The sequence below is a fragment of the Gymnoscopelus microlampas genome (genome assembly GCF_963454915.1).
Source record: "Gymnoscopelus microlampas genome assembly, chromosome: 9".
NCBI classification, from domain to species: Eukaryota; Metazoa; Chordata; class Actinopteri; order Myctophiformes; family Myctophidae; genus Gymnoscopelus; species Gymnoscopelus microlampas.
In genome coordinates this window covers 34,805,356-34,877,444 of record NC_139946.1, presented here as the reverse complement: position 1 = coordinate 34,877,444, position 72,089 = coordinate 34,805,356, and the positions used below count along the sequence as shown (strand labels likewise).

Sequence of the window (72,089 nt, the reverse complement as noted above, 5' to 3'; positions counted from 1 at the left end):
TAGGGCTTAATTGGACAGGCATGGAAATACGAGGTGATGTTAAAGTTGCACATCTGAGCTATGTCCGCAGAGTCAGGGTAAATGATTCATGTTAATACCATAAGTCGGTATTATATGGAATAGAAACCAGACCCAGTGAAATCAATATTATGTCAGATGTCTAGACATACTACAGTAGGTTATGTGCAGGAAAAGACCATATCAAATGACAATGAAAGACTTGAGACACAGAGAGACTGCCAGAGTGAGTCACCTCAAAAGAACCCTTTCTGTTCATGCGACTACAGTATGTGTATCAAAAGAGAATTGTCTTTCATATTATCCTCTTCTTGGATACAGCAACTCCCCACACAATCTACAGTACCACTGCTTTCTCATAATAATACCATATCACTGTCAGCTTGTTAATCATGCAGTTCTCTCTCTTTCTTTCTTTCTCTTTCTTTCTTTCTTTCTTTTTTTCTGTCTTTCTTTCTTTTATAATATATTTGTACAGCCTTTCATTGCTTTAGTAGGCCCAGTGTATAGTTTATCTTTATCATTGACGTTGAATAATCTTCCAAAATGTAATTAATGCACATCTATAATACTATCACTATCATTAGTATTATAATTTGAAATGTCTTTATTTCACCTAAATTATTCCTGTGGATATTCTTTTTGGAGTTGCATTAATGCAAATTCACCCCCTGGTGGAGTATTTTGGTCTTTACAGTGAAATATGAAAGATATTTACAGTGAAAAGACCTTTATCTGAATGGATAGCAATACCAGGGCTTTCAAAACTACAAAGCACCTGGATATAACAGCTTATGGTCTACTCACATAGGCTACCTGTATGTCATGCAACAGTTGCAACGTGACATTAATTTGAGGACACTGACAGCATCCTCTGGCACTTAACAGACCATGTTTTTTTGTTTTGTTTTTACCACATGAACCCTAGCAGTATTCTGGACATGTCATAATAGGTGAACATTCAGTGAAAATAGCAGATTTAGATCAGCTATTTTCTGCAAGAGATTCGGTGTAGAGGGGAAAAAAGGAGGGAAACAAGTATAGACCCATGGGGGACACAGGTCAACACATTATGTAGGGTTTAAGTATTAAACTACTGGCAGCACTATTGATAGAACGATATTGGGAGCGTGCCATGCTGTGGGAGCTTACATGCTCGCTGGTTCTCGATGTAGAGTCCGGGGACCCCAGGGGTCCTTGAGGGAGTTCCAAGTATTCCCCAGCTAAATAATTTATAGTTCTGAACCAAATGGATCCTTTCATGGGTCTGTTACTCAGAGTGTACAAATGGAACCAATTGGTCCTTTATGGGTCTATTTGGTCACATTTGTACACTCACAGTTAACACTGAGGATTTTACAGTAGGCTATAGATTGGGTAACTAAGGTGATGACCGTAGTTGACTATGGTGCCAACATAGTCAGCACCATAGTCAGCAACATATATGTAGCTGACTATGGTGCTGACTTTGGTGCCTACATAGTCAGCACCATAGTCAGCAACATATATGTAGCTGACTATGTAGCTGACTATGGTGCCTAAATAGTCAATAAATCAATGGAACCAACATAGTATATTTTAAGTTGCTATTTATCGGTATATTTAAAGAAGAAATACTGTGTCATTTCTTTTAACATTATAATTGTCTTCATATTAAAGTTATACTATCATTCAAATAGAGCGCCGAAGTCTGACGTCACTGCCACTAGAGTGCGCTGTTACACGGGTTTGTGGCTTTATTTTTTGTGTTGAAATCCCCATTTGGGAATCTTAGATCACTTCATATAAGAACTGTGTTCCAAACATAAACACACCACCCTGGCGTTTTTGTCAGGGGGGTGGCTCTGCATCGTTTATGATATTCATTCACATTTGATACAGCCTGTTTCTGGTGAAAATGGAATTAATTCTGCCTTAAAAGTCTTAAGAACTACTACTTCCGGGTCTGAAATCACTGTCCCCACAGCAGTTCATGGGAAATGTAGTCTTTGGGTCGTTTGACTCGTTTCTAGTGTTTATATTGTGTTACTCTTTGGGTAAATGTGTACATTTACACCTTCAGTCGATGCTTCATATCCATGTGAATAAAATCGCCAGGGTGGTGTGTTTATTTTTGGAACACAGTCCTTATATGAAGCGATCTAAGATTCCCCAATGAGGATATCAACACAAATAGTAAAGCCACGAACCTGCAGAACAGCGCCCTCTACTGGCAGTGACGTCAGGACTTCGGTGCTCTATATTAGTGTTGAGGTTGTGGTCTAATGTGTACCAAACTGGGGGTCCTTGAAACTACATTAAATGAGAATCACTGGTTTGGACAACCAGTGAGAAGTGCAGGTGATTCATTGGTATAAGTTGAGTTCATTAATCAGGTCTGGAAGAGAGGATGTGGTGTTCTTACAAAGTTCAACCAATCACTGAATACCATCTAACAACAACAACACAGGTACTGTGTTTAAGGCGGATCATGACATCTAGATAGTGATGGAAGTGATCCATGTTGATCTGCATACCTGCTCTGAGTATTCCTCTATCTTTGATCTCGTTCATTTTATGTTTTTTTCTCAAAAATGTCAGTTGACACACAAGACACAACTGATTGGCAATGGAAAAAAAATGAAAAAACAATCAAGCTGATATTAGTTTTGTATATTTTAAAGTGATTGAATCTAGAAATGTTGCTTGAAATAAATATTCTATCCAGCTAAGTGATGCTGATGTTTACTTTTAACTAGTATAAACATTACATCACATTGCTGACAGTGCATAGCTGTTCACACAGAGCCTGACGGGTCACATTCCTCCTCTGTCTTTTGGGGAAAAAGGTGGCAGTGGGTGGGTGGGTGGTTGGGTGGGGTTTGGGTCGGTGGGGGTAGTCAAGGCATTATACTGTCATCTTATGAAAAAAGGATGTCGGCCACTGCTTGCACTTCTGTTTGCCAAAAGACAAGTACACAAGGCAGATATTCAAAATGAGCAGCACACATGCTGTGTATTGTGAAAAATACATTATATATTATTAATCACCTACGTATTGATATTAGCCGATCAAATACCTCACAACGCGTTGCCATGCGACGCTCTGTGAGCTTATACAGTGGATCTGCTATTCTAACAATGTCTTCAAAGGATTTTTTTTTACATTTCTGAAATTCTTTTGAAAATCCATTTTTAAAATTATATATATATTTTTTTATTGTAGGAAACGTTCAAAAAGTGATATTTACCCGCAACCCATAAACATGAGTCCACGACCCACAAATTGGTCCCGGCCCAGTGTTTGGGAAACACTTGAGGAGAGATTGGGACAGAAGACAGTCACAGTATTCCACTCCCAGCCGCTGCCATGCTGAACCAGTTTTACCTGTATGCTCCAGGATGACAACAAGCCGAGTCAGTCACTCCTCGCCAGCTCAGTACCGCAGACACTGGACTGAACAAGAGGTGGTGGAGGTGTGGAGGTGTAGGTATGTCCCTGCTTTGATCTCTCGATCCCTAGGTCTTTTTGATCCAAAACGTGGACCGGATGAGCCAACATTTTGCGGTATCTTTGATTCGTTTTCTTTCATTTTCTTCCAAAAGGACCAGGCCGACACCATGGAGGGAGACAGCACAGAGGACATCGAGTCTCTCATAGACGACTTGGAGTACATCCCGGGCCACTTCCACCTGGACCTGAACCTCAACTGTGACCCGGTGGGGCCGGTCGAGCTGCGGCGCCGGGACACCCACCTGAAGCAGGAGAGCCTACGGGCGGAGCTGGAGGCCGAGGCCGGCTTCCTGCAGTACGCCGTCCGCAATCTGCTGGGGCTTCTGGCCTTCCACCTGGACCAGCTGGACACCGCCGAGGAAACATTCAGGTGACCATACATCATACGTTTAAACTCTGAGAGAGTGTACAAATGTAGCTCTTTTGAGTTACAAATGGAGGGCACGCAGAGTGATCATTTTAACAGGGATGTTATTTAATTTTTTACAGTATTTCTATGCTTCTAGACCAGTGGTTCTCAAACCTTTCCATTTAAATGACCCCCTAGTTTAGTATGAATTAGGGCACAGACCCCCATAACACTGAGACCCTTACGCACACCATTTGGTTCCATTTGTTACCAATATTTAGCTGGGGACACCCTGGGACCTATACCTCAAGGACCCCTAAAGCTAAAATAGCCTGGGCTGGGTCCCTGGACCCCACTTTGAGAACCACTGTATCTCGACAGTACTCAGTTGAGAGTTACATGAGTAAGGGTGACACACGTCAAACGTTGCGAGCACAATGGGTACCTGTGATAGTACAAAAAACATGCCTGTCTGATGTTTCAAAAACATTGCCTATTTATATTCAGTAATGCTGGACAATGACGAGCTAGGCTAATCTAACATGCTATTCCTGGCAGTTTTAACCAAGAGATTTGATCTACAGTATCACTTCCTGTACTGTCAGAACATGATTAACTGATTGGTAAATACTTTGAATTCAGACTATGGCATTTGGTGTACACTCCACTCCACCATGTAGAAGCCTCACATAGTGAACTGAAACGTTTGTTTGATTGATTGAATACTTTATTAGCAGGAAAGTACAGTTCAATACAAGGTCTGCTATTAGGAAGAAAGCCTATGGCTTGTTTCCATTGGGGTCCTTTGTACTCAATTCACTGAATGTTATCATTACTTACAATGATAAGACTTCAAAAGGTGTACCATTGTTTAATTTTCTCAGTCTTTGGTAATAAATAAGAAGTCAAACGAATTCATCACCAAATTCAGCACCGAACTTCTGTGCTTCCAGCAAGTTCCCAATACTGTTGAGTTCATGCATGATATGCAACACATCTATTCAAAACGAACTAATTCACTCTTATAAATGATATAGGATATTTACCAGTGGTTCTCAACCTTTTCTGGGCCCACTTGAAAGTCTTGAATGTTGTTCACAGCCAGCTGACCACTGGGTGGGGTGGGCCCATGCATTTTCAGGGCATGTTTATTTTAATGATCAATCAATCGATTGTGATGCGGCTTCGATCAGAGGAACTAACATCGTATAAGTTCCTATTCATCTGTATCACAATGAAAAGTAATTCATTGTGTACAAAAATCTAAAGTCAAAAATTACCATTTGTTAAACAAACATTTTTTATTTGTTTTTAAACTTTTGACAAACATTTGCCAATACTTCTGTAGTGAAATGAAAGCCCCCAAACCACCTTATACAGCCTCCAAATGCACAACACATCTTACTTCCTTGTGAAAGTTGACAGTCCTGTATATCTTGGCTTTTCAGAAGCATCTGTAAAGAGGACCCAGGGAATCTGAACGCCTGGGCTAACCTGGGCCAGGTCTATGACAAGCTGGGGAGAGAGCTGGACGCAGGCGAATGTGTGGATAAGGTGTCCGAGCTCATGGGCCTGGACGCAGGGCAGGACTTTAAGGCAGAGTCCAGGCTCCTCGCAGCCCGGTGCCTAGCCGAACAGGCCTACGCTCACCCCTACGACGTAGAGCTAGACAGAGACGAGGACCTGAGGGAGAGACTGACCGCTGCACTAACATTCTACAACAGGGCCCTGGACTATGGTGGACAGTTGGTGAGATGGGAGTGTGCTCATGAAGCCCAAGTTTTACTAAGGCTAATTTATCGAATGACTGTGTTGAATAGTATAATATTATCAGTATTCAAATATTCGTTGACACAGAATCAAATGTTTTATGGTCATGATTCACCAGGAGCCTGGATGGCTTGGGTCCAGGCTTAAAATAATGTATATAAATATCTTCGGAAATCTCTATGGGGAAAATGTATGGGGTTTCTATCTGTGGCACCACAAAATGGCCACCACTTCTATGCCCTATAATGCATATCAGCACTTTTATTTTCTAATATGTTATGGATACTGGCCTTCATCCAGGGCTAATGGTTAGGTCATATTGTCTATATACTCATATAGTATATGATATTTATAAACCATCATTATTGCGTTAAAGTTATTCTTAACATAGTTATTTCCAATATGTTATGTTATGCTATGTTATAACAGTGGAGTAAGTATATGGACAAATGGTTGCCAAATGTTTATTAGTTTTCCATTATTTAAATGATGTGTATTGAAAATCTTATGGAGACAACAAAAGAATTACACAATAATATCATTCTATAGCAAGTATGTAAGATGATTCATTATACTGAGGCTGTTTTTCAGATACCAAATGAGGAAAGGAGAAGCTGGTATTTTAAAATGGCAACAATCTATATTAGGTACTGCACACAACTGACATCCAACAACTTTGACCTAAAATGCTATTGTTATTAAGATGACATTTTACTGATTGTAATGTTTCCTGGCTGGTTAACATTCCTGGATGCTTTTCTTCCTGTAGACTGGATGACATAGTAAAGACCGAGGTAGACTCTGACTACTCTAGACCCTCTCACTACAATAAGGGTCTGAAGCTTCTCACTGAAACACTGAAGTCAGAGAAAACGCAGCACAAAGGTATGCTCTGGATCATGACGTGTGAGTCAGGGACGTGCACAGATAGACTCTAGGTGGTGCTAGAGCACCTGCCGTTTGCCCTCTTGACCAGAAGTGCCCTTTTGAAAAAAAGGGGGAAAAAAGTTTTTTTTTTTTTACAGCAGGGGTCTTCAACAGGGGGTCCGGGACCCCTAGGGGGTCCTCACAGTTACTACAGGGGGTCCGCCAAATCTTTATGTGATATGATTTTTCTTTTTACCATAACCACTCGAAACCTAGCATCCCTTTTCTGAGGAGAACTTTAGCCAAAAATAGCAGATCTACAAGCCCACAATGCCTCGCGCTGCGAGGCGTTGTGGGCTTGTAGATTGGCTATTTTTGGCAAAGAGGTATACAGTAGGTGTAGAGGGCAAAAAGAGCAGACCAAGTAAACACAAAAAAAGTATAATTTACTTGAGCACCTCCCCTCAAAATGTCTGTGCACGCCACTGGTGTGAGTGAAAATATTGACTATATGAAAGTGGTCCTTGGGTGGGGTCCCGTTCTAATCTTACCTCTGCCTCACACCCAGCTCTAGCCTGGTGTTACATTGGCATCCTGTTGGAGAGAAAAGAGGAGTTTTCACCCGTGCCCATGTCCGTGCATGACTGTGGATTCTCAGGCTCTGATCCCCTGTCCTGCTATGGAACTGTAAGTGAAGTCGCATTTAGTTCTTTATCCAACTATTACGTAAACCCAGGGAATTCTGGAGTAATTATCAAAACCATTGAATTTTTCACTGGTGCCCTGTTACTGTAGGTGTGGTACACTGGATTTGGCTCTTGTAGCTATGGCCCTGCATTGTCCACCTCCTCTTCCTGTGCCGAGAGCAAAAAGGCCTTAAAAACAAACAAACTAACAGAATTACTGGAAATGTATGCCTGCAACCGAGGCCCCGAGATGATGAATCATACTATTCTATGCATTCCCTTATTTACTTTTGCAAAGTAATCTGTGTATGAACAGTCTGATGTGTTCTGACTGGGATGCAGGGCAGATGTAATCTGATAAGAGGCATTGTGCTGATATCCTGAACCCAACTCACCCCCAACTTGCCCCTGTAAGGTTATATGATTCATTGCCTATACCTGCAGCAATGCATGGCAAGCTGCTGTAATAACCCTGTCTGTGTATCCGTGTGTCTGTGAACAAAATAACTAGAGAACAGCTGGTTGAATTGTCAGAAGGCTGCCCCAAACAGATGGTTAACTTCAGGGTTTAAAAGGTCAAAGGTCATGGTCAAAATCAAGGTCAAAATGTCATAACCATAACCCAGGAATGAAGAGACAGGAAGATGTATTGGATTCCTCATGGAAAATTAAATCAGTTGTGCAAGCAGGCTGCACCCCCCCAGGTGTATTTCATTTGACATTGTCTGCGCTGCATTGGTTTTCCAACCATGTTGGAAAATGTTCTCTTGTGTCTATATTAAATTGTACAGTGTTTGCTTGCACTGGGGCAAGTTTGCAAAAGACTGTACTCTCTGTATATTATGCTGATCCAATTATCATAGAATTCACATAGCTACATCGGTGCTCTCTTCCCCTGAGAGGGATGGTGTTGAATTCTATCTCTTTATCAGCTTTATCAGGTACAAGATTGGCCAAATCACAACATGCTTATTCTATGTCGCAGAGATTACATTGTCGCTTTTGGACGGAAACATTGTATGTCGAAAACCGTTACTTTTCAGAAAATGTAGTTATTTACTTAACCACTTTCAACCTAGTGTCCCAATTTTGGGCATGTCAGCACTGTTATATGATCAAATAAAATAGGGCTTGAATTTATGAAAACATAAAAGATTAAATATGGAGCTACAAGGTTTCTGCCAAACACTGATGATATCTATATAGTTAAATATTTTTAACCTACTGAATACCTCAATGTTTCAACAGGCTATAAAGTTGGCCAGTGATGATGCTTTCATCCTCAACCTTCTGGCCAAGGTGTTCTTTGTCCTGGGAAAACATGAGATGGCCACAGGGATCTGCAACATGGCTCTCAATGTGCTCCCTGATCCAGAGTTAAACTGGCAGGCCTACTGCACACGGGCCAAGGTAATGAAGAATACAGCACCTCTTGAACCCACATCTAAGCAGATCTGAGTCCATCACTAATTGAAATCCATTTTGTTTGGGAAGTTATTTCTGTTGTGTTGGATAAAAACAGTATGCTACAGCAGTGGTTCTCAAACTTTTTCAAGTCAAGGACCCCCAAATTATATGCATTTGGACCCCCATGCGAATATGTTTTGTGCCAGGGGCCCCCAGAAGAAAAGATTTATGTTAAAGAAATTTTCCAAACATTTTCGATACATTTCGAAAATTCCCCAAAATAGCAGATGTACAAGCTCGCAGCATGACACGAAGTGACGCACTGTGAGCTTGTACATCTACTATTTTTGAATAGCCAACATATAAATGGATAAAGTGATTAAAATGATTGTGATGCTATGTTAACTACTTTTTGCTGGGGACCCCCCCAAGGACCCCTGGGGGTCCCCGGACCCACTTTGAGAACCAATGTGCTACAGGAAAGTAATAGGCTCTGTGCATAACTAGTCTGTGTTACTGCAGGAAACTGTGTGTTTCAAAACTGCTGCCGAGCCAATCAAACAAAGCTATGGATAAATTAACCAGAACATTAAACTGTTCTGCCACCGGCTTCTGGAAACCCAGGACTACAGTTCTGCAGTTATGAGTCTATTAAGGCTGTTTAAAACATTTGTTCAGGTATATTCAAAACTAAATTGAAACCAAATAGAAATCAAACATAAGTAGTACTTGCTGACTTCTGTTGAATGTTTTAATATCTCCTGACAACAATGATGATAAGTTACTTTTATCAATGTTAATACTGTAGCGGTGAGTGGCATATTTACCATAGGATAGTATTATGTTATTAGAAACATGTTTAACCTTAAATCAATTAAGGTATACATTTCATGAAGTCATCTAATGTATTTCCGATAATTGCCTCATTTGTAAATTCACACCATTTAGATCAATATGACCGCCTATGTGAGGGACCTGCAACGAGCAAAGCAGGGTGACGGTGGGATGCCAGACAGACAAAAGCTGACTGAGGCCAGAAAAGACCTAGACAAGGTCCTGACCGTACGTCCTTGTCTGCGTACTCACCTGGAAATAGCACAGGTACTGTAAAACAACAACTCTGGCAAAGCTTTATGGTTATTTTTGGTTCCAACTGAGTTGATCCCAAGCCAAGACTTATTTTTTCATAGACTGGCTGCGCTTCCGGTAGGAGACTCAAAGAGTCTCATTTGAGTCTCCTACCAGAAGCGCAGCCGGTCATCAAATTATTATCTCTATCATGAAAGTGACAAAAGCAAAACCATTCAAGGCTTCATAGGGTGTGTAATTGATAGAAAATACGTAATTTTTTGGGTGAACTACTCCTTTAAGTACATTTATTGTTATTGGCCAAGGCATTTCCCTGGGTGTGATTGATTTGATTAAACGTCCCACATATGAATGCATCTTGTCTTAATGGCAAACGTAGAACTCTATACTGTAATGTGGCGTTTCATTTAGGTGTATTACTACATGGGTGTGGATGCCCTCCAGGAGAGCCTCGTGGTGGACGAGACCGCGTTGAACAATGCTCTGGTGAGTCTGTCACAAGCCCGGCAGTGTGAAATGGGCGACAGCCTGCCAGACCTCCACCTACTGAGGGGCCGCTGCCTCCTGCTGAAGGGCGAGGAGCAGAACGCGGCGGACTGCTTCAAACGGGCCCTGGAGCTGGAGAGGCCAGGGAGCACAGACACCACGGCCTTACGCTGCCTCCTGGAGGCTCTGCTGGCTCTGTTCACCCAAGGAGTGTCCGACACGGGCCCTGCGGTCACCCAGCTGGAGGTGTGGGTGCAGAAGGCGGAGGAGAGGTACCCTGAGGACTTGGTGCAGGCCGAGTTGAGGAGCCTGTGTCGAGCACACACGGCTGAGGTGACAGACTTATCTAGGGCTCTGATCAGGACAGGCAGGCTGAAGGTCGTCAGGAGGCTACTGCAGACGGTGCAACCCCAGCGGCCGACCAAGAGGAGACCACTGGCTAGGTCCTTTTTCTTGTCATGATGAGGAGTTGTTATTTTTCCAGACTCCTGAGGTTTTTTGGATGGTAAAGTAGATGAGAAGAAGTTGTGATCAAATAAGTACACAATGTTATGATGGCCAGCAGATGGGGACACACACCAAAGCATGGATTAAGCCAAACGCATGTGTATGAGCTAAAGCATGGATTTGATTAATTCATCTATGATGAACAAGACACGCATTACTGCTAGTTCAGTTCAGTTAATTTCTATTTTGGGATTTTTGGACACATAACGTAAAAGTGTAATACATTTGATCAATTGCCAGTGATTCACATGCTGCTACTGCAGCATTATCCAAGGGAAGTGCCTGAAAAAGGGCTAAAGATAAAACCGCTAAAGAACAGACAGGTATGTGGTTGAATCATGTTGAGTGCAGTGGACAGATTGTGAATGAAGATTTGTTTTGTTGTTGTTTTTCTTTATTTGTATGTTCATTCATGTAATTATGTATTATTATTATAAGTTTAATCATATTTATTATAGCAGGAACGCTAACGCTAACGCACACCAGAGGTTGTGGCGAGGTGCTGACCTTCGGGAACAAGCTTAAAAAGAAAAAATAAGTGTTGCACATCTCCGGTGCATGTATACGGTATGGAGACAGAGTTTGCAACACTTTTTTATCTGTTTTTAAATTATTTGTAATCATATTTATTAAACAATAAAATCTGTCATCCATGTCCATTGAATATTTGACAGCCCTCTCAATTTTCTTGACTTTACAAGCCTGTTCACCAAACATGTAGGATCTTTCTAAAGATTTTCTGTTTAGGGCTTGGATTACTTCAGTATTGTATGTATTCAGTGAATTCATCTATGAACAAGACATACATTACTGCTAAAAAACAGACTATTACTTTATGTGGCTGAATCATTTTGAGTGCAGTGGGGAAGATTGTTTATTTACTTTTTTATGTTCATGTAATTCTGGAATGACAATACATTGCAATTAATCAATCTATCATCAATGTCCATTAAATATTTAAGAGCCCTCTGAATTTTGTTAATTTTACAACATTGTTGCGCCAAAAAATACATCTCCGTATTCTAAAAAATGTTCTATTAAGGGCTTAGATTATTACATCAATGTTGTCTTTTAAATTGGAATGGTCTCAAGGAGACCTTAGTCATGGGAAACATTCCACCAACCTTTCCTGATCTGCTACTTTACCAAGTACCATGTAAATAATTTCGACATCTGTATGTAACAGGGAGGCCATTGTCTCCATTCAGGGCTCTGTGTCCACACCCTCCCTCAGGTGTAAGCATACTGTAAGCAGTCACTCTTCCCCTAAAGAAACCCACTCACTTGTTTCTGCATTGGCCTTACAGTATGTGTGTGCACTGGCTTGTCTGTGGAAGGTTGGCCACTGATTGTTGTCACTGAGTGTGTTACAGTAGACCTTATTATTAGTTATTTGGGTGAAACTCCCAAGTTGTCATAGTTGGATTATCTGAGCCATGGTTAACATGTATTTAGACCTCATATGTTACGTTTTTACTAACAAGGAAAGTCATAGGAGAATGGAATGTCACTATACATACACTCAAATGTAACTTGTAAACACAAAGGCTTGTCCACTCCTGGCAGGTGTAACCCCTCCCTTACACATGCAGTACACCTTGACTGTTGAGGTAATATGGTATTCTGATTTTAATGTATTCTGATGTATGTTGGAGGCTAACTGCTTTTGCCCCCTTTTCAGACCCCTGTTTGTATTTTGTTTCGTTGTGATAACCCAACTTTTTTTAATATTTCTTGTGTGTACCAGATAGGGTTGCAGTGCAGTGTGCACTTAACCCAAGCTTGTTTTGCAGTGTGTTTGAGTTCCAGCTTCACTAGCCCTTTTGCCTTTAGTTTCTTTGAAACCTCACCTAAATACGCCCAAGGGAGCAGGTAGGGCTTAAAGGGATATTTCACTTTCAAACGTGTTTGGAGTAATTTTAACGTCTACTCAGCCTTTTGTGAGCAGTGCACCCCAGACAGATTCAGTCATTAGATATTTGATATTCATTTTTATCAGACACGCCCCCTTCCTATATAAACCCATTGTTACTTCAAACTCCATCAGTCACCAGAACCAAGGACGGGTGTTTTTGATGAGTTACAATGGGTTTGTATAGGAAGGGGGTGTGTCTGATCAAATGAATACCAAATATCTAAATACTGAATCAATCAACTTAAACTGTCTGGTGTGATCACAAAAGTCAGAGTATAGACGTTAAAATGACCCCAAACATGTGGGGTTATGAGTGTCTTTCTCATTTAAGAACTACTTTAAATCTCGTTTTCATTTGATGGTACTTAGGTTCAGGTTTAGCAGCATGTTTGAGGGAAGTACTCAAACATACCTGACAAACGTCTCCCCTTCATTGTCTCACTTCAGCTGGATGGTACAACAAGGTACAGTAATCTTTGCTTTTACAACTGAGACATTTAGTTAAATTCAGCTTTATTTACTTTATGAATCAGGAATTTGGTTAACAATTTGAAAAACCTTTATTTTAGTTTAAAAAAAGCTTTTGCCACTTTTGATTAATTAGAATGCATTTGTCTCTAAAGGAACACAACATTCCCAAGGCATAACACATAAAACTGACGTGTTTTTTCTTTTCCTAAGCCTAAATGGCCTAACTTGAGAATTGGAACTTTCGACAGACAGTATACGTATATACTGTCGACAGTTGACAGTGAAAAGGGAAAACGGAGCATTCAAAGAGGAATGGAAAAATAACTGTGTATCCTACCCGCTTTCATGAATGAAAAGCCACAAAGACACATTTACCTATTAATTGCGGTATGAGGGTTACACTGTCAAAGTGCATCCTTCTGCCCTGATTCCTAGTGTGCATGTCATTCACTCTCAATAAAATTTGATAAAAGTATTACAAGCATTTTTTAGGTGGGGGTAGATTCTCAATTTCAACATTAAAGCATCTATACAATATACTTCAGTTGGGATTATCAGTCAGATATTGTAAACTATTTACAAAATAATCTGTCATGCAAGATATCACTGGCAGGCCAGTTCTGGCCCAGGGGCCGACTGTTGCTTGCCATTAACCATAGTATACATTACCAGCTTTTCAGGTTGATACTGTATGTTACCCTGATTTCCCATGCTACTTTCCCCCTGCCTTAATTGTTATTTGCATCGCTGACTAAGTTATACTTTGAATTGATAATACAGTTTGGGTAATAATAAGAAAGCTTGTGTACACAGGTGTACATCAAGATAATCAAACTGATGGATTCTTACGAGGGAATTTAATCATTCTCACTCATGTATGCAGTATCAATACAGCATTTTGATTCAGTTCTACACTGAAAAACGAAATGGCATGTACTGATTTACTGAAAGATGTATAGCGTATCGAGACTAGAGATATAGAGATGGAATTACTTAGAAGGATTTAAAAAAAAAATTGGTGCTGAAATCTGCATCTTTATCTGAAATGTGAAATGTTATGCCACATGTATTGATGAACATTGTGTAATGAAGAGGGCCATATGATGTTACAGACAGTGAGGCTGTTAAGCCTCCTCCTGTTCAGATATTTCAGCATTAGGATTTTCTTGTCAACCAACACTTTACTGTGTTTTGTTGATGTATTCTGTACCTTGTGTTTACAGGTTGACTGGTTGCTATGGCGAATACAGTAGTTATCCAACAGCCGGTTGCCATTGCAGAACCTGTGGAGACGGGCTGGAACTCTGATCTCCTGAGCTGCTGTGATGATGTGAATTCTTGTCAGTATCAATATCCATATCAGCATTTCATATGAAGTGAGCGGTGTTATTTAGAACAGTGGTCATCACAGTGATGGAAGCTCACTTAAAAAAAAAGTGCGTGGTGCTATTTATAGGTTATGAATTTCATCATGCGTCTCGCTAGCCAATCACAGTACTGAGCAAAGGGTCTGAATACTTATCAGCCAATCACAGTACAGCGAAAGACACATTTTTGGATGACGGATGGGTCATGGGTCCCAACCCCACTTATAGGAGCGGCTACACCGCTCAAAAAGAAAGGGAAGAAAGAGGGGGGGGGGGGGGGGGGGGGGGGGAGTGGGAAGGGAGATCAAACAAGAGAACCAAAAAAAAATGTATCAAAATGCAGATTCCCCATAGACCTCTGTTTATCTGTATATTCTCTAAGACTAATGTCTAAGACATTTGTGTTTGTTTTTCAGGTTGTTATGGGTTCTGGTGCTGTCCTTGTCTTGCCTGTGACACCTCAAGAAAATTTGGACAACCCCATTGTCTCCCCTTACTAGACATATGCAGCCCTGTCATACTCTCTGCCATGACAGCACTTCTTGGGTTCCCTGTTTTTGCACCTCCTGCTGCATTGTCTGTTCGGGTTGCCATCCGATACAAATACAGAATCAAGGTCTGGTGTTATGTATTATGTAATATATCATGTCATTATATCAATATCACATGTGTATAAAACTCCTATTTTTGATCTAATAGCATGATTGTCAAGAATGCAAGTTGACAACAGTAATAGTTTAAGGGCTAAAATAAGAACTAATATTATTAATCAACACAAGAAATTACAGAATATTTAAGAGCTATAATAATGTTTTTCCCATAGGGTTCTCTCTGCAAGGACATAGCGGCCTCCTGCTTCTGCATGTGGTGCGTCTGGTGTCAGATGGCCCGTGAGCTAAAACAGCGAAAGAGGAACCCCACGGTCAACAATGTGCAAACTTCAAATATTACAGTCATCCAAAATGCCCCAACAACAGTGACAACTTCACAGGTCCACATGGTTAGGCAAGAGAGCTATGCCATGTCAGCTAGTCAGCCTGTTTTTGTTCCAGCTCCGGGTTATGCAGACCAACCCCCAGCTTATGCATCCCAACCCCCAGGTTATGTGTCCCAAGCCCCGGGTTATGTGTCTCCACCTCCTACTGGGTTCATATCACAACCTGCAGGTCCCCTAATGATAAAGAAATAATGATTTTTGTGACGTCAGCTGGGAGCTGTCTTTCAATTTAAATTCGTAGGGCCTGGTAATGGGGATGAAAACCATATGATAATTTCCATTTCAGTGGTGATACATTGGGTCATTTGGGAGATATTTTGCATGAGAAGTGGGCACATACTGTAGCATAGGGCGGCCATAGCTGAATGGGTAGAGAGGTCGCTTGGGAAATAGAGGGTCCCAGGTTCGGCCCCGTCCAGGTGTCCTTGAACAAGACACCCCTAACTGCACCCCCTGAGTAGCCATCAGCCTGTGAGAAGCTGAAATGGAATTTGGTCTACATTATAGCATAAAAATAACCCCCCACCCCCCCACCCCCAACTGTTCTTCAAAACTAAAAACTATAAACAATAGGCAAAACTATAATGACGACAAACGGGAAGCCGATGGGCTAACCGGGTCCGCTAATCGCTGCCCCAGCCTCGAGGACCCGTTTTACCCCGGCGGCCGGGGGGTGGGCCGGGGGGGCCTCAAGAGACTCGGCTGCGGCCTGGCCCCGGTCTCCTGTGTCGGAAAAACGAGTGCTCCTCGTTCCGTTTTCCCACATGTACTGGTTTCCCACATGAACTGTAATATAATAATATGTATGCCCGGTCTGGGAATCACTTTCTGACATCAGAGTGTACGTGGTACACGCCTTAACCACTCGGCTATCAGTGCCCCATGCTGTTAGGCTATAAGTTTACTTACATTATTATATTATATAAAAAGAAAATCTCTTATGTAAGACGTAACAATTAAGAAACCTTGAACCATTGTACCACCCCTCCCAGGAAATCTGTAATAGCCTGGTGGATGGACGTTATTAAAGCAATACATACAGTATGAATGTTTTGTTTGAATTGATTTGTTATAGCATATTAACCCTGGCGTCCCTATTGTGGACACATTTTCAAAATGTGACCAAAAACGACATAACTGTGATGAAAAACAACAAAACAGCTTGTAGATCGGCTATGTTTGCTATAGGGCTTAAGTGGTTAAGAAACAGGCCTGCAACGGGAGGGTTTATTATTTCACTCACTAGTTTACTGTTTTAATTTGAGGTTGAGGTGTCTTACATTTGGGTTATCCACGCCCATGGTAATATAAAAAGGTATATTTTTGGTTTATTTTATTAACATAATCCACCAGGTTAATTTAAGGTATCCTATATTAAAATTGGCTAATGGGAGGGTGGGGTGATGGGCGGACCTCTAACGTCACTCTCATGACTCAGACATAATAGTCCTGTACCTGGCCTGCAGACACGTTCGCAACTTGATGTTGGGGGAATTTCTCTGAAAGCCTGCATACTGAGTCAGTGGGTGTTTTGTAACGTAAGATGGAGATGTGTTTTGATTTAAATTAGTAAGGCCTAGTAATGACAATGAATGGACATCTTCAAATGTGTTTCCTGGAGCTGCTTACTACATCCAACTAATACAATTAAGTAATTCCCTTTGATGTGACCATGACAAATCAGGTACCTTAGTGATAAAATATTAACAGTAGTTCAAAAGTTATGACATTTCATATCACTGTACAATGAGGGAAATGAGTGGGGCAACCATAGCCTGGTTCCAGACAAATCTGCCATAGCAAAAACAAAACTGAGGGAACAGTGGCAAAAACAAACCTTGGCAGATTAGGTCTGGCCCCTCTCAATAGAGATTTTATTTCTCTCCCTCCGAAGTTGTGAGGGACCAATCAGAGCCCAGTATGAAAATTTGGGGCGGGTTTATCACCAGAGGCATTTTTTTTATTTGCCCCTCGGAAATGCAGGTTCCACACAGAGATTCCAGACTAATATCTACACAGTGATATTAGTCTGGCCATGACAGGCTAGGGCAACCATAAAACTGTCCATCTAGAAAATGATTATTGGGTATTGTTGTTCTATATCCTGCAGTTTTTTCCTTCCAAAATCTGTGCATTTATGTGTTCAGCTGTATTTCTTTTTTTTTTTTTTGGAATAATTTTTATCCCGCGATTTTTGTAACCCATTTTTGTTCACCCGGTGCCAATTTCCTAAGTGATCCTGGGCGCTACACCAGCCCTACACCAGCGCTACACCAGTCCCCCACAGCCAGGGAGGCCAGGGCCGAGCTCATGCTTCCTTCAGTGCATGAGAGCCAACTGACCTTCTTGTCACCTGACAGGGGGGAGTTTCCCTGGTTGGACGTAGCGTGTGGAAGGAACACGTTATTCCAACCAGTTCCCTTCCCCTCCATCAGGCGCCCCGGCTGTCATGGGGGAGGCGGTATAGCGACCAGGATTACTACATGTTTTTGTGAGGGTATTAACTACCCTAGGAGACACGGGGAGAACATGCAAACTCCACACAGAGTAGGCTCAAAAGCTGTATTTCTGAGGATACATCCAATAGCTTATTAAAAACTTTGTCCCCACCCACTTGTAGTCTCAACAAAGCATGTCTGTCTCTACCTGTCTGTCTTTTTTGCCAAATATAAAAATTGAAATAGCAATCTTTTGAAACACTCAGATGCATATCCATGATTTAAGACAAAGGGTTTAAGATTCATTTAAATATTCTGTTGGATATTTATGAGACTGAATATAATTTCACATACTGGGAAGTTGTGTTCATAATGAGCTGGGGTGGCACTCCAGGAAAGGTCACTGGAATTGTATGGGTTAATTCTCTGGGGAGCATAAATGCACTCACACATTAATAGCAATCTGCCCATTTGTTTGGCCAAAGGATGGCGCAAGAGGAATCGTTAGGGTTCATCCTCCGGGGAGCATGAATGTGCACAGCAAATTCTATGGCAATCCAGTTAATTGTTTTTGAGAGGTCTTGTTTGGGACTAAAGTTTATAAGTTTCTCTCTACAGATGACCAGGAAGTAACACTACATGAAAAAACAAAAGAACAAAACAATTATCGGAAGACTACTTACTCAACAACAAAGAATGAGGATCCGGATGAGTGAAGGCACATTCCTCATTTTTGCAGACATCCAATTCAAACCACAAATGGCACATGAGTACTGTACTTTTTACATCTACCAGGTATCAAATGAACAACAGCTGGCACCCCAAGGGCCTCTCCTTCCTGTACCAAACCTGTTTGCTCTCACAGTTTCATTTCTCTGAAAGCAATCTTGCAGTTGTGTTTATGTACATCAAAAAAAATAAAAAAGGGGGTAAAATAAAAGACTATGTACAAGAACAGGGGGGGGTCGTCTGTCTAACGGGAAAACAGTACTACCTCCTTTCTTGGCCTCCTGAAAGCTGAATTTTAAGGGCTGTTTTAAAAGAGCCCAGCGAACTGCACTTTTTGAGGGATGGGGTTAGACTATTCCAAACCTGGGTGGCAGTGCTGTAGAAGGGTTTGATTTTCTGGGGGACGGGGGGATCCATGCCTCTGCTTTTGATACCCCCTCTAGTCATTCATTTTCATTGAAATAGTTATTTGATAGAAGTGTGAGCACTTTCCACAGGGAAATATAAATTCCAGAAAAGCCTTGACAAGCTGGCATCTTCCTGAATAACAATGATTAATGTTAATTAGGTTTTAATTTGAAATAAAGCAACATTATTATTAACAAAGTATTCCAAATAAATGGAAAAAGTATTAGCAGTCAACATAAAAGACAGCATTTCGTATTTTCTTTATAAATACAGCAAACATAATTAAATTCATAAATTAAAACCAAAAATGGTGTGGTTGGGGGTGGTGGTGGTGGTGGTGGTGTTTTTTTGTTAGGGGGATTTAAGGGCTGAGGTACCATTGGGCTGAGGGAACATACGTACGTCCTAACTTGGCATGGAGAAAATGTTCATGAGGAAACATGGGGCTGAGGGAACAGTGGCTAATTTGGATGGGGGGGGAATTTTTCGGGACTGAGGGAACATAATGGATGACCCTGTACTGGGCTAACACAGTTGGACTTATTACTACTTGTTTATATGATGTTTTTGCATAGTATTGTATATTTGTCTGTAACTAAATGTTTCGATGAATTGAATACACATGGACCCCAAGCCATAGTGCTTTCTTGGGTTTAATCCTTTTTAGCATTGTATTCGTATAGAACTGTAATTTCTGTGCTTTTTTTGCAAACTGCAAACTAAAGTATTCAATCAATCAATCAATCAAACAAACAGATTAGTTACATATGTTTATTAAGAACAGTACTTTAAGTTTAATTTCATTTTAGGATCAGGTTTGGCAGCATGCTTGTGTGAAGTACTTAAGGGAACCTCCTCTCTTCATTGTCTCACTTTAGCTGTACAGTAATCTGCTGCAAGGACATCTGGTAAGAACAACATATTTTGTTTTACAAATTAGACATTTAGCTAACTTTATTCACTTCAATTCGATTCGATTTTTTAAATTTAGTTTCTTTTTTTTGTTAAAAAAAAAGCTCCTTTTGCCTTCTTATTTAAATTACAATGCATGTATCTCTAAAGGTAAACTTGATTTGCATGGCATGATGACATAAACCATAATATGAATTGCAATTAAATACATGCGTAGTATGTCAGACTGTTCTCGGTCTTGTGTCCAGTCTCAAGATCACATTCTTATAATCTGGTCTTGTCTCGGACCAAAAGAATCTGTGAAATCCCAAGTCAACTTGGTTCAAGAACATCGATAGTTTGTCCATAGTTGCCAGCTTTAAGAGATTTACTGCAAGGTGCAATTTTTGTTTTGGTTCATTAACACATTTATTCTTTAATTACTTAATTGCTTGAAAAATGTATACATACACATGTTTATCCAATACGCTTTACATTTAAATATATATATATATATTTTTTTCTGAGCACTACTCTGATCTAATTTATTTATTTCTGAATACAGTCTGCATACAGTAGTGTATAATGTAGTAGGCCTTAGTTCCTCATCATCAGTAGCAAGGTAACACTCTTCTGTCTTATTATACCTCATTTGCAATTGCATCTGTATCAGAAGTTTGCAACATTATGCCACATGTAATGGAGAGAGAGGGCCATGAGATGTTACAGATAGAAAGAGACTTCCTGTTCAGATATTCTAGCATTAGGGTTTTCTTTTCAACCATCATATTCCATCCTGATTCGCTAAGATTGGCTTCCAAAGTTGGCAGGATTGGCCCGTTTTGAAATCAAATCATTAACGCAGCGTCCGATTGCTGTGAAACTTTGCACGCACATTCCCACTAGGCCAAGGAAGAAATGCCTACATTTTTTCAAATCGGCCTCGCAGATAACAGGCTGATTCATGTTTTGGCCTACGTTTTGGCCATTATGGAACTCCCCAAATAAGCCACACACATTTCCCCCTGACAAGTTTTCTACCATGTTGCGTTTTCTTTGCTACTTCTCCTACCGATTTTGTCAAAACCTCACCCAAATATTGTTATCTCTGTATTCATGTCATCAAGATGTATCTGTCAGATCTTTCGGATTCCCGATGACTACGATTGTTTTTTTAAGTTTGATGGAGGGCCCCATTTTGCACAACATGCTACAAGCACCGCTGGACCCATCGGTGGGAAACTTTGCACGCACACTCCACCCAATTATTTTTCAAATCGACCAGTCATAGCGCCACAGACACATTTTGTGTTACAACTTTGTCAATTTTGTTCAAACCTCATGCAAATCGGTATACATTAACATCTCTGTAGTCATGTGATCAAGACGTGAATGCTACACATCATGAATGCAGCACCCGATTGCTGGGAAATTTTGCACACACATTCCCACTAAGGCTTAAGCCAAGGAAGAAGCTCCATCACACATTTTTTTAAATCCCCTCATCGTGGCGCTAAAACAGCCCACTGCACGTTTTGTCCTATAACTCTTGAACAGTAGGTTGTACAAACGACATATTTTTTTCCCCTGGATTCCATGACACATCTTATAGGTCCTGTTTGTGCCAGATTACATTTTCTGCCATACTGCGTTTTCTTCAAAACACACTTTTTGCTACTACTCCTACAGATTTTGTCCAAAACTCACACAAATCGGTACACATTGTCTCTTGGGTCATGTGATTCCAATCCAAGTGGCTATGACCAAAGTTTGCAGGCCCTGGGTCAGCAACCCGGCCTGGCAGAGACCTCAGAGGAGTATACTTTTCTAGTTGTATTTCTGTACTTTGTTTGCAGGTTGACTGGTTGCTATGGCGAATTCAGTAGTGTTCCAACAGCCCAGCCAGTTGCAACAGCCAGTTGCCAATTTAGAACCTGTGGAGACGGGCTGGAACTCTGGAATCTTGAACTGCTGTGCTGATATGAATTCTTGTCAGTATCAATATCAATATCGATATCAGCATTTAATATTTATTTTCAGTAATTATATATTTCAAATATTCTGGGGATAGGCCTCTGAAACACATTATTTATTTAGAATTTAATTTCAATTAACACATACAATTATTATATCTACCTCTGTTCATCTGTATGTGTTATATGAATGTCTAAGAGATTTTTGTGTGTTTTTCAGGTTGTTATGGGTTCTGGTGCTGGCCTTGCCTTGCCTGCGACACCACAGCAAAATTTGGAGACTATCATTGTCTCCCCTTACTAGACATATGCGGCCCTGCCATGATAACAGGAGCTTTTGGGATTCCTCTATGTGTGCCTCCTGCTGCTCTGTCTGTTCGGGTTGCCATTCGACACAAATACAGAATCAAGGTCTGGTGCAGTATATGTAATCTAAAATATATCAATATACAAATTCATATCATGATAGTTAAGAATGCAAAAAGCTATAAACATGAGTTACAAGGTGACAAAGGTAATTTAGGACTAAATACGAAATAACTATAGATCAGTAGTTAGTTCCAAAATAATCATATTTGAAGTAGGTACCCCCAAAATAATCGATCTATTCTTCCTTGGCCTTCTGGGAGTGTGCATGCAAAGTTTCTTGGTGATCGGTCCAACGGTGATTAACTGCTCATAGACAGACACACACACACAGATGCACAGGGGAGAAAACATAATCCCCTTCCCCGACCATTCCTGCTTGGCAGAGATAATAAAACTCCTCTCTTTGTATGTATTGTGTTGATTTATAATCATCAACGAAATGACAGAATATTTAAGGAGTAAAATAATCTGTGGTTCCCACAGGGTTCTATCTGCGAAGACATTGCGGCCTCCTGCTGCTGCATGTGGTGCTCCTGGTGTCAGATGGCCCGTGAGCTGAAACAGCGAAAGAAGAGCCCCACCATCATCAATGTGCAGCAAACTCCAAATATTACAGTCATCCAAAATGCCCCAACAGCGACAACTTCAAATGTCCATATGTCTAGGCAAGAGAGCTATTCCATGTCAGCTAGTCAGCCTTTTCCTGTTTCAGCACCAGGTTATGATGCATCCCAACCCCCAAGCTACCCAGGTTTTGTGCCACAACATGATTCACAACTTAAAATGATGGACAAATACTGATGATGAGGATGAATGGACATCTTCAAATGTTTTCCTTGGAGCTTACTATATTGAAATCAAATTATCTATCTATCTGTCTGTCCGTCTGTCCGTCCATCCATCTAGACAATTATCTTTGGGTATTATTGTTCTATATCTATATCCTGTTTTGTTTCCAACACTGCATTTATGTGTTAAAAAGCTGTATTTCTGGGGACACATCCATCCATCATTAAAGATTCTGGCTTTGACTTTGTCCTGGCCCACTTGTAGTCTCAACTAAAGAATCTCTCTACCTGTCTGTCTCCTTTGCCATATGAAAATACAAATCTTTTTTTTTCTTTTGTTGAAATTTCGTTTTTATTGTGGTCATCGTGTACACAGACCGTTTTATCATCATAAAATATAATGTATGTTGGCGACAGTTTCAAGATCATCACATACAGTTCAATCATATGAATCCTTCACCTTTTAAATGTATATATGTATTTTTGCTCTTGTCCATTGTACAGATATACAAAATGAACTACATTAACCTGTATAAACCCCTCCACATAGGGTACTGTTTAAGCCGGATTGTCAGTGAAAACCGCTCAACCACAACCACACTACAATGCAATAAACCCAATCAATAACAAATTGTCTTTTTGTCATTTATTTTCTATAAACACGCACACAACATCAATAACAGAACACATTAACGACTGCATAACCCAAGTAAATAAACATAATAAAAGTACTCTACATCACACATAACACTTTATACACATTTTAGCGTCGCCTTTTACTACCAACAAACAACGTCCAGCAACAACGCACTGAGGGGACGCAACAGATGCGCCTGCTGAAGGTTTGGTTGGGTGGAAAATATTTTAGATTAAACCTTAAACATCTGTACGCGTTGGAATCTACCATTAGTTTTTGGACACGATGTATACAAAAGGGTAAACAGCGGAGCCTTGGCGGACGTTCTACCGATTCTGGGTGACATCCACATAGAACCTCATCTCGGAGCTGTATAGCGGAGTGAGAGGTTCTTAATGGAGCTAGTATTTCCAGAGCCTTATTAAAATAGGCCTATTCTCTCCCAAGGGCGGCTTTTCATTGTTCTACCTCTAAAACCCAGCCGAAACATGAACACATTATTTATCCACAAATCACCTCTAAATCTCTTTATAATATACAAAACACTCTCCCATCCCATAACCATAAGAATAAATTGTAAACTTATAAAATAGATAAATAATAAAGTGTAACAACCCCTAACAACCACTAGGGAGACCCATCCACCTATAAATAAACTATTTATCACATTCACCCCGACCTGTAAACAGGTGAAATATAATTCTAAAACGGTATAAAAAATGGCATAAAACCCGACATCCATATATCCATTAATTTTACAAACCTATTCTATTTTTCATTTCTCAGTGATGAACAACATTTTAACAATCAAGGGGAGGGGAGCCTTCACATAATTACAAACATTTGAGAACAGATGCAACAAGGTCAACATTCACAAGACATAAAGAAAAGAAAAAGAGAAAAAACTATACATTCAGCTTTGTTTTGCCATTTAGAAGAAATCTGAGCAGATTGGTTTTACATATTCAGTCCATTTAGTCCAAATCCAGAAGAATTTGTCTCCCTGAGTTCTGAGAAAGACAGTTTTTCCATTCTGTATCATGAATTATTTCGATCCATTCCTCCACAGTGGGTGATTGTGGTTGCAACCACTTTCTTGTACTAGAACTAGATGCATGGCAATTGATGGGAAATTGCAAAGTGTGGTTGCGCCGACGCCAGTCGCGACGTGCGATTCGAATTCGGTGCCGATCCCCCTCCCACTAAAGAAACAGGCCCCTCCCACAAATGTAGCGGGCCAATTACATTGTCACGTCACTCTTGAGATCACTTTTCATTTTGAGAGGATTGATCCCCCCCAAAATAATGTTTTTGCATCAAACGGTTACATTTTGCGCATTTGTGGCGCCCCCTATGGATCCAAGTGGAAATGCTTTTGGGGATTTGTTGAGTAAACCACAAGAGTTTTGGTATTGGTGAATTTTTGTAAAACAGGCCCCTCCCACTAACTTTGGAAGCCATTTACGGACGGACGGTAATGACTATCAAAATTCCGCTGAGAGATGTTTATCGCATGGGTCCAGAGATCATCTGTAGCAATTTTTGTGAAATTTGGACAAAATATGTGGGAGGAGGAGCTAAAAGTGTGTTTTAAAAAAAAATCAAAATGGCGGAAAATCTATCCTGACGTAAATGGGCGTGGCCTATATGAGGAGTTGCGTCATGACCCAAGGAATCTAGGGGGAAAAAAAATTCTACGACCTACGGTTCAAGAGTTATAGGCCAAAAAGTGGGCTGTTATAGAGGATATGCGCATGCTTAAAGTGAATGGCACATCGAGTGGCAAATCGAGTGGCAAAGAAACATGCAAAATGAGTTTAACATTGTTTAATGTTGTTTAATGCAATCAGATATGACTTTTCTGTTTGGATGCATGGGCTGTCAAGGCCAGAAAGTATTTTTTTGACACTCAGTAGGCATTCCTGCATAACTTCCGGGTTTGATGATGATGTCACACGCATATCCTCTATAGCGCCACCATGAGGCCGGCTGGTGTAATTATTTTTTAAATAATTTTGGACTAAATTATGAACTTTCCCTCCAAGTCTTGTAACTGTACCCCTTACGGTTTCTGAGGAAAAAAAATACTTGAATGAGAGTTTTTTCATTTTACCATTAAAGTGGATGGGGAAATTTAAAGCACTAATACATCAATATCAATTTAACTATGTAACCAATCTCTTAGCAAAATACATTATTATACGCTAGTATAGGCTGGGCCTAGGCGAGAGCGGGTGGACATGCATGCACGAAAATGTCCGTTTTTTGGGTGGATTTTGATACTTTTTCCCGGTTTTCGGTTACCTTTGGTTAGGGTTATGTTATTTAATTCTTATTTTTGCCTGATTTTACCGATTTATTATCAAACTTTATTATAAAAAGAAATGAGAAAATAATAAAACTCCTCATATCCCTTTGGGTTCTCTGTTGTATAGATTATATGAATCAACACAAGAAATATTTAAGGTTTAAAATTATCTGTGGTTCTCAATAGGTCTGAACGACATTGCAACCTCCTGCTTCTGCGTGTGGTGCTGCTGGTGTCAGGTGGCCCGTGAGCTAAAACAAAAGAGCCTCACTGTCAGCAATGTGCATTCTTCAATAGTTAGTCATCCAAAATGCCCCAACAGTGGCAACTTCACATGTATGAGTTATGAGGCCTAACCATCCAGGGAACGTCACTATGCCAGCTTGTGATGGACATTTTAATGGATATTTTATTTTTGCCACAGACATACAAAATAAGTGAACAATAATTTTGACCAGAGATACATAATGAACTCCTAATGTGCCATAGTGTCTATGCCAATGTGCTATGTTATGATAATATGACAATGATAGTATTTCTGCATTAAAGGACAACTTTGTTTTTTTACAACCAATGTGTATGTTTTAGATTGTAATTAAAGTAAATAAAAGATGAGTGTTAAAAAAAAATAATTTACTGCTTTCTATAGTTTTAGCAATTTTCACAATCTTTTTTACAGTGTTTTCACAGTGGGCGGGGGCATTCTGTCCGGTGGCTAAATATGCATTTTTTTATCACATTAACCCGGCGTTTTCTTTATTATTATTTACAGTAGCTCTTCTAGCCCCCAATAACTCACATCTGGCCATCTCAGACAGCCGGACCTTTTTTATTGTGTAAAAAAGGCATATTTAGCCACCGGACAGAATGCCCCCGCCCACTGTAAAAAATATCGCAAAAAATGCTAAAACTATAGAAAGCAGTAAATGAAAAAAAAATTACACTCATCATTTATTTACTTTAATTACAAGCTAAAATATAAACCTTGGTTGTAAAAAACCAAAGTTGTCCTTTAACCACAAAAAAACATAAGTTATCTAAAAACAAATAAGCCAATTTACTTAGCCTATAATGACATGCCCGAAATGGGGATGCCAGGGGTTAAAGTGGTTACCCATTCTGAAAAGAAAAAAAAAAAAAAATAAGACTGCCAGGTGGCTAAGACAGGCATTAAATGTGGCTTGGTGAAAGTCTATTCCATATTTGGGATTTCAATAATTGGGTCTTATCAGTACAGTTAGTGCTTCTTCGCACGTCACATGAGCAAATGGCCTTTTAGGTGAAGAGGTGAGTGGGTGTGTGTCATATGGTTATTATAAAGATGGTGGCTTTTCAGAGGACAGTGTTACTTGAGGTCAGGAGGAGATCAAGTTCTACCAGTTCAATGTTTTGTTTGTTGTTTTGTTAGTTGGTGGCATCTTGATGAGAAATCTTCTATCATGATGAGAGAGTCTTAGACCTTGCATGGTTGTGATGTTAGGTATGCCAAATTTGCCAATGTTTCAATGGAAAAAGATAGATGAGAGTCAAAACCATCATGTACCTGTACGTACATGATGAGTGATTAGATAATGATAAAGGGCATGACAGGATTTAAAGGTATGCAGTGTCACAACTAGTTTCATACAAGGGCTCATAACTTTGATCAGAGGTGAGCAAAATCGAAGCTGGAGGTCTGAAGGTGATTGTGGACCCCCAGGCTGTGGATCAAGGGTTTCCACGGATTATGATTGTGGAGTGTTATGATAGTTATATTGTTATTTTTGGACACTTTGAAACACTTTTGCTCAACGGTGAAAATCTTTTTCAGCAAGCTTTACTTGTCCAGTTCTGCCCATAGATATAGAATACTAGACACCTCATTGGCCTCTGCAGGGCAAGCTGCCACCCAAAGTGACTACTGGCCAATCATAGGGGTTATGAAAAGACCCGTCCCACATGTCTCTGACTGGCCTACCGAACGCCCCCTTCTGTGACGCACGCGGAAACTTCCCGAGGGAGGGCGGAAGCTGGTGTGTGCATTGGACATGCTGGCCATTCATAGGTACTGCAGCTGGGGCCACTCTACATGAACAAGCGAAAACGGTTTCGACCAAATGGGCTCGACTCACGAGCTTGCGCACAGGGCAGCTCACAGAGGTGACGCAAAACACGTCCAAAGAAGCCCCAAATACGCCTCGCCCATCACATTTCCCATCCCGGAAGAAGGGGCGATTTTGGCCCAAGCGCTGGGTGAGCAATTCAATGCAAGTGGATAGGAGGGGATATCTGGTGCCCCCTCTATTATTTTTTAACTCTATGATACAGACGCCTCAGAGCGCGCCTGGTTCTGAGGCGTCTACCTTTATATGTCTATGGTTCTGCCCTCCTTTGCTTTTGTAGCAAATAGATCCTTTTGATTTTTTCCTGTGTTTTTCACTGTGGTCCCGCTGACTTGTTTAATTGTCTGACCACAAGCAAACAATGGAACAGGAGCGTACACCAGTAGTGAGAAGGTGCTGACCACGGGAGATAACTGTTTCAAAGAAAGGAGGTCGGACAGCTCTTAGCCACGATGCAATAACCTTTTTAAATGAATTAAGACACCAACGTATGTCTTCTTCAGGGTATATAAGAAGACATACTTTGTCGAAACATTGGTGTCTTAAATATTTAAAAAAGTTATTGCATCGTGGCTTCAAGCCACGATGCATTAATGAGCATGTCATCCCGACACTTAATGAGTCACCAAAATTATTTAAGCAAATTTGAATTCAAAAAATAGATTGTGAATATTTAGAATCTGTTTTTACATTATCATGAAAACAATAATATGAAGTATAGTCTGTATTTTTTTTTTTCAAAATAAATAAAATATTAGGCCACCGACATAGACAAGTCTTGCCACGGACACGTTTGTCTGTGTACGGACATGTTGATGACCCCTGGGCCTAACCCCCAGCTTATGTGTCTAAGGCACAATATGATTCAAAACTACCTGACCAATGATGAACAAATAATATGTTTTGTAATGTAAGATGGAGATGTCTTCATCTTTGATGTGACCATGACAAATCAGGTACCTAAAATATTAACAAGCGGTTCAAAAGTTATGACATTTCATATCACTGTACAATGAGGAAAAGGAGTGGGGCAAAGCTACAATAAAGTCTAACTGTCCATCTAGAAAATGACCATTGGGTATTATTGTCCTTTATCCTATTGTTTTTTTTCCTTCCAAAATCTGTGCATTTATGTGTTCAAAAGCTGTATTTCTGTGGACACATATAGCTTATTAAAAACGTTGTCTCCACCCACATGTAGTCTCAACAAAGCATGTCTGTCTCTACCTGTCTGTCTGTATAGAAAAATAGAAATTGCAATCTTTTTAAACACTCAGATGTATAGCCATGATTTAAGACAAAATGATTAAGATTAATTTAAATATTCTGTTTGATATTTATGAGACTGAAGGCTTCAACACAATTTCACACTGGTCATAGTCCTTCTCACATTTCGCTTAGGTTCGAATCCAACTTGACAGGAAAAGGATTATACAATCTACCTATCTATGCATCATCATATCTATGCGTTCCTTCCTGTACCAAGCCTGTTTGCTCTCACAGTTTCGTTTCTTTGACTCGAAGACAACAATCTGCACAATCTCTAGTTGTGTCTTTCCATGAAAGCAGTAACAGTGATTCATCAGTTTTCCTGAACTATGCATATGAAGATGGTGGAAGTTGAAGAAGGAAGGATGCTGTGGCACTGGGTGGCAGTGAAGCTATATTTCTATTTTTCAATATAGAGAAGTCAACCAATTCTGACTACATACAGCCTCAAGTTACAATATGGCAAGTAGTGGTGAACCCAGCCCTATGGCAAACCCACAGTGGTGGAAAAAAAAAAAAAAAAAAAAAAAGTCTCACAACGCGTCCTAATGCGACATGTTGTCAGCTTGCAGATTGGCTGATTTTGCTATTTGTTGAAGTATATAGGGCTGAAGTGGCCCACTGTTTTTTTTTCTTTTTTACAAATTGAACCCTGTAAAGAGGTGTGGACAGAAAGGGAAGAATACAAATAGTTATTTGATAGAAGTGTGAGCTCTTTCCACAGTGAAATATAAATTCCAGTAAAGCCTTGACAAGCTGGCATCTTCCTGAACAATAATGAATAATGTTAACGGTTTAACGGTTAACGGAAGTATTAGCAGACAACATAAAAGACAACATTTCGTATTTTCATTATAAATACAGCAAACATAATTGCATGGAGAAAATGTTCTTGAGGAAACATGGGGCTGAGGGAACAGTGCCTAATTTGGATGAGGGGGATTCTTAGGGTCTGAGGGAACATAATGGATGACCCTGTACTGGGCTAACACAGATGGACTTTTACTACTCGTTCATATGATGTTTTTGGCATGAAATAAAATTACTTATATGGAATACCATACCGTGCTTATGTTTGAAAACGATACCACACTGCTAAATAAAGTATTCAATCAATCAATCAATTAGTTGAATATCTTTATTAAGAACAGTACTTTCAATTTCTTTTAATTTCATGTTAGGATCAGGTTTGGCAGCATGCTTGTGTGAAGTACTTAAGGGAACCTCCTCTCTTCGTTGTCTCATTTTAGCTGTACGGTTATCTGCTGCAAGGACATCTGGTAAGAACAACATTTGGTTATACAAATCAGACATTTAGCTAACTTTATTCACTTTACTTCAATTTGAACATTTTTTGTTTTAAGAAAAGCTTCTTCTGCCTTCTTACTTAAAGGTAGGGTAAGTGATTTTCTCTGGTTAAAATAACTGTTAAATAGCTCTATATTCTGATAGTACTCATTGCTATAGAGTGTGCAGTAACATGAGTCTCTGTGTCTCTCCAGCTCTTCATTAAACAGAAAATGCATTTTCAGGTCAGGATACCAATTGTATCCAATCAGGATAGAGAACTGAGACAGGATACAGATTAAACAACTGCAATTGGAAGTGATGACACTAAGAAATTAGCTGACAAAATTGGAACTGAAAAATGAAGCTAATAAAGCGGTACTCTCTCCCGATTGGCTGAAAGTTTGTCACCTACCTGAACATTCATTTTCTGTTTATTAAAGAGCTGGGGAGACAGGGAGACCCCTGTGACTGAATAAACACTCTATAGCAATGATTACTATCAGAATATAGTGCTTTAACCTTTTAACAAAAAACTTTTTGTTTTAACCAAAAAATATCACTTATCCTACCTTGAAATTACAATGCATTTATTTATAAAGGTAAACTATTATGGTTATGGTATTATGGTATTATTATGGTTTCTGATGGCATAAACCATAATATGAATTACCATTAAATAAAAGCGTAGTACATCAGACTGGTCTCGGTCTTGTGTCCAGTCTCGAGATCGCATTCTTATAATCTGGTCTTGACTCGGTCGCGGACCAATACAATCAGTGAAATCCCAAGTTAACTTGGTTCATGAATGCCGAGAGTTTGTCCATAGTTGCCAGCTTTAAGAGATTTACTGCAAGGAGCAATTTTTGTTTTGGTTCATTAACACATTTATTCTTTAATTACTTAATTACTTGAGTAACTTATACATACACATTTTACATAGTTTAGTCAATAGGCTTTACATTTAAAATGTTTTTTTTGTGTCTTTTTCTGAGCACTAACGTGGTCTTAAATTATTTGTGTTGGGGAAGCTACTTTATAAGCGTAGCTTGTAAAGCTACAAGTAGCTCACCATGGCAGTAGCTTGATCAAGCTACATAGCTACCCCTGGAGAAATGTAGCTTGTAAATCTACTGCTACATAGGAAAAAGTAGCTCGGCTACTTTTCTTTTTTCAGCATTAAATTGAGAATGTACATGAGGTGTATAAGAAACAAAATATAATATTCTACAAAAAAGTCACATGCTTCAGAAAATATGCCTCTCAACTGAGTTCTATTTAAAAAAGGTTGACATTTTCTTTAGTAAACATCTGTGTTCATAAAGTAAAGAAAGACTAGACTTAATTACACAACAAAAATTCCCACTAAGCCAAGGAAGAACCTCCATCCCATTTTTTTTCAAATCTCCTCATGGTGGTGCTACAACAGCCCACTGCGCGTTTTGGCCTATAACTCTTGAACTATAGGTCATACAAAGAACATATTTTTTCCTCTGGATTACTTGGATCATGATGCATCTTATAGGCCCACATTTTCTGCCATACTGCCTTTTCTTCAAACACACTTTTTTCTACTACTCCTACGGAATTTGTCCAACACTCACACAAATTGTACACATTGTCCCTGGGGTCATGTGATCAATGCATAATGTATATGTGTATAAGTTAGATTTTTAAGATCCCAATCAAAGTGGCTATGACCAAAGTTTGCAGGCCCTGGGTCAGCAACCCGGCCTGGTGGAGAACTATGCTCCGAGGAGTACACTTTTCTAGTTGTATTCTGTACTTTGTTTGCAGGTTGCAGAACTGGTTGCTATGGCGAATTCAGTAGTGTTCCAACAGCCCAGCCAGTTGCAACAGCCAGTTGCCAATGCAGAACCTGTGGAGATGGGCTGGAACTCTGATCTCTTGAACTGCTGTGATGATATGAATTCTTGTCAGTATCAATATCAATATCAGCATTTCATATTTATTTGCAGTATATTTTATATAATAGGCCTCTGAAACATATTATTTATTTAGAATTTAATTTCAATGAACACATCAAATTATTATATCTACCTCTGTTCATCTGTATGTGTTATATGAATGTCTGAGAGAGTTTTGTGTGTTTTTCAGGTTGTTATGGGTTCTGGTGCTGTCCTTGCCTTGCCTGCGAGACCACATCAAAATTTGGACAATATCATTATCTCCCCTTACTAGACATATGCAGCCCTGCCATAATAACAGCACCAGCTTGTGGAATTCCTCTGTTTGTGCCTCCTGCTGTTTTGTCTGTTCGGGTTGCCATTCGACACAAATACAGAATCAAGGTCTGGTGCAGTATATGTAATCTAAATTATAGCAATATATGTGTACAAAATTCCTATTTGTGATCTAATAATATCATGATAGTAAACAATGCAAAAAGCTAAAAACATGATTTAAAGTGTGTTTAAAAAAAACACAAAATGGCAGAAAATCTTATCAGGCTTTTGGGTGTGGCCTATATCGGGAGTTGCACCATGATCCCAGGAATCAGGGGAAACTTTTTATTGTATGACCTAGCTATTGTTCAAGGCCAAAATGTGAAGTGACGCGTTATAGCACCAGCATATCCAGTTTGAATATTGTGGGTGGGGGTTCTACTGGGAGTGTGCATGCAAAGTTTCTTGCCAATCGGTCCAGCAGTGCCCGACATTAACTGCTCATAGACAGACACGTGCACAGATGCACAGGGGTGAAAACATAATGCCCTTCACCGGCCGTTCCGGCTTGCCAGAGATAATACAACTTTTGTATATATTGTGTTGTATTTTGCCACCTTTGTATGTATTGTGTTGATTTATAATCATCAACGAAATAACTGAATATTTAAGGACTAAAATAATCTGTGGTTCCCATAGGGTTCTCTCTGCAACAACGTTGCAACCTCCTGCTTCTGCATGTGGTGCTCCTGGTGTCAGATGGCCCGTGAGCTGAAACAGCGAAAGAAGAGCCCCACGATCAACAATGTGCAGCAATCTTCAAATATTACTGTCGTCCAAAATGCCCCAACTGTGACAACTTCAAATGTCCATACGGCTAGGCAAGAGAGCTATGCCATGCCCATGTCAGCTAGTCAGCCTCTTCCTGCTTCAGCACCAGGTTATGCAGACCAACCCCCAAGCTACCCAGGTTAGGTGTCACAACATAATGCTGTGGAACCTTCAATGATTAACAAACACTGGTGATGAGGATGAATGGACATCTTCAAATGTTTTCCTTGGATTTATTTCAATCAAATGATCTGTCTATTTTGTTTCCAACACTGCATTTATGTGTTAAAAAGCTGTATTTCTGGGGACACATCCATCCATCATTAAAGATTCTGGCTTTGACTTTGTCCTGGCCCACTTGTAGTCTCAACTACAAGCATCTCTCTACCTGTCTGTCTACTTTGCCATATGGAAATAGTTTAACATTTCTCTTTTTTTATTAGTAAAAAAAACTGCTTCACAATCAATGCTGATGTAACTAAGACATTATCTGCATAAAATAGCTTCTCTTGACTAATGACTATACATCCCTAGTTGTTGAGGTTATTCTTTTGAGCAACATGATTCGATATTAAGTCAATGTGATGGTACATGGTCCTGATACATCAGGAAGCGCAGTCTGTTCAGTCCTATTCGCCCAGTTTGCCAGAGAAGCTTGCAGATTATTGGAAAGTGAAAATACACACAAGACATCCTCGCACATGTTTAGTATTGTTGACTTATTGCTTGGACGAAGAAAAAAAAAGGACCAAAATTATGGCACTTCAGTTTTTAACAATAATTAAAATATTTTATTATAGAGTCAGAGTAGGCTAGAATCTGAATTCCCCACAGTAATAATGCTGCCATCAGCTGTATTTGTATTTGTTTGTGTCAATAAACACGTTGAACCTGGAACCTTGAAAGGTTGCTGTAGCTGTTTGGATATAAATGGTTTTGTTTGCCGATTACTGCCAATGATTAAAAGAGAAATCTTAAATCTTGAATATGTTTTTTGGTTGCAAAATTCTGTCTATGAACCTATTTAGTCTGCCAATAATAGTTAATATATATGACAAACATTACTTGTAAATTGAAAATTGTAGACCAAAACTGTCCAGGTTTTTGAGATCCCCCTCCCCTCCTCTAGGAAACCCTTGCCTGTGTGGTGAAACTCCACTCCATCAGCCAATACAAACTGCTGACTTCATCATGTGTCACAACCTCTATGTCATATAAAGTATATAAAGTCCCTTTCTCGAGGGTCTAGAACAGACGTTCAAATCATCCCGCGATCATCGTCCTTCTACAATCCACTGTGCATTTTAGCATTTCAAAGTTCTTCAGTGATGAAGAACAAAATGCAAACGGGCCCTGGAGCTGGAGAGGCCAGGGAGCACAGACACCACGGCCTTACGCTGCCTCCTGGAGGCTCTGCTGGCTCTGTTCACCCAAGGAGTGTCCGACACGGGCCCTGCGGTCACCCAGCTGGAGGTGTGGGTGCAGAAGGCGGAGGAGAGGTACCCTGAGGACTTGGTGCAGGCCGAGTTGAGGAGCCTGTGTCGAGCACACACGGCTGAGGTGACAGACTTATCTAGGGCTCTGATCAGGACAGGCAGGCTGAAGGTCGTCAGGAGGCTACTGCAGACGGTGCAACCCCAGCGGCCGACCAAGAGGAGACCACTGGCTAGGTCCTTTTTCTTGTCATGATGAGGAGTTGTTATTTTTCCAGACTCCTGAGGTTTTTGGATGGTAAAGTAGATGAGAAGAAGTTGTGATCAAATAAGTACACAATGTTATGATGGCCAGCAGATGGGGACACACACCAAGGCATGGATTAAGCCAAACGCATGTGTATGAGCTACAAACCATGGATTTGATTAATTCATCTATGATGAACGAGACACACATTACTGCTAGTTCAGTTCAGTTAATTTCTATTTTTGGATTTTTGGACACATAACATAAAAGTATAATAGCCTACATTTGGTCAATTGCCAGTGATTCACATGCGTAGCAGCATTATCCAAGTGCCTGAAAAAACTGCTAAAGAACAGACAGGTATGTGGTTGAATCATGTTGAGTGCAGTGGACAGATTGTGAATGAAGATTTGTTTTGTTGTTGTTTTTCTTTATTTGTATGTTCATTCATGTAATTATGTATTATTATTATTGTAAGTTTAATCATATTTATTATATCTGGAACTGTAACGCACACCAGAGGTTGTGGCGAGGTGCTGACCTTCGGGAACAAGCTTAAAAAGAAAAAATAAGTGTTGCACATCTCCGGCGCATGTATACGGTATGGAGACAGAGTTTGCAACACTTTTTTATCTGTTTTTAAATTATTTTTAATCATATTTATTAAACAATCAAATCTGTCATCCATGTCCATTGAATATTTGACAGCCCTCTCAATTTTCTTGACTTTACAAGCCTGTAAACATGTTTTTGACTTTACCAAACATGTAGGATCTTTTTAAAGATTTTCTGTTAAGGGCTTGGATTACTTCAGTATCGTATGTATTCAGTGAATTCATATATGAACAAGACATACATTACTGCTAAAAAACAGACAATTACTTTATGTGGCTGAATCATTTTGAGTGCAGTGGGGAAGATTGTTGATGAAGATTTACTTTTTTATGTTCATGTAATTCTGGAATGACAATACATTGCAATTAATCAATCTATCATCAATGAACATTAAATATTTAAGAGCCCTCTGAATTTTGTTAATTTTACAACATTGTTGCGACAAAAAATACATCTCCGTATTCTAAAAAATGTTCTATTAAGGGCTTGGATTCTTACATCAATGTTGTCTTCTAAATTGGAATGGTCTCAAGGAGACCTCAGTCATGGGAAACATTCCACCAACCTTTCCTGGTCTGCTACTTTACCAAGTACTATGTAAATAATTTCGACATCTGTATGTAACAGGGAGGCCATTGTCTCCATTCAGGGCTCTGTGTCCACACCCTCCCTCAGGTGTAAGCATACTGTAAGCAGTCACTCTTCCCCTAAAGAAACCCACTCACTTGTTTCTGCATTGGCCTTACAGTATGTGTGTGCACTGGCTTGTCTGTGGAAGGTTGGCCACTGATTGTTGTCACTGAGTGTGTTACAGTAGACCTTATTATTAGTTATTTGGGTGAAACTCCCAAGTTGTCATAGTTGGATTATCTGAGCCATGGTTAACATGTATTTAGACCTCATATGTTACGTTTTTACTAACAAGGAAAGTCATAGGAGAATGGAATGTCACTATACATACACTCAAATGTAACTTGTAAGCACAAAGGCTTGTCCACTCCTGGCAGGTGTAACCCCTCCCTTACACATACACCTTGACTGTTGAGGTAATATGGTATTCTGATTTTAATGTATTCTGATGTATGTTGGAGGCTAATTGTTACTGCTTTCGCCCCTTTTTCAGACCCCTGTTTGTATTTTGTTTCGTTCTGATAACCCAACTTGTTTTTAATATTTCTTGTGTGTACCAGATAGGGTTGCAGTGCAGTGTGCACTTAACCCAAGCTTATTTCGCAGTGTGTTTGAGTTCCAGCTTCACTAGCCCTTTTGGCTTTAGTTTCTTTGAAACCTCACCTAAATACGCCCAAGGGAGCAGTTAGGTCTTAAGGGATATTTCACTTTCAAACGTGTTTGGGGTAATTTTAACGTCTACTCAGCCTTTTGTGAGCAGTGCACCCCAGACAGAGTCAGTCATTAGATATTTGATATTCATTTTTATCAGACACGCCCCCTTCCTATATAAACCCATTGTTACTTCAAACTCCATTTTAACCATATCAGTCACCAGAACCAAGGCAAGGACGGGTGTTTTCGATGAGTTACAATGGGTTTGTATAGGAAGGGGGTGTGTCTGATCAAATGAATACCAAATATCTAAATACTGAATCAAGCAACTTAAAAACTGTCTGGTGTGATCACAAAAGTCAGAGTAGACGTTAAAATGACCCCAAACATGTGGGGTTATGAGTGTCTTTCTCATTTAAGAACTACTTTAAATCTCGTTTTCATCTGATGGTACTTAGGTTCAGGTTTAGCAGCATGTTTGAGGGAAGTACTCAAACATACCTGACAAACGTCTCCCCTTCATTGTCTCACTTCAGCTGGATGGTACAACAAGGTACAGTAATCTTTGCTTTTACAACTGAGACATTTAGTTAAATTCAGCTTTATTTATTTTATGAATCAGGAATTTGGTTAACAATTTGAAAAACCTTTATTTTAGTTTAAAAAAAGCTTTTGCCACTTTTGATTAATTAGAATGCATTTGTCTCTAGAGGAACACAACATTCCCAAGGCATAACACATAAAACTGACGTGTTTTTTCTTTTCCTAAGCCTAAATGGCCTAACAAAGAATTGGAACTTTCGACAGACATACGTATTTATACTGTCGACAGTTGACAGTGAAAACGGAAAACGAAGCATTCAAAGAGGAATGGAAAAAATAACTGTGTATCCTACCCGCTTTCATGAATGGAAAGCCACAAAGACACATTTACCTATTAATTGCAGTATGAGGGTTAAACTGTCAAAGTGCATCCTTTTGCCCTGATTCCTAGTGTGCTTGTCATTCACTCTCAATAAAATTTGATAAAAGTATTACAAGCATGTTTTAGGTGGGGGTAGATTCTCAATTTCAACATTAAAGCATCTATACAATATACTTCAGTTGGGATTATCAGTCAGATATTGTAAACTATTTACAAAATAATCTGTCATGCGAGATATCACTGGCAGGCCAGTTCTGGCCCAGGGGCCGACTGTTGCTTGCCATTAACCATAGTATACATTACCAGCTTTTCAGGTTGATACTGTATGTTACCCTGATTTCCCATGCTACTTTCCCCCTGCCTTAATTGTTATTTGCATCGCTGACTAAGTTATACTTTTAATTGATAACACAGTTTGGGTAATAATAAGAAAGCTTGTGTACACAGGTGTACATCAAGATAATCAAACTGATGGATTCTTATGAGGGAATTTAATCATTCTCACTCATGTATGCAGTATCAATACAGCATTTTGATTCAGTTCTACACTGAAAAACTAAATGGCATGTACTGATTTACTGAAAGATGTATAGTGTATGTATCAAGACTAGAGATATAGAGATGGAATTACTTAGAAGGATTAAAAAAAGAAATCTGTGCTGAAATCTGCATCTTTATCTGAAATGTGAAATGTTATGCCACATGTATTGATGAACATTGTGTAATGAAGAGGGCCATATGATGTTACAGACAGTGAGGCTGTTAAGCCTCCTCCTGTTCAGATATTTCAGCATTAGGATTTTCTTGTCAACCAACACTTTACTGTGTTTTGTTGATGTATTCTGTACCTTGTGTTTACAGGTTGACTGGTTGCTATGGCAAATACACTTTATCCAACAGCCGGTTGCCATTGCAGAACCTGTGGAGACGGGCTGGAACTCTGATCTCCTGAGCTGCTGTGATGATGTGAATTCTTGTCAGTATCAATATCCATATCAGCATTTCATATTTATAAGCTGTACTTATTGCATTTTCAATATTCTGGGGACAAGCGTGTCAAACACATCATTATTAATTGTTGTTTTTCATTTTAAATATATAATGTACCTTGGAGGATTAGAACCTCACAACCTGTGTTATTTAGAACAGTGGTCATCACAGTGATGGAAGCTCACTTAAAAAAAAATATTTTCTTTTGAAGTGCGTGGTGCTATCTATAGGTTATGAATTTCATCATGCGTCTCGCTAGCCAATCACAGTACTGAGCAAAGGGTCTGAATACTTATCAGCCAATCACAGTACAGCGAAAGACACATTTTCACGACGGATGGGTCATGGGTCCCAACCCCACTTATAGGAGCTGCTACACCGCTCAAAAAGAAAGGGAAGAAGAAGGGGGGGGGGGGGAGTGGTAAGGGAGATCAAACAAGAGAACCAAAAAAACTGTATCAATATGCAGATTCCCCATAGACCTCTGTTTATCTGTATATTCTCTAAGACTAATGTCTAAGACATTTGTGTTTGTTTTTCAGGTTGTTATGGGTTCTGGTGTTGTCCTTGTCTTGCCTGTGACACCTCAAGAAAATTTGGACAACCCCATTGTCTCCCCTTACTAGACATATGCAGCCCTGTCATACTCTCTGCCATGACAGCACTTCTTGGGTTCCCTGTTTTTGCACCTCCTGCTGCATTGTCTGTTCGGGTTGCCATCCGATACAAATACAGAATCAAGGTCTGGTGTTGCTGTATTATGTAATATATCAATATCAAATGTGTATAAAACTCCTATTTTTGATCTAATCATGACTAAGCATGATTGTAAAGAATGCAAGTTGACAACAGTAATCGTTAAGGGTTAAAATAAGAGCTAATACATTAATTAATCAACAAGAAATTACAGAATATTTAAGAGCTATAATAATCTGTTTTTCCCATAGGGTTCTCTCTGCAAGGACATAGCGGCCTCCTGCTTCTGCATGTGGTGCGTCTGGTGTCAGATGGCCCGTGAGCTAAAACAGCGAAAGAGGAACCCCACGGTCAACAATGTGCAAACTTCAAATATTACAGTCATCCAAAATGCCCCAACAACAGTGACAACTTCACAGGTCCACATGGTTAGGCAAGAGAGCTATGCCATGTCAGCTAGTCAGCCTGTTTTTGTCCCAGCTCCGGGTTATGCAGACCAACCCCCAGCTTATGCATCCCAACCCCCAGGTTATGTGTCCCAAGCCCCGGGTTATGTGTCTCCACCTCCTACTGGGTTTATATCACAACCTGCAGGTCCCCTAATGATGAAGAAATAATGATTTAAATTCGTAGGGCCTGGTAATGGGGATGAAAACCATATGATAATTTCCATTTCAGTGGTGATACATTGGGTCATTTGGGAGATATTTTGCATGAGAAGTGGGCACATACTGTAGCATAGGGCGGCCATAGCTGAATGGGTAGAGAGGTCGCTTGGGAAATAGAGGGTCCCAGGTTCGGCCCCGTCCAGGTGTCCTTGCATAAGACACCCCTAACTGCACCCCCCCCCCCCCCCGACCCCCCCCTCACACACACCTGATGACCACCTGAGTAGCCATCAGCCTGTGAGAAGCTGAAGTGAAATTTCAATAAGGTCTACATTATAGCATAAAAATAACCCCCCACCCCCCAACTGTTCTTCAAAACTAAAAACTATAAACAAACGGGAAGCCGATGGGCTAACCGGGTCAGCTAATCGCTGCCCCAGCCTCGAGGACCCGTTTTACCCCGGCGGCCGGGGGGTGGGCCGGGGGGGCCTCAAGAGACTCGGCTGCGGCCTAGCCCCGGTCTCCTGTGTCAGAAAAACAAGTGCTCCTTGTTCCGTTTTTCCCACATATACTGGTTTCCCACATGAACTGTAATATAATAATATGTATGCCCGGTCTGGGAATGACTTTCTGGCATCAGAGCGTACGTGGTACACGGCTTAACCACTCGGCTATCAGTGCCCCATGCTGTTAGGCTATAAGTTTACTTACATTATTATATTATTAAAAAAATCACACCTGTGTGAAGGTAGCGGCGCCTTTGATACACTTTGTCATCAATAAGTGTTTATAATGTGTTTATAGCCACGTGTCACGCGAAGCTTGACCAATCACTTTGTTGACGTGTCTGACCAATCAGAACGTTGACGCAAAAGCCAGGTATAGAGGGCTAATATCCGCTCTATACCTAAAGGCATGGGTTCCCAAACTTTTCAGCCCGCGACCCCAAAATAAGGCGGAAATTGACTCGCGACCCCACCTAAACCTGGAGGTCATTTATACACGTAAACGTGCACGTTCGGTGCGCATTTGTAATGTATTAAAATTGTAAAATGTACCATTTGTGAGCATTTTAGATGGTATTTCATCCATTCTGTTGAATAAAAAGTTAAAAAAAAAAAAAAATTTTTTTTTTTTTTTTTTTTTTTTTTTTTTAATGACCCAAAATAATTTCGCGACCCCACGTCAGTCTCCCGCGACCCCAAGTGGGGTCGCGACCCCTACTTTGGGAACCCCTGCCTAAAGGTATAGAGCGGCTAGCGCCGCTAAAAAAATCTCTTATGTAAGACGTAACAATTAAGAAACCTTGAACCATGTACCACCCCTCCCAGAAAAATCTGTTAGTCTGGTGGATGGACGTTATTAAAGCAATACATATGAATGTTTTGTTTGAATTGATTTGTTATAGCATATTAACCCTGGCTCCCTATTGTGGACACATTTTCAAAATGTGACCAAAAACGACATAACTGTGATGAAAAACAACAAAACAGCTTGTAGATCGGCTATGTTTGCTATAGGGCTTAAGTGGTTAAGAAACAGGCCTGCAACGGGAGGGTTTATTATTTCACTCACTAGTTTACTGTTTTAATTTGAGGTTGAGGTGTCTTACACTTGGGTTATCCACGCCCATGGTAATATAAAAAGGTATATTTTTGGTTTATTTTATTAACATAATCCACCAGGTTAATTTAAGGTATCCTATATTAAAATTGACTAATGGGAGGGTGGGGGGATGGGCGGACCTCTGACGTCACTCTCATGACTCAGACATAATAGTCCTGTACCTGGTCTGCAGACACGTTCGCAATTTGATGTTGGGGGAATTTCTCGAACTGAGTCAGTGGGTCCCTAGACATAAAAATCACAGAGGTGCTTGTCCGCGATAGTGGCACGAATGGCACAATGGCCAAATGAAATATGGCCGCCATTGGCTTTTTTTGTTTCTGACTGTAGGAAGGCCATAACTTGGCCATTGTTATGTGCAATAAGCCTAATTCTAATACTGACTTTTATAATTTATTTCTGTGACTATGTAGGAATTAAAGTGATACAAATAAAATCATAACACAAAAATCTAATAACAATTTCACTCAAAGTGCACCATACAGTATGTGTGCTGAGTGATTCTGAGTGACTTTGATCCTGTTCGTATCATGTTAGTATCATTTTAGTATCATGGCATGGTGTGTGGTGTGGTGTGGTGTGGTGTGGTGTGGCGTGGCGTGGCGTGGCGTGGCGTGGCGTGGCGTGGCGTGGCGTGGCGTGGCGTGGCGTGGCGTGGCGTGGCGTGGCGTGGCGTGGCATGGCATGGCATGGCATGTGGTATGGCATGGCATAGCATGGCATGGCATGTCGTATAGCATGGCATGTATGGTATGGCACGGCTCAGCATGTTAGGGGAACTTCCTATCTTCATTGTCTCACTTCAGAGGGTTGGGATGGTAATCTGCAGCATCCAAAATGCCTCAACAGTGGCAACTTCACATGCCATGAGTTATGAGGCCTAACCCACAGCTTATGTGTCTAGGGCACAATATGATTCAATACTGCATGACCAATGATGAACATATAATATGTTTTGTAACGTAAGATGGAGATGTCTTTTGATTTAAATTAGTAAGGCCTAGTAATGACAATGAATAGACATCTTCAAATGTTTTTCCTGGAGCTGCTTACCACATCCTACTAATAAGATTAAGTAATTCCCTTTGATGTGACCATGACAAATCAGGTACCTTACTGATAAAATATTAACAAGCAGTTCAAAAGTTATGACATGTCATATCACTGAGGAAAATGAGTGGGTTAAAGCTACCATAAAACTGTTCATCTAGAAAATGATTATTGTTCTATATCCTGTTGTTTTTTTTATTCCAAAGTCTGTGCATTTATGTGTTGTATTTCTGTGGACACATCCAATAGCTTATAAAAAATCACACCTGTGTGAAGGTAGCGGCGCCTTTGATACATTTTGTCATCAATAAGTGTTTATAATGTGTTTATAGCCACGTGTCACGTGAAGCTTGACCAATCACTTTGTTGACGTGTCTGACCAATCAGAACGTTGACGCAAAAGCCAGGTATAGAGGGCTACCGCTCTATACCTAAAGGTATAGAGCGGCTAGCGCCGCTAAAAACTTTGTCCCCACCCACTTGTAGTCTCAACAAAGCATGTCTGTCTCTATCTGTCTGTCTCCTTTGCCAAATATAAGAATAGAATAGCAATCTTTTTAGACACTCAGATGTATAGCCATGATTTAAGACAAAAGGTTTAAGATTAATTTAAATATTCTGTTTGATAAATATGAGACTGAAGGCTCTAATACAATTTCACATACTGGGAAACTGTGTTCATGATGAGCTGGGATGGCACTCCAAGAAAGGTCACTGGAATTGTAAGGTTTAATTCTCTGGGGAGCATAAATGCACTCACACATTAATAGCAATCCACCCATCTGTTTGGCCAAAGGATGGCGCTAGAGGAATCGTTAGGGGTCATCCTCCGGGGAGCATGAATGTGCATAGCAAATTCAATGGCAATCCAGTGAATTGTTTTTGTGAGGTCTTTTTTGGCACTAAAGTTTCTAAGTTTCTCTCTACAGATGACAAGGAAGTAACACTACATGAAAAAACAAAAGAACAAGGAAGTAACACTAATGAAAAAACAAAACAATTATCGAAAGACTACTTCGTCAACAACAAAGAATGAGGATGCATATGAGTGAAGGCGCATTCCTATAAATTATACCAGGTATAAAATGAACAACAGGTGGCACCCCCAAGGGCCTCTCCTTCCTGTACCAAGCCTGTTTGCTCTCACAGTTTCATTTCTCTGAAAGCAATCTTGCAGTTGTGTTTTTCCTTGAGTAACAGTGACAGTGCACTGGTTGGCAGTGAAGCAATATTTATATTTTTCAATATAGAGAAGTCACCAGTTCTGACATGCATACAGCACTCAAGTTACAACATGGCAAGTAGTGGTGAACCCAGCCCAATGGCAAACCCAAAACTAAAGCTTTAATGCTGACCGGGACTTTCTTCCATCCAAATATTTCCAACCATGCACCTACAAAACTGCCCACACTGCAGAGTGTGTTCGGTTGATTAGATGTGGTATAGCATGGCATGTATGACATGGCACGGCTCAGCATGTTAGGGGAACTTCCTATCTTCATTGTCTCACTTCAGAGGGTTGGGATGGTAATTTGCTGCATCCAAAATGCCTCAACAGTGGCAACTGTACATGCCATGAGTTATGAGGCCTAACCCTCAGCTTATGTGTCTAAGGCACAATATGATTCAATACTGCATGACTAATGATGAACATATAATATGTTTTGTACAGTAAGATGGAGATGTCTTTTGATTTAAATTAGTAAGGCCTAGTAATGACAATGAATAGACATCTTCAAATGTTTTTTCCTGGAGCTGCTTACCACATCCTACTAATAAGATAAGTCATTCCCTATATAAGATATATAAGTATATAATATAATATAAGAATAGAATAGCAATCTTTTTAAACACTCAGATGTATAGCCATGATTTAAGACAAAAGGTTTAAGATTAATTTAAATATTCTGTTTGATATATATGAGACTGAAGGCTCTAATACAATTTCACATACTGGGAAACTGTGTTCATGATGAGCTGGGATGGCACTCCAAGAAAGGTCACTGGAATTGTAAGGTTAAATCTCTGCGGAGCATAAATGCACTCACACATTAATAGCAATCCGCCCATTTGTTTGGCCAAAGGATGGCGGGCGCTAGAGGAATCATCCTCCGGGGAGCATGAATGTGCACAGCAAATTCGATGGCAATCCAGTTCATTGTTTTTGAGGGGTCTTGTTTGGGACTATTTTTTTTTAAGTTTCTCTCTACAGATGACAAGGAAATAACACTACATGAAAAAACTAAAGAACAAGGAAGTAACACTACATGAAAAAAACTAAAGAACAAAAAAACAAAGAATGAGGATGCAGATGAGTGAAGGCGCATTCCTATACACTATACCAGGCATAAAATTAACAACAGGTGGCACCCCCAAGGGCCTCTCCTTCCTGTACCAAGCCTGTTTGCTCTCACAGTGAAGCAATATTTATATTTTTCAATATAGAGAAGTCACCCAATTCTGACATGCATACAGCCTCAAGTTACAACATGGCAAGTAGTGGTGAACCCAGCCCAATGGCAAACCCAAAACTAAAGCTTTAATGCTGAGTGGGACTTTCTTCCATCCAAATATTTCCAACCATGCACCTACAAAACTGCCCACACTGCAGAGTGTGTTCGGTTGATTAGATAACACTTGGAGTCATGCGTTGGAAAGGTGACTGGTTGTATAGGAGGTGGCAAAGCTGATCTACCTATATCTAAGTACTATGATACTGTGTTCTGTGTGTCTTTGACAAGTCCTAGCGGTCTTGTTTCCAATGAGGTCCTTGATACTCAATTCATAGACATATATAGTGGCACCACAGTTCAAATATCATTACAAAACAAAAGAAACAGGTAAAAGATAACATGTACATCAACAAAAAAAATACTATGTACAAGAACAGGGGGGGGGCGGGAAAATAGTACTACCTCCTTTCTTGGCCTCCTGAAAGGTGAATTTTCAGGGCTGTTTTAAAAGCGAACTGCGCTTTTGGAGGGATGGGGTTAGACTATTCCAAACCTCGGTGGCAGTGCTGTAGAAGGGTTTGATTTGCTCTGGGACGGGGGGATCCATGCCTCTGCTTTTGATACCCCCCTCTAGTCATTCATTTTTATTGTACAAATGGTTATTTGATAGAAGTGTGAGCACTTTCCACAGTGAAATATAAATTCCAGAAAAGCCTTGACAAATCTTCCTGATCCTGAATAACAATGATTAATGTTAAAGGTTTTAATTTGAAATAAAGCAACATTATTATTAACAAAGTAAGTATTCCAAATAAATGGAAAAAGTATTAGCAGTCAACATAAAAGACAGCATTTCGTATTTTCTTTATAAATACAGCAAACATAATTAAATTCATAAATTAAAACCAAAAATGGTGTGGTTGGGGGGTGGTGGTGGTGGTGTTTTTTTGTTAGGGGGATTTAAGGGCTGAGGAACCATTGGGCTGAGGGAACATACGTACGTCCTAACTTGGCATGGAGAAAATGTTCATGAGGAAACATGGGGCTGAGGAAACAGTGGCTAATTTGGATGGGGGGGGAATTTTTCGGGACTGAGGGAACATAATGGATGACCCTGTACTGGGCTAACACAGTTGGACTTATTACTACTTGTTATATGATGTTTTTGCATAGTATTGTATATTTGTCTGTAACTAAATGTTTCGATGAATTGAATACACATGGACCCCAAACCATAGTGCTTTCTTGGGTTTAATCCGTTTTAGCATTGTATTCGTATAGAACTGTACTTTCTGTGCTTTTTTTGCAAACTACAAAATAAAGTATTCAATCAATCAATCAATCAATCAAACAAACAGATTAGTTACATATGTTTATTAAGAACAGTACTTTAAGTTTAATTTCATGTTAGGATCAGGTTTGACAGCATGCTTGTGTGAAGTACTTAAGGGAACCTCCTCTCTTCATTGTCTCACTTTATTTGAACGGTAATCTGCTGCAAGGACATCTGGTAAGAACAACATATTTGGTTTTACAAATTAGAGATTTAGCTAACTTTATTCACTTAACTTCAATTAGATTTTTTAAATTTAGTTTCTTTTTTTTGTTTAAAAAAGAAAGCTCCTTTTGCCTTCTTACTTAAATTACAATGCATGTATCTCTAAAGGTAAACTTGCATGGCATGATGACATAAACCATAATATGAATTGCAATTAAATACATGCGTAGTATGTCAGACTGTTCTCGGTCTTGTGTCCAGTCTCAAGATCACATTCTTATAATCTGGTCTTGTCTTGGATCAAAAGAATCGGTGAAATCCCAAGTCAACTTGGTTCAAGAACATCAATAGTTCGTCCATAGTTGCCAGCTTTAAGAGATTTACTGCAAGGTGCAATTTTTGTTTTGGTTCATTAACACATTTATTCTTTAATTACTTAATTGCTTGAGTAATTTATACATACACATGTTTAGCCAATACGCTTTACATTTAAATATATATATATATATTGTTTTTTTCTGAGCACTACTCTGGTCTAATGTGTTTATTTCTGAATACAGTCTGCATACAGTATGTGTATAATGTAGTAGGCCTAAGTTCCTCATCATCAGTAGCAAGGTCACACTCTTCTGTCTTATTATACCTCATTTGCATCTGTATCAGAAGTTTGCAACATTATGCCACATGTAATGTAATGGAGAGAGAGAGCCATGAGATGTTACAGACAGAAAGAGACTTCCTGTTCAGATATTCTAGCATTAGGGTTTCCTTTTCAACCATCATATTCCATCCTGATTCGCTAAGATTGGCTTCCAAAGTTGGCAGGATTGCTGTGAAACTTTGCACGCACATTCCCAGTAGGCCAAGGAAAAAATGCCTACATTTTTCAAATCGGCCCCAAATCGGCCCTGTAACAGGCCGATTCACGTTTTGGCCTATAACTCTTGAACCGTAGGTCATAGAATAAAAATTCCTCTGATCATTATGGAACTCCCCAAATAAGCCACACACATTTCCACCTGACACGTTTTCTGCCATGTTGCGTTTTCTTTGCTACTTCTCTTACCGATTTTGTCCAAACCTCACCCAAATATTGTTATCTCTGTATTCATGTCATCAAGATGTATCTGTCAGATTTTTCGGATTCCCGATGACTACGATTGTTTTTTAAAGTTTAATGGAGGACCCCATTTTGCACAACATGCTACAAGCACCGCTGGACCCATCGGTGGGAAACTTTGCACGACGCACACTCCCAGTAGGCCAAGGAAGAATCTCCACCCAATTATTTTTCACAGACACATTTTGTGTACTGTACTTTGTACTTTGTCAATTTTGTTCAAACCTCACACAAATCGGTATACATTAACATCTCTGTAGTCATGTGATCAAGACGTAGGCTATCTGTCACATTTCTGATATTACATTGATTGGCTTCCAAAGTTTGTGGGGGTGGCCGTTTTGCACAAAATGCTACACATCATGAATGAAACATCCGATTCCTGGGAAATTTTGCACACACATTCCCACTAAGGCATAAGCCAAGGAAGAAGCTCCATCACACATTTTTTCAAATCTCCTCATGGTGGCACTAAAACAGCCCACTGCACGTTTTGTCCTATAACTCTTGAACAGTAGGTTGTACAAACGACATATTTTTCCCCTGGATTCCTTGGATCATGACACATCTTATAGGTCCTGTTTGTGCCAGACTACATTTTCTGCCATACTGCGTTTTCTTCAAAACACACTTTTTGCTACTACTCCTACAGATTTTGTCCAAAACTCACACAAATCGGTACACATTGACTCTGGGGTCATGTGATCAAGATGTATGAATTCGATTTTTCTGATCCCAATCAGAGTGGCTATGACCAAAGTTTGCAGGCCCTGGGTCGGCAACCCGGCCTGGCAGAGACCTATGCTCCGAGGAGTACACTTTTCTAGTTGTATTCTGTACTTTGTTTGCAGGTTGACTCACTGGTTGCTATGGCGAATTCAATAGTGTTCCAACAGCCCAGCCAGTCGCAACAGCCAGTTGCCAATGCAGAACTTGTGGAGATGGACTGGAACTCTGATATGTTGAACTGCTTTGCTGATATGAATTCTTGTCAGTATCAATATCAGCATTTAATATTTATTTGCAGTAATTATATTTTTCAAATATTCTGGGGATAGGCCTCTGAAACACATTATTTATTTAGAATTTAATTTCAATTAACACATAAAATTATTATATCTACCTCTGTTCATCTGTATGTGTTATATAGATTATAAGATTTTGTGTGTTTTTCAGGTTGTTATGGGTGCTGGTGCTGGCCTTGCCTCGCCTGCGACACCACAGCAGAATTTGGAGAACGTCGTTGTCTCCCCTTACTAGACATATGCAACCCTGTAGCTTGTGGGATTCCTCTATGTGTGCCTGTTGCTGCTCTGTCTGTTCGGGTTGCCATTCGACAAAAATACGGAATCAAGGTCTGGTGCAGTATATGTAATCTAAAATATATCAATATCATATGTGTACAAATTCATATCATGATAGTTAAGAATGCAAAACACTATAAACATTAGTTACAAGGTGACAAAGGTAATTTAGGACTAAATACAAAAAAACTATAGATCAGTAGTTAGTTCCAAAATAATCATATTTGAAGTAGGTACCCCCAAAATAATCGATCTATTCTTCCTTGGCCTTCTGGGTGTGTGCATGCAAAGTTTCTTGCTGATCGGTCCAACGGTGCCCGACATTAACTGCTCATAGACAGACACACACAAAGATGCACAGGGGAGAAAACATAATCCCCTTCCCCGACCATTCTGGCTTGGCAGAGATAATAAAACTCCTCTCCTCTCTTTGTATGTATTGTGTTGATTTATAATCATCAACGAAATTACAGAATATTGTCCTTGTAATATAATCTGTGGTTCCCATAGGGTTCTCTCTGCAGCGACATTGCGGCCTCCTGCTTCTGCATGTGGTGCTCCTGGTGTCAGATGGACCGTGAGCTGAAACGGCGAAAGAAGAGCCCCCCCATCAGCAATGTGCAGCAAACGCAAACTGCACCAAATGTTACAATAATCCAAAATGGCCCAACACTGACAAATTCAAATGTCCTTATGTCTAAGCCAGAGAGCCATGACATGTCAGCTAGTCAGCCTTTTCCTGTTTCAGCACCAGATGATGCATCCCAACCCCCAAGCTACACACAACATGATTCAAAACCAAAATGATTGACAAACACTGATGATGAGGATGAATGGACATCTTCAAATGTTTTCCTTGGAGCTTACTATATTGAAATCAAATGACCTGTCTGTCCGTCTGTCCGTCTGTCCGTCCGTCCATCCATCCAGACAATTATCATTGGGTATTATTGTTCTATATCTATATCCTGTTTTGTTTCCAACACTGCATTTATGTGTTAAAAAGCTGTATTTCTGGGGACACATCCATCCACCATTAAAGATTCTGGCTTTTTGATTGATTGATTGAATACTTTATTTAGAAAGACATGGTAAAAGTACATGGAAGTACAATTCACAATACAAGGTCCTCTAAACTGGATCGCTCATAAAAGCACTTGGCTTATTTAAAATGAGATCCCCGTGCAATCAAATCATGATGACATTTAAGAAGACATACAAATATACACTACTATGCAGAATGTCACACAATCAGTTGACAGGTTACTGGTATGAAAAACAAGAAATATGTACAATAGACAGTTTTAGGAGGAGGGGATGGGGGGGGGGTAGGTTAAGACTTTGACGGGCCAATTTGGAATTGCAGCCCTTCTTACTTGGCACTATAAGGATCAGAATTAGTTTCGTGTCATTCTTGTCCAGTAACTCATATGGGAGGTTACCCAGGTATAAGGTATCAAACTGGAAGGGGATGTTGATTCCAAATACAGCTTCCAAGTGTTCATGAATTTCCCTCCAATATGAATTCAAAGCTGGGCATTCCCAGAAAACATGGAAACGATTTGCTAAATTCTGGCCAAATGATCTTTTTTTTGCAGGGGTGTTATGAAATATCGATTCCCATAATACTGTACTTGTTTTTTCCCATTCCTCTTTAGTTATGGTAAAAAATGACCCTCTCTTTCCCATTTTTCTTTGACATATATCGTATTTTCAGTTGTAGTCTGTTAGAGACCATTATACAGTGTATACATGTAGGAGAACCCCCCACTGCCAAAAATACCTTCATAAACTCTGATGCCTCCAAATTAAAGAAACCTCCCAGATTTTGGTGGATGTCTGAATATATCTATAGAAATCTCTTTGTTACAAACCATATTCCTTATGAATGGATTCAAAGCTCCTGAGTGCCCCCTTGTGTACAAATGTGTAGTAGTTTGAAATACCCATGTGAATCCAACTCTTAAATCGGCTATCATTACTGCTTGGAATGAAATCTGTCATGCACACCATCTTAACATTTTGGCTCCATTTCTCAGGCCACATTTTTTCACTGTTTCTTGCCAATTTTTGAATGGCGTATTCATCCAGGGGTTGTTTTTATCCTTGATTCCTTCATATTATTTAGTAGCCTATCATCTCCAATTATGGCAGACAGTGGGACCCCCTGTGACCATGCCATCTCAATATCTTTCCACCTAGCCGAATATGGCGGGGTACACCAGCACACAAGAGGCCTCAGTTGGGCCACACAGACACGGGAGACCCAGACCTACTGCCTCACTGCTTAGTTGTAGTATTGTATATCTAATTATGGGTTTCTTCCCTTGCCATACATTATATTAGTTTATCCCAATCTCTAAACTGGTTGGGTGTCACCTCCACCAGGAGGGATTGAAATAGGTACAGTAGCTATTCTGTCTATTCTGGAGCTCAGCCTCAGGAAGGGAATGAGACTCCATCGTGCTACATCAGATCTTATCTTATCTTATTATTTAGTGGGCTATAATTGAGATCTGTTATTTTGGAGATATCTTTGTGCAAAACAATCCCTAGGTTGCATATTGAGTCCCATTTCAGGTTGTACTTCCCTACTATACTAATAGCTGGGTTATAGTTGAAAGTAATAACCTGGGTTGTCTCTACATTAAGCTTATAGCCCGAAAGCAGCCCGTGCTGAAAGAGATCCGTATTCCTCTAATCTCTCCATTATGATCGGGACTGACTGTGTGGGCTGCCTTACATATATTAGAACATCGTCTGCAGAAAGGGCAAATTTATGTTCGCCATGTTTTGTCTAATCATTTGACTTAATGGTTCGATGAACGCCACCTCCTGTTTCACGCTACATTCCAATATGAAAGGTTCTGACAAGTCACCGTTTATTTTCATTCTAGCAGATGGATTTTTGGATAGTGCCTAGAATGTCTTGATAATAGATTCATGGAACCCAAACCTCTTTAATACCTTGAATAGGAAGCTCCAATAAACGGAATCATATGCTTTGCGATTGCGAGCATCGAGGCTTATTAAGGCTGCCGCTTCTCCGCTCTGAGAATTGTAAGGGTTAATTCTCGCCGGCGCATAAATGCACTCACACATTAATAGCAATCCGCCCATTTGTTTGGCCAAAGGATGGCGCTTGAGGAATCATCCTCCGGGGAGCATGAATGTGCACAGCAAATTCGATGGCAATCCAGTTCATTGTTTTTGAGAGGTCTTATTTGGGACTATTTTTTTAAAGTTTCTCTCTACAGATGACAAGGAAATAATACTACATGAAAAAACTAAAGAACAAGGAAGTAACACTACATGAAAAAACTAAAGAACAAAAAAACAAAGAATGAGGATGCAGATGAGTGAAGGAGCATTCCTATTATACCAGGTATAAAATTAACAACAGGTGGCACCCCGAAGGGCCTCTCCTTCCTGTACCAAACGTGTTTGCTCTGTCATTTCAGAGGGTTGGGATGGTAATCTGCAGCATCCAAAATGCCCCAACAGTGAAAACTTCACATGCCATGAGTTATGAGGCCTAACCCTCAGCTTATGTGTCTAGGGCAAAATATTATTAAAAACTGCCTAACCAATGATGAACAAATATTATGTTTTGTAACGTAAGATGGAGATGTGTTATGATTTAAATTAGTAAGGCCTAGTAATGACAATGAATAGACATCTTCAAATGTTTTTCCTGGAGCTGCTTACCACATCTTACTAATAAGATTAAGTAATTCCCTTTGATGTGACCATGACAAATCAGGTACCTTACTGATAAAATATTAACAAGCAGTTCAAAAGTTATAACATGTCATATCACTGAGGAAAATGAGTGGATTAAAGCTACCATGAAACTGTTCATCTAGAAAATGATTATTGGGTATTATTGTTCTATATTCTGTTGTTTTTTTCCTTCCAAAATCTGTGCATTTATGTGCTCAAAAGCTGTATTTCTGTGGATACATCCAATATAGCTTATTATGGGGACAAAGTAAGCTTACTTTGTCCCCACGCACTTGTAGTCTCAACAAAGCATGTCTGTCTCTACCTGTCTGTCTCCTTTGCCACATATAAGAATATAATAGCAATCTTTTTAAACACTCAGATGTATAGCCATGATTTAAGACAAAAGGTTTAAGATTAATTTAAATATTATGTTGGATATTTATGAGACTGAAGGCTTTTATACAATTTCTCATACTGGGAAGTTGTGTTCATGATGAGCTGGGGTGGCACTCCAGGAAAGGTCACTGGAATTGTAAGGGTTAATTCTCGCCGGCGCATAAATTGCACTCACATTAATAGCAATCCGCCCATTTGTTTGGCCAAAGGATGGCGCTAGAGGAATCATCCTCCGGGGAGCATGAATGTGCACAGCAAATTCGATGGCAATCCAGTTCATTGTTTTTGAGAGGTCTTGTTTGGGACTATTTTTTTTAAGTTTCTCTCTACAGATGACAAGGAAATAACACTACATGAAAAAACTAAAGAACAAGGAAGTAACACTACATGAAAAAAACTAAAGAACAAAAAAACAAAGAATGAGGATGCAGATGAGTGAAGGCGCATTCCTATACACTATACCAGGTATAAAATTAACAACAGGTGGCACCCCCAAGGGCCTCTCCTTCCTGTACCAAGCCTGTTTGCTCTCACAGTGAAGCAATATTTATATTTTTCAATATAGAGAAGTCACCCAATTCTGACATGCATACAGCCTCAAGTTACAACATGGCAAGTAGTGGTGAACCCAGCCCAACGGCAAACCCAAAACTAAAGCTTTAGTGCTGAGTGGGACTTTCTTCCATCCAAATATTTCCAACCATGCACCTACAAAACTGCCCACACTGCAGAGTGTGTTCGGTTGATTAGATAACACTTGGAGTCATGCGTTGGAAAGGTGACTGGTTGTATAGGAGGTGGCAAAGCTGATCTACCTATATCTAAGTACTATGATACTGTGTTCTGTGTGTCTTTGAGCCACATCCAGAGGAGGGTTGAAATCCTCATGAAACAATTTAGTGAAGGCATAAAGACCTGGGTTTGATTTGCTGGGGGACGGGGGGGGGTCCATGCCTCTGCTTTTGATACCCCTCTCTAGTCATTCATTTTTAGCGGCGCTAACCGCTCTATACCTTTAGGTATAGAGCGGATCCTGCTCTATACCTGACTTTGTCCGTGTTCACCGTCAACGTTCTGATTGGTCAGACCCGTCAACGTTCTGATTGGTCAGACCCGTCAACGTTCCGATTGGTCAACGTTCTGATTGGTCAGACCCGTCAACGTTCTGATTGGTCAGACCCATCAACGTTCTGATTGGTCAGACCCGTCAACGTTCTGATTGGTCAGACCCGTCAACGTTCTGATTGGTCAAGCTTCATGTGACACATGGCTATAAACACATTATAAACACATATCAATGACAAAATGTATCAAAGGCGCCGCTACCTTCACACAGGGTGTGATTTTTATTGTACAAATAGTTATTTTATGGAAGTGTGAGCACTTTCCACAGTGAAATATAAATTCCAGAAAAGCCTTGACAAGCTGGCATCTTCCACAATGATTAATGTTAAAGGTTTTAATTTGAAATAAAGCAACATTATTATTAACAAATTATTCCAAATAAATGAAAAAAAAAAAAATGGTGTGGTTGGGGGGTGGTGGTGGTTGTTAGGGGGATTTAGGAGCTGAGGTACCATTGGGCTGAGGGAACATACGTACGTCCTAACTTGGCATGGAGAAAATGTTCATGAGGAAACATGGGGCTGAGGGAACAGTGGCTAATTTGGATGGGGGGGGAATTTTTCAGGACTGAGGGAACATAATGGTAATGGATGACCCTGTACTGGGCTAACACAGTTGGACTTATTACTACTTGTTTATATCATGTTTTTGCATAGTATTGTATATTTGTCTGTAACTAAATGTTTCGATGAATTGAATACACACGGACCCCAAGCCATAGTGCTTTCTTGGGTTTAATCCTTTTTAGCATTGTATTCGTATAGAACTGTAATTTCTGTGCTTTTTTTGCAAACTGCAAAATAAAGTATTCAATCAATCAATCAATCAATAAATCAAACAAACAGATTAGTTACATATGTTTATTAAGAACAGTACTTTAAGTTTAATTTCATGTTAGGATCAGGTTTGGCAGCATGCTTGTGTGAAGTACTTAAGGGAACCTCCTCTCTTCATTGTCTCACTTTATCTGTACGGTAATCTGCTGCACGGACATCTGGTAAGAACAACATATTTGGTTTTACAAATTAGACATTTAGCTAACTTTATTCACTTAACTTCAATTAGATTTTTTTAATTTTGTTTCTTTTTTTTGTTTAAAAAAGAAAGCTCCTTTTGCCTTCTTACTTAAATTACAATGCATGTATAAAGGTAAACTTGATTTGCATGGCATGATGACATAAACCATAATATGAATTGCAATTAAATACATGCGTAGTATGTCAGACTGTTCTCGGTCTTGTGTCCAGTCTCAAGATCACATTCTTAAAATCTGGTCTTGTCTCGGATCAAAAGAATCGGTGAAATCCCAAGTCAACTTGGTTCAAGAACATCAATAGTTCGTCCATAGTTGCCAGCTTTAAGAGATTTACTGCAAGGTGCAATTTTTGTTTTGGTTCATTAACACATTTATTCTTTAATTACTTAATTGCTTGAGTAATTTATACATACACATGTTTAGCCAATACGCTTTACATTTAAATATATATATATATTTTTCCTGAGCACTACTCTGGTCTAATTTATTTATTTCTGAATACAGCCTGCATACAGTGTATAATGTAGTAGGCCTATAAGTTCCTCGTCATCAGTAGCAAGGTAACACTCGTCTGTCTTATTATACCTCATTTGCATCTGTATCAGAAGTTTGCAACATTATGCCACATGTAATGGAGAGAGATCAGGGCCATGAGATGTTACAGACAGAAAGAGACTTCTTGTTCAGATATTCTAGCATTATGGTTTTCTTTTCAACCATCATATTCCATCCTGATTCGCTAAGATTGGCTTCCAAAGTTGGCAAGATTGTCCCGTTTTGAAATCAAATCATAAAGTGAAACTTTGCACGCACATTCCCACTAGGCCAAGGAAGAAATGCCTACATTTTTTCAAATCGGTCTCATGGCGGCGGCCGCGCTATAACAGGCCGATTCACGTTTTGGCCTATAACTCTTGAACCGTAGGTCATAGAATCAAAATTCCTCTGATCATTATGGAACTCCCCAAATAAGCCACACACATTTCCACCTGACATGTTTTTTTGCCATGTTGCTTTTCTTTGCTACTTCTCCTGCCGATTTTGTCCAAACCTCACCCAAATATTGTTGTCTCTGTATTCTTGTCATCAAGATGTATCTGTGAGATTTTTCGGATTCCCGATGACTACGATTGTTTTTTAAAGTTTGATGGAGGACCCCATTTTGCACGACATGCTACAAGCACCGCTGGACCCATCGGTGGGAAACTTTGCACGCACACTCCCAGTAGGCCGTTTTGCACAAAATGCTACACATCATGAATGCAGCACCCGATTGAAGGGAATTTTTTTAAGGCTTTAGGCTTAAGCCAAGGAAGAAGCTCCATCCCACAATTTTTCAAATCTCCTCATGGTGGCGCTAAAACAGCCCACTGCTCGTTTTGGCCTATAACTCTTGAACAGTAGCTGGTACAAACAACATATTTTTTTCCCCTGGATTCCTTGGATCATGACACATCTTATAGGGTTTGTGCCAGATTGCATTTTCTGATTACCGTTTTCTTCAAAACACACTTTTTGCTACTACTCCTACAGATTTTGTCCAAAACTCACACAAATCGGTACACATTGTCTCTGGGGTCATGTGATCAAGATGTATAAGTTACATTTTTCTGATCCCAATCCAAGTGGCTATGACCAAAGTTTGCAGGCGCTGGGTCGGCAACCCGGCCTGGCGGAGACCTATGCTCCGAGGAGTACACTTTTTTAGTTGTATTCTGTACTTTGTTTGCAGGTTGACTGGTTGCTATGGCGAATTCAATAGTGTTCCAACAGCCCAGCGGGTTGCAACTGCCAGTTGCCCATTCAGAAACGGGCGGGAACTGCTGTAATTGCTGTATGAATTCTTATCAGTATCAATATCAATATCAATATCAGCATTTAATATTTATTTGCAGTAATTATATTTTTCAAATATTCTGGGGATAGGCCTCTGAAACATTATTTATTTATTTAGAATTTAATTTCAATGAACAAATACATTATTATTTCTACTTCTGTTCATCTGTATGTGTTATATGGATGTCTAAGAGATTGTTGTGTGTTTTTCAGGTTACAGCAAACCCCCAACCTCCCAAAACTTCCAGCAAACTCCAAATATTAGTATCACCCAAAATGGCCCAACACTGACAAATTCAAATGTCCATATGTCTAAGTCTAACCAAGAGACCTATGCACAGCTATGCCATATCAGCTAGGCAGCCTTTTCCTGTTTCAGCACCAGGTTATGCATCCCAACCCCCAGGCTACCCAGGTTATGTGTCACAACATATTGCTGTGGAACCTTCAATCATTACCAAACACTGGCGATGAGGATGAATGGACATCTTCAAATGTTTTCCTTGGATTTATTGAAATCAAATGATCTGTTTTGTTTCCAACACTGCATTTATGTGTTAAAAAGCTGTATTTCTGGGGACACATCTATCCATCATTAAAGATTCTGGCTTTGACTTTGTCATGGCCCACTTGTAGTCTCTCTACCTGTCTGTCTCCTTCGCTATATGGAAATAGTTTAACATTTCTCTTTTTTATTAGTAAAAAAAATAGCTTCTCTTGACTAATGATTATACATCCCTAGTTGTTGAGGTTATTCTTTTGAGCAACATGATTCGATATTAAGTCAATGTGATGGTGCATGGTCCTGATACATCAGGAAGCGCAGTCTGTTCAGTCCTATTCGCCCAGTTTGCCAGAGAAGCTTTCAGATTATTAGAAAGTGAAAATACACGCAAGACATCCTCGCACATTTTTAGTATTGTTGACTTATTGCTTGGACGAAGAAAAAAAAAAGGACCAAAATTATGGCACTTTAGTTTTTAACAATAATTAAAATATTTTGTTATAGAGTCAGAGTAGGCTAGAATCTGAATTCCCCACAGTAATAATGCTGCCATCAGCTGTATTTGTATTTGTTTGTGTCAATAAACACGTTGAACCTGGAACCTTGAAAGGTTGCTGTAGCTGTTTGGATATAAATGGTTTTGTTTGCCGATTACTGCCAATGATTAAAAGAGAAAAAAGACCTTAACAGACCCTTACATCAATGCTCTGTTAAAAAAAAAAGAAAAAAGGCCAAAAGGTCATGGACTTGAAAGACCTCAGTAATGGCAGGCATTTCTTCTTGTGTACTTATATATAAGATGTAACAATAGAAATCTTGAATCTTGAACATGTTTTTATGGTTGCAAAATTCTGTACGTATTTAGTCTGCCAATAATAGTTAATATTTATGACAAACATTACTTGTAAATTGAAAATTGTAGACCAAATCCTGTCAAAACAGGTTTTTGAGATCCCCCTCCTCTAGGAAACCCTTGCCTGTGCGGTGAAACTCCACTCCATCAGCCAATACAAAACTGCTGACTTCATCATGTGTCACAACCTCTATGTCATATAAAGTAAAGTCCCTTTCCCGAGGGACTAGAACAGACTTTCAAATCATCCCGCGATCATTGTCCTTCTACAATCTACTGTGCATTTTAGCATTTCAAAGTTCTTCAGTGACGCCCCAGGTTCGATTCCAGGCCAGGCCAGCATATGTGTCGATGAAATGAAATTTGTCCCTGAGCAAGACTCTTAACCCCTAATTGCTCACAGGTTCTCATTGGAAACAAGACCGCAAGGACTTTCATGAACGACCTGTTAAAAGGAATTATCCTTATCCTTATGAAGAACAAAATGCATGTGATGACGCAAAGATGTCTCCTTTTCTTATGGGTGCATGTGACCTTAATGAGTGCTGAAGGTAAGACCATTCTCATTTATAGAGCATATTATATGATGTGTTGAGGGTTTTTTCTTTTACAAACATATAAATAATGTCAAATTGACACACACATTCAAATTATCTCCCTTTTTGTTGTATTGTCTTATAATTTTTTAGGGGTAATGTCTGCATTCCGACATCTCACTACTCCGACTAGTGGCTTCCGCGTGCGGTTAGGGTTAGGCTTAGGTATAGGGTTAGTTAACGTCGGAAAGGCGACATGTCGGAAAGGCGACATGTAACCAATTTTTTAACAAGTGTATTGCATTGTATTGCATTAAATTGCATCGTATTGCATTGTATAATGTATTGCATTAAAAGTTTGACACAACTGATCTGGGAGACTCCTTGTAAATCCCTTGTAAATCAAAGTGGGTTTCATTGTTGGCTTTGTGGGAGCTTTCAAATTACTGTGTGTGGAGATTGGATGGATACCTCACGGTTATAAATGCCAACTTATGTTTCCATCAATTCACTTTGGCTCTGTGAATAAATAATGACTAATGACTTGCTGCTTTATCTGTTAATTGTCTCAAATAGAAAATGTGTATCAAGCTGTTAAACAAATGTGTCTTATTCTCCTGTAGAAATGTTATCGTGATATAAATGCCCACTTGTCTGTATTGCTGGAAAAAGGGAGAATATGCAGATTCAAGTCATAACGGCAATAGCAATACACTAAAATAACAATACATTAGTGATTTATAGTAATTGTATTTATTAGGTCAAAATGGACTCATCATTTAGTCATTGTATTTATTATTACAACTAAACAATTACTTAACGGAGTAGTTCACCCAAAACATTATTTATTTTCAATCAATTACACACCCCATGAAGAAGCCTTGAATTCATGGAGTTTTTTTTTTTTTTTTTTTTGCATTCATAAGCCAATCATTTTATGACCCGGAGACTCCAGCGGAGTGACCGATGACCCGCTCATCAAATTATTAGCTCAGGAATGCGACAAAAACAAAAACATCTCTCCATAAATTCAAAGCTTCATGGTGTGTGTAATTAATACATTAAGAAGATAGAATAAGTACTCCTTTAATATTAAATTCAGCTCCAGCCAAAATAGACCTTTTCAAAACAGAAATTCACCACTGAACTGTCAGTGTGTAACGTCTGAATCTCTATCAAGACTGAGTGTTCCAGGAAAAAAACAGAGAGTGCTGGTTAAGAAGGTCTGGGAAGAGTGTGATAGGAAGAGTAAAATGGGTAATTTAAAAAGTGTTAAGCCCTGCCCTTTACCTTCAGTAGTAATGGTAGATGGAATATCTTGTAAAAGACATGTGTATCAACTGATTGAACAATAGGCTAAATGCACAGCATCCATATTGGAAAGAAATTGGGCCTCTTCCTTACTTCCTTCACAGGTGTTACCAATGATACAAATGAAGGCTCTGTTCCATTTAGTGTAGCACAGTGGTTCTCAAACCTTTTTCCTTTCAAGTAGGCTACCCCCATAACTCTGAGAGTGTACAAATGTACCAAATGGACCCGTAAGGGTCCATTTGGTACATTTGTACACTGTAAGCACAAGGCTATTCTCTTAAATAAGAAACAGGTGCAATATGCAAGACGTGAGTAATTGTATTGTTTTGTTTATTGGTTTTAAACAATCATGGCCTGAGTTTGTTTCTTGTAAGAGACTATTGTGAAAAATAAATTTGCAATTTCAAGGGGAGGAATGTAGTAACACATTAGAAAGTGTATGTTCAATATCTGGTAGCAAAGTGGTCATTGGTTGAATAGACTATATTTAATAGAGCAATGTGACCACTAGATGAAAACTTTGGACGGATTACATTCTTGTATTTGCTGACTGCTCTGGACTTTGTCTGCACTGTCCAGTCAAAGTCTAAAATATTGCAATGCACTGCTGGGTCTCTGACCTGAGTTGCACCTGTTGTGGCGTACATGGCTGTGGGTGAGACAGCCTCACAGTCAGTAGATTATCAGGCTGAACATCCTGTATTGATTCAACCTCCATCATACACTCGATGAACTCTGCTATGGACTGGGACAGTCTGGCCATACATCTATTAGGTTGAAATGTATGAGAGTTATTCCCTCTTGATGGAATATTCCTCTTGCTCATTTTCTTCATCAGCAATGTTACATTTAGGATACCATCAAAGTAGATGTTAACTTTGTAGTCACCCTTACAGAGGAATGCAGCCCAAAAGTAATTTAATGGAGGCCACTCAAGCCCCCTGAAAATGTCTCTTTTGTTGTAGGTCAATTTGTTGTCAGGTGTGCTCCACAGCTAATAGACGTTAGACTTAGATTATGGTGATGGTCACTGTATTACAAAATGATTAACAACCTGTTCACACACCCTGTGAATGCCAAATAATACCAGCAAACAGGAGAAACGGAGGGCCTCTTCCCCTGTATTTCAACAGATAAATCAATACTGCACAAGGATCTGTTACAGTGAAAATAATTGATTTCGCAAAGACGAAAGATTGTGGATTAAAGCGTTTTCTCCAACTTTTTTCAGCTGTTTGCATCTCAGAAGTGTTTTTGGAGGTTGACTGATTAATTAATAATTAATTTCCTTGTACTTATAAACTCTTTGACTGATCCCCCCCCCCCCCCCCCTCTCTGCACTTAACAGAGTCTGATGTTGTCAGGTTGGTAGGAGGAACCAGCCGCTGTACTGGTATAGTGGAGATGAAAGACTTTGATGAGTGGAGGCCAGTGGCTGCTTGGGACAACTGGAACCTGAAGACATCAGCTGTAGTGTGTAGACAGCTTAACTGTGGCTCTGCTGCTTCAACAAAAAAGGGTTCTGGTCCAGATCAATCTGTATGGTGGACAGAATCTTCCTGTGTTGGATCTGAGCCTTCAGTGGGGGAGTGTGTAAAAATGATGCAAGGTGCTCGTTCCGGAAACAGAGTGGAGGTGATCTGTTCAGGTAAAGCAAAAAACATTACTTCAAGACATGAGTTAGTTGGTGGTGTCTGTTCTTACAGTAAATTGAATTATGAAGAAAATCCTGGTGACGATGAGCATGTTTCTTCTTCTCCTCCTCCTTCATCCTCTTAATTTCCTCAAGTACTTATACATTCAAACTCTCTCCCTCTCTTTGCCCCCATCTCTCCCTCTCTGTCTTTCTCTCTCTCTCGCTCTTCAGAATCTGTGAGGTTGGTGAATGGGGCTAGTTTGTGTTCAGGTAGAGTGGAGGTCATGGGTCAACTGTCGTGGGTGTCAGTGTGTGAAGGTGACTTTGACCAGCAGGATGCAGAGGTGGTCTGTAGGGAGCTTGGCTGTGGGGCTCCTTCAGTCCTCAAGGGGGCACTCTATGGAGAAGCCGAGGCACCAGTAGGGACCAAAGAGGTCCAGTGTGAAGGCAGTGAGTCTGCTCTCCTGAACTGTGGGACCTCAGACTCAATTAGAAACACCTGCTCACCTGACAAGACTGTTGGGCTCACCTGCTCAGGTAAAAGATAAACTATACTTTTGGTTTGGATTCTTATAAAATAAGAATGAGAGCAATATTACTTGCTACTGCTTTCTATCTTGTCTGTAGAGCCTGATGATGTCAGGTTGGTAGGAGGAACCAGTCACTGTGCTGGTGTACTGGAGATGAAAGACCAGAAAAAGTGGAAACCAGCGACTTCTCGGGTTGACTGGAGCCTTAAGTCAGCAGCTGTAGTCTGTAGACAGTTGGACTGTGGCTCTGCTATTTCAGCAGAACTGAGATTTGTTTCCAAAAGAGGACCTGTATGGTTGCTTAAAACATCCTGTGTTGGGTCTGAGTCTTCACTCAGGGAGTGTGGAACAAAGGAGCCTGAATATAGTGAAGGCAGAATTGAGGTGATATGTTCAGGTAACACAAACAATGACTTCAACAATAACAGTATCTTTACAGTGTTTTTTTAATCTATATGTACGTATCTAGTTATGTCTTTGTCTTACTTTCTGTCCGTTGGATTCAGTCTGTCTTTCTGCTCTATAAACAGAATGCTTCTCCCTATATTTTTATATTCTCTGTAAACTGTCGCTGAATGATGTGTATTTTTGTGTGTGTGCGTGCGTTGCCTTGTATGTTGCCTTACAGTGTCGTATGAAGGGAATTCTGGAGGATGTTAGGCTTATATGGACTCCTAGATGTGGACTGATGACAATTTATTTCTATGTGTTGTGAATTAAATCTCTCTCTCTCTCTCTCTCTCTCTCTAGAGTCTGTGAGGTTGGTTAATGGGAATAGTTGGTGTTCAGGCAGAGTGGAGGTGAAGTCATCTAACCAGTCATGGGTCTCAGTGTGTGAAAGTGATTTTGACCAGCAGGATGCAAAGGTGGTCTGTAGGGAGCTTGGATGTGGGGCTCCTTCAGTCATCCAGGGGGCGCTCTATGGAGAAGTGAAGGCTCCAATGTCCACTAAAGAGTTCCAGTGTGAAGGAAGTGAGACTTCTCTCCTGAACTGTGAATCCTCAGGCTCAACTAGAAACACCTGCTCACCTGACAAGACTATTGGACTCACCTGCTCAGGTAAAAGACAGTCTACAGCAGGGGTTCCCAAACTGTGGTGCGCGCACCCCTTGTGGTGCGCGAGCGCCCACCAGGGGGTGCGTGACCTGAAAAGCTTAATGGCGGTTCTATGGTGTTATTTTGCTAATAAATATAAGTTTTTTTTTTTTTTTTAAATGGGAATTTTCACTGTGTGTAAATCATGAAATTGAAGAAACTTTTATATTAAAAACGTACGTTTTACTATATATAAAAAAAAAAAAGATGTATCATGTACCCAAAATGCACTTGACTTCCTGCCAAATGTCCACAGACGCGCAACGACCTATGCGCGCGACCGGGAAACGGCAGGGCAGCGTAACATAATGTAAACATGCAGAACTGGCTAAAAACAGGGAAACTGTCAGGTGGACGTGGTCAATCAAAAGTTCATGAAAGTAATGAAAGTAATGAAAGTAATCAAAGCGGACAGGAGGAAGAGGCGAGAGAAGTGGAGAGCAGCGTTGTAGTGGAGAGTGAGACAGAGAGTGATGATGACAACAATGACACGGGGGAAACTGAAAAGGGGGGGTGTGGGGCAAAGACACAACAGCCAGGCCCTCCATCAAGAAAACGGGGTAAAAAAAGAGACAACGAGACTGGGCGAAAGACTGGAATAAGAAAAAGGAAATACGATGAAAACTATCTGTGTCTGGGCTTCACTTGGATTGGTGAAGTGGATCACCCAGACCCCCAGTGTGTGATGTGCGGTGAAGTCCTATCCAACAGCAGCATGAAGCCTTCATATCTACGTCGCCACTTCACCAGTAAGCATGCCGATGTAACTAAAAAACCCCTTGCATTTTTCAAATCAAAATTGGCGGAGTTGAAAGACAGACAAAAACAACTGCAGGTTCATTCATGTGGTGGCTCTACCAAAAAGGCACTGAAGGCTTCTTATCTGGCAAGTTACAGAATTGCTAAAAAATTGCAGTATTGATACTTTTACTTAAGTAGAAAAACGTGTGAATACTTTTTCCACCACTGGTTATGAACAGAACTGACTATATTGGCTTGAGGTGGCTAAAGTGGCCAACGTGAAATCGCGCAAAGACACCCGACTTAATGAGGGCAAAAATAATAATACATTTATAATACAAAACCGAGGAAAACCCGAAAAAAATGATAAGAAATTAATAAATAACCAAATTAAAACCGCAAAATTGTTTTCGCGCGCGGGGGACTCATGCACGCGCGCTTCGCGCGCGTGCATGAGCCCCGGGGGGTGCGTCATCTTGCTCTGGAGGTAATAGGGGGTGCACAGCTAAATAAGTTTGGGAACCGCTGGTCTACAGTATAGATTTGGTTTATTATTTTATAATGAAGTAATATTATTTGTACTGCTTACTCTCTTGTCTCTCTACAGAGCCTGATGTCAGATTGGTACACAGGGTGACAGGAGCAACCAGTAAGTGTGATGGTAGACTGGAGATAAAACACGAGGGAGAGTGGAGACCAGTGGAGGCTTCGTACAATTGGAACCAGAACTCCTCAGCTTTAGTGTGTAGACAGCTGGGCTGTGGTTCTGCTCTTTCAACAGAAGAGATTCTTGAATCTTCAATTCAACCTATATGGCGAACTTCATCTTCCTGTGTTGGATCTGAGTCTTCACTGAGGGATTGTACAACAAAGGATTCTGACATTTCTGCTGTCAGAATGGACTTGATCTGTTCAGGTAACATCAACAATGACTTCAACAATGACAGTAATGTTTACATGTCTGTACGATTTTCTCTCTCTGCTTCTCTCTCTATTCATATATTCTCTGTAGTCAGTCAGTATACTGTGTGAGTGCGTGTGCGTCTATGTGATGACAGAGCTGGTAGTATCTGGTCTTACAGTGGTGTATGAAGCCTTTTAGTACTTTATGTACTTTTAGATGTGGGCTGATGATGATTTATTTCTGCCCCCTTCCTCTCACTCTCTCTCTCTTCAGATTCTGTGAGGTTGGTGAATGGGGCAAGTTTATGTTCAGGTAGACTGGAGGTGAAATCGAATCAGTCGTGGGTCCCAGTGTGTGAAGATGCCGTTGACGAGCAGGATGCAAAGGTGGTCTGTAGGGAGCTTGGCTGTGGGGCTCCTTCAGTCCAAGGGGTGCCCAGTGGAGAAGTGAAGGCTCCAACGTGGACCAAAGAATTTAGGTGTGAAGGCACTGAAACTGTTCTCCTAAATTGTGCAACCTCGGGCTCAAACAAAAACACCTGCTCAACTGACAAGACTGTTGGACTCACCTGCAGAGGTAAAAGACAAACTACACTTTTGGATTGGATTATTATTTTATAAGGACATTAATATTACTTTTGTTTACTACTTATTCTCTTGACTCTGTACAGAGCCTGATGATTTGAGGTTGGTGGGAGGAACCAGTAACTGTAATGGAACACTGGAGATGAAACACGGCGGTGTGTGGAGACCAATGTATGGAAAGTATGAATGGAGCCAGGAGCTATCAGCTGTAGTGTGTAGACAGCTGGACTGTGGCTCTGCTATTTCAGCAGAACAGAATTATGATGGCACATCTCAAAGTGTATGGAGGGTTATCTCTAACTGCGTCGGTTCTGAGTCTTCATTGAGGGAGTGTGTAAGAAAGGAGGATGACACTTCCGCTGCAAGAGTGGAGTTGATCTGTTCAGGTAACACAATGATAATACTAATGGCCATCTTTACAGTCTGATTTCATCTATGTATCTAACCTCTCTGTCTGTCTAACCTGCTGCCTGTGCGACTCTCTCTGTTTTTCTGCTCTGTAAACAGGGAAACGGGATGCTTAACACTGGCATGACTGAGGTTACATTATCCAACACACAGCCTGCAAAACGGTCATTTTGAACAAGAAATCAAGCTCTCCTATTCGTTACTGTCTCACCTCTGTGCTCCAGACTAGCTGACACCTTCTCACCCACACAGTGGGGGGTTCCATTGTCTTCTAAATAGCCATTAACATCTCAATTGCACTCTGCGCAGTCAGTGAGCCCACATAATGTTGTTGTTGTAGGCAGACACAAACATTATAAAATTAGGCTAACTTGTAATGGTAACTGCAGATTCTGTATGTAAAATATTTATTTAAAAAAAAGCGTATAAAACAGCGCGATCTGTAGCGTCACACATTAAACTCTTCAGTGAAACATGGAGCCTATATGAACCACTGAAGCCACTGTCTAATTACGTGACTCCAGGGTTAGGGTTAGGGTTAGATTACGTGATCTCCATTGTGCAAAACACATGGATATCTCTTGACAAACCAATATTATATTATATAATATTCACATTATTGTCTGAGCGTAAAGCTCTCATTCTATCAGCTGTTCACGCTGATGAGAAAGCGTCTCCTCTCCTGTCCCTCTCATCTCCTTGTCAGCGTAACAAGTGAACACATCGCTATATGTTCCACAAATGTGCTCATTCCTGCGCTAAATATCTGATCTACAAACATAAAACAATCGCTGCCTGCCGAGCCATAGGCTTGTAGATCACATCTGTTGGCACAGCATTTTAAAACAGCGCGATCCAGTAGCAAACACTCTGTACACTGCAGTGAAAGGGTTGCCAAATTTTGCGAGAAAAATAAGCAGTCAGGTCTATGAAAATGTTACTGCATGCATTGTGCCCTAAGAAAACAGTGAGGCATGAAACCATTGCATTGTAAATGGGGTTTATATCCGAGGCAAATTTGCAACCCCAGTCCCTGGTTAGACCTTTCTATATAAATATTTACCTAATAAAAATGATCTACAAAAGGACATGCATGAAGCTCTAATCTAAACAAGTATGAAAATATATTTATATCTGCAAAGTAACTAGTAGCCTAACTAAAGTTTTCAAATAATTGTAGTGGAGTAAAAGTGCAAGATTTGCCTCTGAGTTGTAGTGGAGTAGAAAAGTATTACCATTATAATGTAATTATATATATCATTATAATAATAATAATAATAGAAAGACGCCCAAAGTCGCTTATAATAAGCAGACATGGCAACATAGAATAGTTGCGCAGCAGCAAGTCTGCTGTCTACGGGCCGCTCTGTGGGGGGTCTCGAGGTGTAAAGTGCTCTAGGGAGGGGGAGAGCGATCAATTTAGCCGAAATAAAACGGCTGGGATGGGATACATGGTATGTATTTCATATTTATAATGAGTTTAAAAAAAAAAAAAAACCGAGATGGTTTGAAACATATATTTAGGAAAAGTCATGAAAGGGGAACTTTCTCAGAGCTTCCTGAGAGAAGTTAAGCCACTTTCAATTCTCAAAATCAGTCCCATTGATTGCTTAGTCACGGAAGTGTTAAAGGAACACAATGGAAAATATAGCTGCAAGCAGCGATAATACAGGGCCAGACATGGAAACGAGAGAGAGAGAGAGAGAGAGAGAGAGAGAGAGAGAGAGAGAGAGAGAGAGAGAGAGAGAGAGAGAGAGAGAGAGAGAGTTTGTGTGTTTGACAGCTTACTAGTGGCTCCATTTGACTACACAACACAGCCATCATGGGAGAGAGAGAGAGAGAGAGAGAGAGAGTGAGTTTGTGTGTTTGACAGCTTACTAGTGGCTCCATTTGACTACACAACACAGCCATCATGGGAGAGAGAGAGAGAGAGAGAGAGAGAGAGAGAGAGAGAGAGAGAGAGAGAGAGAGAGAGAGAGAGAGAGGGATACTGGAGAGAGAGAGAGAGAGAGACATGGATACTGGAGAGAGAGAGAGAGATAGAAACTGGAAAGAGAGAGAGAGAGAGAGAGAGAGAGAGAGAGAGAGAGAGAGAGAGAGAGAGAGAGAGAGAGACAGACATGGAAACTAGAGAGAGAGAGAGAGAGATAGAAACGGAATAGATGAGAGAGAGAGAGAGAGACATGGAAACGGAATAGTTTGATGAGAGAGAGAGAGAGAGAGAGCCATGGAAACGGAATAGATTGAGATTGTAGATCGGCTATTTTCAGAATGAAGTATGTCATACGTTGAAAAACGTACTCTCAAATATGCATTTCAGGTTATCTTTACCATTTGCACATGTATTCATTGATACAGTCATGTTGTTTGCAATTCAACTTAAATGAAGTCTGCAAGTGAGGCTTGAACTGACGACCTTGAGATTGTGAGGCACTCATTTAAGGGAGACGCCATTGGACCAACAGACAAGGAACTGTGAAAAAGGAGATCACACAGATGATACAGTTTCACGCAAATAGCTGAAAAATCCTGGGTTTAAGTGTTTTTCAAATTGCTCAAAATTGCGGACAATCTAAGGGCGGAGCTTACTGGTCAAAGCGATAGATGTGTTCCTCATGAGTCAAGGCACAAGCAAGTTTCACGACTTTCGGCCAAACGAGGCATGACTTTTGCCAGTTTAAAGTTTGCATTTTCAAAAAATTGCTATAGCGCCCCCCTTTGGCCAATTGGAGTGAGATTGGTTTCAGTGATATTTGGAATGACTCTCTACATTACTGCAACGTTTCAAAGAAATGTGAGTCTTGCATGTATGTGTTAGGGGCAGATGAATAATTTTCATAAAACTGCAATAGTTAAAATCTATGGAATCTTTTTTTGGCGCAATCTGCACGAAACGTTTAACACTTGAACTTTGGACCTCTGCCGACAACTTCTAGGCGGCGGAATTTCCATACTGTAAGTGAAAAAATGCAGAAGTTAGGAGGCAATGGCTGTTTTTCATGTAATTCAAAATGGTGGGCGATCTAAAGGTCAGAGGTCAAAAGTCAGACCACAAAAGTTGTCGGGCATGAAGAGACGCATGTGTGTATCGAAGTTTCATGGTTGTAGGTCAAACAGGGCATGAGTTGTACCTGTTCAAAGTTGGCACTTTCAATTGAGTGCTATAGCGCCACCCTTTGACGAATGAGTGTGAGAATTATTTCTTGGTAGTTTTTCATGAGCATCTACCATATGGCCGAGTTTCGTAAAAAGCGTATGCACGGTTAAGCCAGAACTGGCAAAAACAAGTATTTTTCAAACTGCTCAAAATTGCGGAAAATCTAAGGGCGGAGCTTAATGGTCAAATCGATACGTGTGTTCCTCATGAGTCAAGGCACATGTGTAAGCAAGTTTCACGACTTTCGGCCAAACGAGGCATGACTTATGCCTGTTTAAAGTCTGCATTTAAAAAAAATTGCTATAGCGCCCCCCTTTGGCCAATTGGAGTAAGATTGGTTTCAGTGATATTTGGGATGACCCTGTACATTTCTGCAAAGTTTCAAAGAAATGTGAGTCTGCATGTATGTTTTAGGCGCAGATGAATAATTTTCATAAAACTGCAATAGTTAAAATCAATGGAATCCTAGGATTTTGGAGCAATCTGCACGAAACGTTTAACACTTGAACTTTGGACCTCTGCCGACAACTTCTAGGCGGCGGAATTTCCATAAGTGAAAAAATGCAGAAGTTAGGAGCCAATGACTGTTTTTCATATAATTCAAAATGGTGGGAGATCTAAAGGTCAGAGGTCAAAAGTCAGAGTGTGAAAGTTGTTCATATACGCATATGTGTATCCAAGTTTCATGGCTGTAGGTCAAACAGGGCATGAGTTGTACCTGTTCAAAGTTGGCATTTTCAATTGAGTGCTATAGCGCCACCTTTGGACGAAAGATTGTGAGAATAATTTTTTGATCGTTTTTCATGACCATCTACCATATGGCCGAGTTTCGTAAAAAGCGACAGCACGGTTCAGCCAGAACTGCGAAAAGTGGCAGAAGAAGAAGAAGTGACAGAATACTGCCAATAATAAAACAGGTACAGAGCTGAGAGCTCTGTCCCTGTAATAAGCTCTCCAGCTGTATTGTTTTATCCTTTTGACAGATGTGTATAAATACATGTTCAGGCATATGCATTTTTGTCAATAAAGATGTCAGTCAATCAATGATCTTTATATTCTCTGTAGTCACTATCTGTGTGTGTGTGTGTGTGTGTGTGTGTGTGTGTGTGTGTGTGTGTGTGTGTGTGTGTGTGTGTGTGTGTGTGTGTGTGTGTGTGTGTGTGTGTGTGTGTGTGTGTGTGTGTGTGTGGGGCTGGCTGGCTAAAACTAGTTTGTGTACGCTCAGATATATTAGCTAAAACAAGGAGTTGCATGACGACTACTTAGGTAATCACAGCCCTGCCGAATCTCCCTCCTGGCTATGGTTTATACCTATTATATATTATAGACTTATTTCCCCATGAACACCGCAGGGGTAGTTCCTTTAGTTGTTGTATTAGTCAATGTACATTTTGCACATACAGAAAAGTTGTCCTCTGCATTTACCCATCCTAACCATTAGGTGGAGTAATATTACTATTTTGCCACTTACTCTTGTCTTTAGAGCAAGATGTCAGGTTGGTGGGAGGAACCAGTAAGTGTACCGGTGCATTGGAGATGAAACACAAGGGAGAGTGGAGACCAGTGACTGGTTTGAATGAATGGAGCCTGAAGCCATCAGCTGTAGTGTGTAGACAGCTGAACTGTGGCTCTGCTATTTCAGCAGAACTGAGTTATGGTCTAGCCACATCCAAACCTGTATGGAGGGTTAACTCTTTCTGTGTTGGTTCTGAGTCTTCTTTGAGGGAGTGTGTAAGAAAGGAGGATGATACTTCCTCTAGCAGAGTGGAGTTGATCTGTTCAGGTAACACAATGACTTCAACAATAACAATCATCTTTACAGTCTTATTTCATCTATCCATCTATGTATCTATTTAACCTGTCTGTCCATCTAACCTGCTGTCTGTGCGATTCTGTCTCTGTTTTCAGCTCTGTAAACAAGGAAACAGGAGGCCTCTTAAAGGACCATGATGTAAATAAGCTCTCGAGCTTCATTGTGTTTCATCCTTTTTGACAGATATATTCAAATACGTTTATGTACATGGAAATCAAGTAATTCTGTCTATTCTGTCAAGTCAGTATAAGTTTATATATACTATGTATGCATAAGCATTGGCATATATATTGCAGCGTTTTCGCACACTGAGCTGCCTGGAATCAACCCCGGTCTCCAGCTCGGCAGACTGGCAGGCAAACCACTGCAAAGAAGCTAGATCCTTTTTCTCTATTTATTTCTGTATT

At 40.1% G+C, this 72,089-nt stretch overlaps 3 protein-coding genes and 2 long non-coding RNA genes across 6 annotated transcripts; all 5 read left to right on the top strand.

Moving 5' to 3' along the window:
• Positions 1-3,454: 3,454 nt before the first annotated feature.
• On the top strand, positions 3,455-11,565 carry ttc22 (tetratricopeptide repeat domain 22). Of its 2 annotated transcripts, XM_084066674.1 has the most exons (9): positions 3,455-3,488; positions 3,604-3,881; positions 5,309-5,609; positions 6,222-6,277; positions 6,400-6,515; positions 7,066-7,184; positions 8,432-8,593; positions 9,539-9,691; positions 10,091-11,565. In XM_084066674.1, exons 2-9 carry the CDS (start codon positions 3,619-3,621, stop codon positions 10,625-10,627), a joined length of 1,707 nt encoding a protein of 568 aa, XP_083922800.1. In that variant the 5' UTR covers positions 3,455-3,488; positions 3,604-3,618; the 3' UTR covers positions 10,628-11,565. The 2 variants fall into 2 exon arrangements, with proteins under 2 accessions (XP_083922800.1, XP_083922801.1); XM_084066675.1 differs by lacking the exon at positions 3,455-3,488 and having other exon boundaries at positions 3,507-3,881.
• Positions 11,566-12,813: 1,248 nt separating this feature from the next.
• Positions 12,814-16,708, top strand: LOC311051269. Its single transcript, XR_014601395.1, has 4 exons — positions 12,814-13,051; positions 14,282-14,398; positions 14,842-15,041; positions 15,249-16,708. It is a non-coding gene; the product is annotated as an uncharacterized lncRNA (long non-coding RNA).
• A 13,877-nt stretch (positions 16,709-30,585) lies between these two features.
• Positions 30,586-34,335, top strand: LOC311051267 (uncharacterized protein). The gene is made up of 4 exons (XM_084065773.1): positions 30,586-30,614; positions 32,419-32,557; positions 32,740-32,933; positions 33,507-34,335. Exons 2-4 carry the CDS (start codon positions 32,437-32,439, stop codon positions 33,780-33,782), a joined length of 591 nt encoding a protein of 196 aa, XP_083921899.1. The 5' UTR covers positions 30,586-30,614; positions 32,419-32,436; the 3' UTR covers positions 33,783-34,335.
• A 3,408-nt stretch (positions 34,336-37,743) lies between these two features.
• On the top strand, positions 37,744-42,048 carry LOC311051770 (uncharacterized protein). The gene is made up of 4 exons (XM_084066406.1): positions 37,744-37,770; positions 39,004-39,118; positions 39,675-39,874; positions 40,080-42,048. The coding sequence occupies exons 3-4, from the start codon at positions 39,788-39,790 to the stop codon at positions 40,443-40,445; spliced, it is 453 nt and encodes a 150-aa protein (XP_083922532.1). The 5' UTR covers positions 37,744-37,770; positions 39,004-39,118; positions 39,675-39,787; the 3' UTR covers positions 40,446-42,048.
• A 13,523-nt stretch (positions 42,049-55,571) lies between these two features.
• On the top strand, positions 55,572-57,981 carry LOC311051270. The gene is made up of 3 exons (XR_014601396.1): positions 55,572-55,731; positions 57,503-57,604; positions 57,820-57,981. It is a non-coding gene; the product is annotated as an uncharacterized lncRNA (long non-coding RNA).
• The last annotated feature ends 14,108 nt before the right edge of the window (positions 57,982-72,089 follow it).

What these genes read in the sequence shown, in the direction of transcription:
- ttc22 (XM_084066674.1), top strand. Translation starts at nt 3,619, where the DNA reads ATGGAGGGAGACAGCACAGAGGACATCGAGTCTCTCATAGACGACTTG. An exon ending in AGAGAAAACGCAGCACAAAG is followed by an intron (nt 6,516 to 7,065) that starts GTATGCTCTGGA and finishes CCTCACACCCAG; the next exon opens with CTCTAGCCTGGTGTTACATT. An exon ending in CCCTGTCCTGCTATGGAACT is followed by an intron (nt 7,185 to 8,431) that starts GTAAGTGAAGTC and finishes ATGTTTCAACAG; the next exon opens with GCTATAAAGTTGGCCAGTGA.
- LOC311051770 (XM_084066406.1), top strand. Translation starts at nt 39,788, where the DNA reads ATGACAGCACTTCTTGGGTTCCCTGTTTTTGCACCTCCTGCTGCATTG. An exon ending in GATACAAATACAGAATCAAG is followed by an intron (nt 39,875 to 40,079) that starts GTCTGGTGTTGC and finishes TTTTTCCCATAG; the next exon opens with GGTTCTCTCTGCAAGGACAT.
- LOC311051267 (XM_084065773.1), top strand. Translation starts at nt 32,437, where the DNA reads ATGGCGAATTCAGTAGTGTTCCAACAGCCCAGCCAGTTGCAACAGCCA. An exon ending in CTGTGATGATATGAATTCTT is followed by an intron (nt 32,558 to 32,739) that starts GTCAGTATCAAT and finishes TGTGTTTTTCAG; the next exon opens with GTTGTTATGGGTTCTGGTGC. An exon ending in GACACAAATACAGAATCAAG is followed by an intron (nt 32,934 to 33,506) that starts GTCTGGTGCAGT and finishes TGGTTCCCATAG; the next exon opens with GGTTCTCTCTGCAACAACGT.